The sequence below is a fragment of the Seriola aureovittata genome, chromosome 13 (genome assembly GCF_021018895.1).
Source record: "Seriola aureovittata isolate HTS-2021-v1 ecotype China chromosome 13, ASM2101889v1, whole genome shotgun sequence".
In the NCBI taxonomy this organism is placed as follows: domain Eukaryota; kingdom Metazoa; phylum Chordata; class Actinopteri; order Carangiformes; family Carangidae; genus Seriola; species Seriola aureovittata.
Genome location: NC_079376.1, coordinates 26,127,074 through 26,199,162, shown reverse-complemented (window position 1 = coordinate 26,199,162; position 72,089 = coordinate 26,127,074). Strand labels below are relative to the sequence as shown.

General features: G+C 40.3%; 2 protein-coding genes across 2 annotated transcripts; both read left to right on the top strand.

The window, feature by feature from the left end:
- Positions 1-24,929: 24,929 nt before the first annotated feature.
- Positions 24,930-32,283, top strand: dio2 (iodothyronine deiodinase 2). Its single transcript, XM_056393923.1, has 2 exons — positions 24,930-25,413; positions 26,670-32,283. The coding sequence occupies exons 1-2, from the start codon at positions 25,189-25,191 to the stop codon at positions 27,258-27,260; spliced, it is 816 nt and encodes a 271-aa protein (XP_056249898.1). The 5' UTR covers positions 24,930-25,188; the 3' UTR covers positions 27,261-32,283.
- A 3,697-nt stretch (positions 32,284-35,980) lies between these two features.
- LOC130180527 (E3 ubiquitin-protein ligase TRIM35-like) lies at positions 35,981-48,843 on the top strand. Its single transcript, XM_056394092.1, has 6 exons — positions 35,981-36,649; positions 40,700-40,795; positions 41,617-41,847; positions 43,294-43,316; positions 45,436-45,554; positions 47,625-48,843. The coding sequence occupies exons 1-6, from the start codon at positions 36,068-36,070 to the stop codon at positions 48,179-48,181; spliced, it is 1,608 nt and encodes a 535-aa protein (XP_056250067.1). The 5' UTR covers positions 35,981-36,067; the 3' UTR covers positions 48,182-48,843.
- Positions 48,844-72,089: the final 23,246 nt, after the last annotated feature.

The window sequence follows — 72,089 nt, the reverse complement described above, 5'->3', positions numbered from 1 at the left end:
TTTCCATTCCTATTTCTGCTTATGTTTCATATGTTAGGTCTTTTATACCCTTTATACCCTGGTACGTTTCCCTGTCTAGTGCCAGCAACCTTATTTCTTTTTCATAAAGCCTATGGACAATTTGGCCAGTATGTGCCCCATTTTTATTGAATTGACTGTGAAAGCTACATGAGACCCAGTGAGACAGCTCCAAAAAACTGTTCTTCCTGTAAAGCTGAATTTGAAATTGACAAAAACCTAAGGGCTGGATCTTACTTTCTTGTACTAAGTCTATCAACCCAAATAGTGAATATTTTGGAACATTCAAATATGGCCAATCGATGTTAAATCATCGAGCTGTCACAAAAAGATCGTCAAGGGAATATATGCAATATATGCTTATGGTTTGGCAACAGGAAGCCAAATATATCACATTTTAACTGCTTTTGTCTCACGGCTCAAACAACTGGAATAGACTGGAATTAAATGGGGGGGACTCTGAAAACATGTAGCATACAAGCAAAGTTTATTCACTCCTCTGCTCCACAGATTCAGTTGCCTGCCCACCCTGAAAAATACAAAGCAGTTCAATGTCAAATACGGGTGTGACCTTTGAGAACAGAGAGAGATCATTTCCGGGATGCTATGCTAGCAACACCTGCTAATCCAGTAATGGGTGTAAAAGGCCCATCCCGTCTGATGGAACTTGAGAGCTTCAACATGATCACTGGATTTGTTCCTGAGTACAAGCTCTGTGTCTGCCTAGGTGTCACTAAACAGATTACATCTCTGTGGCTAGACAGTAAGCTCCATCATGAAGACTGGTACCTAGGCTCCAAGGTCAGTGACATAGACCAGGAAATGCTGGCCATTAACCCACCTGTGGAGATCACAAGGTTCTTTCAATATGCATTTGTTGATCCACTTGTCAGCAAGTGTGCGCAACTAGGGACCACTGTGGGCAACATCCACATTTCTATTTGAATCATTTAATGGGACTTTGTTTAAATTCTTCAATTGAACAACATGTGTGCCAGCTCAAATGGTGAAGAGATTCCTTAGGTGGAGGGATCTTTCAACAAAAGAAGGGACTACAATGGCAAATGCAAATGACAGCATGAGAAAATAGTTTGCAAAACTCCAAGGTAGCCTTGGCTTAACAAAGAAGTCAAAGGAGTTTCAAAATAATGTCAGAAGTTTTGGCCCAAAGAAAGGTAGCACATCTGTGTTGCAGAGGATGGCATTTTTTTCACAGGAATGACAGTTCATTCAGGTTTCATTTGTAGTAGTTTTGTTTATCTAATATAATACAACTCTTAAAAAGAGAAACAATTCAGCTGTACAGTTAAGTGATGGAACATTCTGTGAAATTATGACCCTGGTGGATTTTACATATAAGAATGGGGTCTCTTCTGCATCCACCACAAATAGCTTTTGTGTTTTAGTAAAAGAACTTGCAAAGAGTGGACGAAAGGTTTGTAGAGATGTTCAGCTAAATATATCCTCCACATTTACTTATCTCAAGCCAATAATGTATTTGCCATGCATCCTTAATCACTCCAACATGAATGTGTAATGGTTAGGTCCAAGGACAAGATGTTTGTCATTCCACTTACAAACAATGGTGAAAGGGACTAAAAACTAACTGAATCTTGGGGAGCTACTTCTAGCTTTCCAGAAGCAAAAGTTTTCCAGTTATTGTTTTTCAGTAAACCTGTTTTATCGACATAAGACATTCAAACAATGTTCTCATTTATTATTGCAGTGAGTGAACTTCAAAGTTCTTTGAATGCCACATAGACATTTACTTCACATTTACTTGTCTGCTGTAGTGTGTGTGATGCCACCTGCAAAATTACAATCTAGCGGCTGTGCAAACCTTTAACCAGCAGAACACTCACTAACCACTGCACACCTCTATTTTATACATTTGATTGAAAAATGTTATAAATGGGCTTATTATCACAGTAATACATTTCAACACTTTCAAAATAAATGTACAAGTAATGTACAGAAACACTTTGTATTAAAACATCTTTAATATGCTCTCAGTGCATTAATACAATGATAATTTTGAGTATACATTTAAAAATATACAAAAATATTTAACAAAAAACCCTAAGTACACTGTAGTAATTACACTCTTTACAACTTTAACTCACAGTATATTTTTAGAAAGTTTACTATAGTACAATTAGTAGTAAAAGTGTGTTAAAAAATGGTATTATGATAGAATAAGTGCACTTAAAAATTACATTCAAATGTAATTAAAAATATACTAAAACTTCAGGGGATTAAAATGTGTATTTCTAAAATATGCTTTCAGGACATTTTTTCAATGATAATTCCGAGCATACATTTTTAAATACACAAAAAATATATTTAACAAAAAAGTTAAAGTAAGTACACTTAAGAAACAGAGCCAAGAGACCTGGGGATGGATGATCTAATCTCCGGGGCAGAAGTCGCCGACGTAGTGAAACAACTGCGCGGTGGCAGAGCCCCGGGGGTTGATGAGATCCGCCCTGGGTATCTCAAGGCTCTGGATGTTGTAGGGCTGTCTTGGTTGACACGCCTCTGCAACATTGCGTGGACATCGGGGGCGGTGCCTTTGGAGTGGCAAACCGGGGTGGTGGTCCCCATCTTTAAGAAGGGAGACCAGAGGGTGTGTTCCAACTACCGTGGAATTACACTCCTCAGCCTCCCTGGTAAGGTCTACGCCAGGGTACTGGAAAAGAGGGTCCGATCGATAGTTGAACCTCAGATCGAGGAGGAGCAATGTGGTTTTCGTCCTGGGCGTGGAACTGTGGACCAGCTCTTTACCCTCGCTAGGGTGCTGGAGGGAGCATGGGAGTTTGCCAATCCAGTCCACATGTGTTTTGTGGATTTGGAGAAGGCTTACGACCGTGTTCCCAGGGGCACCCTGTGGGGGGCACTCCGGGAGTATGGGGTGGATGGCCCCTTGTTAGTGGCCATTAAATCCCTGTACCAAAGGAGTGTGAGTCTGGTTCGCGTAGCCGGCAGTAAGTCGGACCTGTTCCCGGTGAGGGTTGGACTCCGCCAGGGCTGCCCTTTGTCACCGGTTCTGTTCATAACTTTTATGGACAGAATTTCTAGGCGCAGCCGGGTGGTGGACGGGTTTGGTTTCGGTGGCGGGAGGATCTCGTCTCTGCTTTTTGCGGATGATGTGGTCCTCCTAGCTTCATCGAACGCCGACCTTCAGCTCTCGCTTGGGCGGTTCGCGGCCGAGTGTGAAACGGCTGGGATGAAAATCAGCACCTCCAAGTCTGAGGCCATGGTTCTCAGTCGGAAACGGGTGGATTGCCCGCTTCAGGTCGGGGGGGAGGCTTTGCCTCAGGTGGAGGAGTTTAAGTATCTCGGGATCTTGTTCACGAGTGAGGGTAGGATGGAGCGGGAGATCGACAGGCGGATTGGGGCGGCGTCAGCAGTGATGCGGACGCTGAATCGGTCCGTTGTGGGGAAGAGGGAGCTAAGCCGGAAGGCGAAGCTCTCAATTTTCCGGTCGATCTACGTTCCGATCCGCACCTATGGTCATGAGCTTTGGGTAATGACCGAAAGAACGGGATCGCGAGTACAAGCGGCCGAAATGAGTTTCCTCCGCAGGGTGGCCGGGCTCAGCCTTAGAGATAGGGTGAGGAGCTCGGTCATCCGGGAGGGACTCGGAGTAGAGCCGCTGCTCCTCCATGTCGAGAGGAGCCAGTTGAGGTGGTTCGGGCATCTAGTGAGGATGCCTCCTGGACGCCTCCCTGGAGAGGTGTTTCGGGCATGTCCCATCTCTCGGCTGGCCTTGGAACACCTCGGGATTCTCCCGGAGGAACTGGTGGAAGTGGCTGGGGAGAGGGCCGTCTGGACCTCTCTGCTGAGGCTGCTGCCCCCGCGACCCGGATCCGGATAAGTGGGAGACGACGAGACGAGACGAGACACTTAAGTAATTACTCATAACTTTCATTTAAAGTATATTTTCCTGTAATATAATCCCAGAAAGTATACTATAGTACAATTATTTTAGCGTGTGTTAAAATTGTTATTATGAAAAATAGTTTAAAGCATGATGTTAGTGTACTTTTCATATATTTCCAGAGAGTATATTTCTTTGTAAGTACGCACAAAAACACTTGTTTCACAGAGTTGTTTTGAGGAACGGAAAATGGACGTCGTAGTGGGGGGCTGGGACTGAATACCTAGGGCCCCAATAGGCAGAGGCCCCTCGAAAAGCCAGGGATGAAAAGTTGTTTTTTGTTTGCAATTTTTTTATTTCTTTCTAAGTAATTAATATTGTAAATAACTTTAAATTGGCTGAATAAAACGTTTGAGTGACTGAACCTTCTACATAAAAAAAATAAAAAATAGTGGAGGCTCACTGTCACACTTCACAGAAGGCGCAAAAAGAGGATTCCCCAAAACAGTATCACAGCTAATAGCGAGTTGAGTGCTAATTCGCACCAGATAGTCAGATAGTCTTTCCCCAAAAAAGGAAAATCGTAGAGGGGCCTGTCCTTGTAGCAGATAGTGAACAAGAAGATGTGATAGAGGATGATGGAGGTGAAGAGAGTGAGGGAAATGAAGGCTGCTCTAAGGGTGAGGAGAAGGATGAGGAGAGGACAGAAGAGGAAGGGGAAAAAAGTGAGAGCACTGCAGAACAGCATTTGCCAGAAGCTTACTGATCATCAGAGAGACACAACTGTTTGCAGACTGGCTAGTTAAGGTGCAGAAAAAAAGACATTACCAAAATGGCACCTAAAGACATGGAAAGCAAATTATATTCAGTATGTAAAGTCAGCCAATGGGCATGAGAAAATTAGAAGAGATTGGCTTTACTGTATAGTGAGAGTGCAGAGGATCTGTACTGCATCCCATGCCCTCTGTTCTCTCATGTGCAGACAAAACCATCCAAATGTGCAATGAACAGCAAGGATGGACTTAAGTTAGCGAACATCAAATGGCGAAAAATGTATAGCAAATTACCAGAACACACACACCCCATAAACAGTGCTATGTGAAATGGAAAAGCCTTCAGCACTCATTATTGGGGCTTTTTGGATTCAAGAAATTCACAAATTCAGAGGCAAAACCTCAAAGTTAGATGATGTCCATAATGGCAATTTCCTGGCACTCTTGAGTTGTTGTCACATTTACCCGAGCAATTACCAAAAGTAAGGCAAAAGAAAAGAGGGTTGAGGTTAACTCATTATGTCAGTGCTGAGACACAGAATTCATTGAGCTATATGGCAAAAGAGTCATCTATTACTCTGTGATATGTGACTCAACACCAGACATATCTCACAACGAATAGAACTTACTAATGTTAAGATATGTACATCAAGACAAAGACAGCTGTGTCAAAGATAACCGAGAGGTTCATTCAATTCAAAGACTTCCACAAAAAGACGGGCAGGGAAATTTCAGAAATGATTCAAGCAGAATTGCAAGACAGTGGCATATCATTAGAGGATTGTAGAGGACAAGGTTATGATAATGATGCCAATATGTCCGGAAAGGTGAAAGGAGTGCAAGCTCAGATTTTAAAAGTCAATCCACTTGCTACATACTCCCCCTGTGCTTCCTATACCCTCAATCTGATGGGTGTCTCAACATTTTTTGGAAATGTTAATCGTCTCTAAAATCTCTTCAGTGCTAGACCAGAGCGATGGCCGATCTTGAAGGAAAAAACAGGATGTGCTCTTCATCGTCTCTCTGACACTCAGTGGAGTGCCTGCATTGCTGCTGTACTTGCAGCACTAGAATGTATATTAGACACAGGCAATCTGACAAGTGAAGCCAAGTCTGAGGCAAAGACAATTTCAAGACCTGTGATGCAGTTGTCCTCTCTGTGTGGGCAAATGTCCTGCAGTGCATTGAGACCCGAAACCTGATTCTTCTGGCAGGAGATACTTCCCTTGGTCCATTTTTTTGCAATGGATAGCATTATCAGTAACTTGAGTACAAGGTTCCAGACCATAGCAACCATATGTGAAACATTTGCACCCATTCTGAAGCTGCCAGATATGACTGAGGAGCAGATAAAGACACAATACCAGGCACTGACAAGAAAATATCACAAGGATCTCACAGTAGAATTTGAAAATGAAATGCTGCACCTGAGCACATTATATAGTGCCACATTTCCACATACTATTCTTGAGCTCCTTAATGCCTATCCATAAGATGCAGCTACAGAGCATTTTAGGAGAAATTTGTATTTGATTGAGGGTTTTCTGCACACTGCCTGTGACTGTTGCTGGGGGTGAATGGGCTTTCAGCAAGTTGAAACTGGTGAAAAACTACCTGAGTTCCACAATGTCCCAGGACAGACTGAACAGCCTTGCACTTCTCTCCATTGAGAGTCAATTAGCAAAAGAATTGGACTCTAAAGACCTTATCAGTGATTTTGCTAACAAGAAGACCCGCCAGTGGGAATTTACTTGGGAACAAACTCCAGCCTCATGTCTATCAGTATCAGTACCCTAAGATGCATCAAAGTTTGAAGTTTGAAGTCTAACTTAAGATTTTTTCAATCATGGCAAGATCGATCTTGTTTTCCTAAACATACATTTCACGTTTTGTTAAGCTTTCGAAAGTTTTGATTTATTCAATTTCAATTAATACATTTTTTCAGCTTTTTTAGTACATTTTGGAGTGGGCTTGGATACTAGTAATATTGTACATACTTCAATGTATAGGCTAGCAGTTGTTTGAAAGCTGATTCTTGTTTCTGCAAAGTCTTGTCTTGTTTCTTTGTCTTGTTCTACAAATAAAACATAGTTAGGTCTTGTTCTGATGTCTTTTATTACGCAGTATAGTGCATTTTCTCAATTTATGGGTTAGAAAACTAAGATGGTATTTTTTAGCTTTGTCTTATACCTTGGTAATGATAAGCAAGATGAGCAAGTTTTAACAGTACTGTGCTTCTCTTTCCTTGTTTATTTTAATGAAATATATTTATTTTGTTTCATTTATTCTTTAAGCTTTGGCAATATTGTTGTGATATTTGTGCCAATAAAGCAAAATTGAATTTAAATGAATTAATGAATGTAATCTAATCTACAATTTATACAAGTTTATCCAAGTTACAAGAAAAAAGATTCAGCCTGACAAGGTCTCGGCCATCGACCTGCCTGTGCGCTGTCCGTGGTGCTGAACAGGTAGGCTACTTAAACACAGATGAACCTGCTGCAGAGAAATCTTCATTACAAGAGGCGTTTTGCTTATGCAAAAAAAAATCTATTTAAACAACATATTTACGTGCCTCAAAACAATTCTGTGAACTGACAAGGAATGATAAAGCTGTGTGTGTATTTGAGAGAGAGAGAGAGAGAGATAATGATAGAGAAAGTTGAAGAGAAGGTAGAAGTGGACTTTTCAATGCACAGCCTATATTGTGCGCAATGTTTAGTTATTTTTGACTTACTCAGACCGCTGCTTAGACCTGCTCTGTCCAGACCTGTGATATTTTCTAATGAGCTGACTCAAAACTCATTGGCAGGTTTATTTTTCATTTTCATATTACATTTGTCGTAACTTATTACAACTTTGAAAGCTTAAGATTTTCACCTTCCCACCAATGTAACAAATCCGAAGATTACTTATTAAGTTTCTAGTACATCTGTGGGATTATTACATTAAAAGCTGCAAATTTGTATTACATTTGTGGTTTATTACATTTGTGGGCTGTTATTACGTTGGCAGGTGGTACAGCCTCCCACTTTCAGTGCTGGCAGCCATTCAGAGTGTCTGGACTGGTTAGAATGACCTCTGCTAATCCCTTGTCTGAATGGGAGGAGCAGGATAAAAATAAGACTTTGCCCCTGACTTATGCCCTCTGTGCTAACATAATGCCGACCAGTTAAGTCTGTTTGTCTTTGTGCTAGCATATGTGTCGTCTTCTATGCATATGTGTCAGATGAAATAATGTCATTCATGTTAAGAACTAAAATGGACCAAATTTTATTGGCTGTGGTTCAGGAGGTAGAAGCGGGTCATCCACCAGTCAGAAGGTCAGTGGTGTCATCCCTGGCTCCTCCAGTACACATGCTGATGTGTCCTTGGACAAGATATTAAACCCCAAATTGCCCCAGATTACGTCCCTTCTGTGTGAGTCTATGTGTGCTAGAAAAGTGCTATGTATAGAACAAGCACCATGTGAATAGGTGAAAGTGATCCGTCATGTAAAGCACTTAGGTCGTTTAGACTAGAAAAGCACTATATAAACGCAGTCCATTTACTTTTATTACCAAATAGCTTGTCCAGTGAGGAATATATTATATAATATTTTGTCATGTTTTTTTAAACACCTTGCTCCCTTCCTCATGTCATTATAGACATTATATGAGGAAAGTGAAGGTCGCAATTCATTAAGACTCCCCTTTTCAGCTTTAAGTCACTCATATTAATGGTTTATATTTACTAGTGTGTTTGGTAAAGGTGAATGATGCTTACTGTTTGTATTTGAGTAAGTTGATGAAAGCTGTTGGGAAAGGTGGTTCTTTACATGACAATGTGATTAACAACTGTTGTATTCAGGGTGGTTGTACTGTCAGAGTAAAATACCATAACTTAACAGTTGCTGTTGAAATATGTACCTGTTTAGTTTATGTTTGCCGTTATGTATGAGGTGCCAGAAGTAATATACACTCACTGATCATTTTATTAGAAACACCACACTAATACTGGGTGTTGATGTTGAAAACATTTCTTTCAGACTCTGCTCTATGTTGACTTGACTTTTGATTATGACATGTCCATTGTCCATTAGAAGATGAGTAAAGGAATGAAAATGGTCAGCCATATAACTCAGACTGTGGCATACAAAACATGATTGATTGGTATTAAGGGGCCAACGTCTGCCGAGAAAACATCCCCCACACCGTTACACCTCCACCATCAGCCTGGACTGTTGACACAAGGCAGGTTGGGTCCAAGGATTCATGTTGTTGATGCCAGATTCTAACCCTACCATCTGCTGCCTCAGCACAAATCTAGATACATCAGACCAGACTCCGTTTTCCAGTCTTCAACTATACAGTGTTGATGAGCCTGTGTCCACTGCAACCTCATGTTTCTGTTCTTGGTGACAGGAGTGGGACATGTGCATTCTTAAATGTTTTTTTCTGCTCACTAAAGAGTGGTCATCTGAGTTACTGTTGCTTCTCTGCAAGCTTGAACCAGTCTGGCCACTCAGTTCTTACCGTATCTGCAATATTACCGTATCTGTACTGTTGCCACATAATTGGCTGGATAATTGTATTTTGATGCAGTTTGCTGATGTTTTGCCATGTATGGTACAGAAGTTTACATTACAGTACATAGAAAGAGAAAGCTGTACACAGTATAAGACCTGTTCTTGTATTTGTATGAGTCCGCTTTTAAAAATGATCAGCTGGCAGACTTTGTGTTGTAGCTGTTGAAGCTAAATTAAACTTTAGTATCGGTTATTCTTAAGCAGGCTGCAGTTCAGAAAAGGGGTCAATAGTCAGCAGTGGGTTGCAAGCAGGCCTCTGCTTATGCTGCAGAGAAGAGCTGTTCCTGGTATCAGTAGTGCTACCGTGTTCCAGCATGAAGAGAAGATAGATCCGTTGAGTTCATGCTGCCCCCACAGCAGGGGGAGAGAATATGTGTGTTGTACAATGTTAAGAAACATGCATGACACTTGAGGCTCTGCAGAGAAGCGTTCTTTCTAACTACCCGGTAAATCCACAGTTTCCCATTCATCACCTAACTTTGTCAACTGTTTTTATGTTCCCTGAGGGGAGACTCACTTTCCCAAACTTTAAAAAACCCCGGTGTTAGAGCATGTTAACTAGCCATGTGGAGTTGCCATTTCAGATAAGTTAGGTTATGTCTGTGCTTCCAAAGCATTCTAGTCTTATACAAGCAGTAATGTTAAAAAATAATTTAAGAAAACATAAAGTGTGGGGAGTGAAAATTGCTGTGACAGAGTTTTATTATTCTTTTAGGAAGGAAAGAGTTGGTAGTGATAGGAATATTGTATGTTCTATTATAGTCACATTCAGAGGTGGTCTGGGGCACATGTGGCCACATTCTTTTCGGAGCGTGAACACAAATGTGTCCAGGGCCATGTTGAAGGACTACCTACTCTACTGATGGCCTCTGTCACAGTCTTGTCCTGCCACATTTTCTAAATGAACTGAAAATTTCTCTGCACCAGTCAACAAGTGATAATCACACATAGTGCTGATCTTTATAACCTCATGAATTTTTATTGTTGTTTTTTATGAGTTTCTGAATCAGTGGTTCTCTGCTTGTCCTGCAACAAAGTTAAAAGGATCATCACCCTGATCTCCGATTTGGTGTGTGTGTGTGTGTGTGCGCCTGCCCATTTGTCTTGCTGTCTAGACACTCAGATTTATTTACTTATGAATCAAAGGTGGCGGAGTGCCATTCCGGATTGCTCTGACCCACTTTAACCCCTGCCTCAAAATAAAGTGGTAGCTAATCTGCCAAATCTGGCTTGTTTTAAAGCCGATCATAGGTGTAAAGTTATGATCCACATTGGCGTCATGGCATCATGGATGGTAGTATATAAAAAGGGGGGGGAAAAAGTAAAAACCAAAGGGCTTATAAATAAATGGTACATGTGGCAGTTATCCTGTTAAGACATATTATTTAGATTCAGCAGAGTTTTGGATCATCAGAAGTTTTTTGACTAAGGTAAATGTGACTGATTTAACTAATATAGGACACCAAAATGGTATTAGACCTTGCTCAGATGTATGATTGGATCACCTGTAATCTAATCTAATGCTTTAATATAAAAATAAACCATCATTCAAATTGTCTTCAACTTGAGCCTGAGTGTGAGAACATTGGATTTTCACTACAAGGTTGGATTAATTCTGTGGAACACAAGTCAAAAACTAGAACAGCTCTGCAGACTAAGTGGCCTAAGATTGTGGAGTATGGTAAAATGGCCACATCACAGGTTATGCTAAACGAAGAGGTAGTTTCAGTAATTTAGTGCATAGTGTTAATCTTCTGTTAGTTTGCTTTGTGACAGTATTGAATCATGTCCACAAACAGTAAAAACAGAAGAAAGGAGGAATGTAATCCCTATACAAAACTGCCTCTCCAGTTTACTAACCAAAACAAGCATATGCCAATGTTGTATTATGTAAAGCAGACATTATCTCTGTGTCTTTTTAGACACCCAGCTGTTGCCTTGCTTTTTCCCATCATCTTAATCTTGGACCAAGGCTTGTTCTCCACCATTTTGACCTAATACCCCTTCTTTTTGCTTTGAATCTAACATTATTATTGTATGAGAAAGAATGTACTGTTTCTATATTTAAAAGTTATATAGTTTAGTTTTAATATATTGTAAATACTTTCACTTAACTGTGTGTGCTGGAGGTACCCCTGGTCAAGTGACACTACTTTATGTAACAAAGCTGTGAAAGCTCTGCAGCCACATTGCAGACATTACACGGATGAACTCTTTAAAACCAAGCCAGCTCTTTCGTAACATTATATAAGGTTATGCCATCTGCACAGACTTACTCATTGTTACATATTTGCCCAGCCGAGGGTTAGGGTGATGGGGGTGGTCCAGCACACTGTGTCACATTATTGATTCCTTCTCTTCCAAGTAAAGTCCCCTATATACACACCCCCTCGTCCCACATAGTGTCCTGTTGGACAGTGGACAAAACAACAGACATGCAATATAGTGATTTTCTATCCAATAAAATGGCCCTGCAATCAGCACATGATGGGATTGGTTAAACTATATTCTAGATTTAAGATATCCTGATTAAACTATATTCTGCATATAACTAAACTAATTTTAGTTCAAAGGTAAATGTTATTACAAACTCAAAATTTAGATTAGAGTTGAATCAACACATGTCTGTGTTCAAGGATAACCTCACCTAACATTGCATAATCTCGCTCTGTAAACAAATCCTGCATGTTGCCCATGGCTCTTGTAAAGAAAGGCCAGTCATTTGTACCCCATTTGGAAATGTGTAGGAATAAAATAATAATTAAAGCTGCAAGCAGTGTTGAACGGGCCCTTGCACTGTTGTGGATGCCGGGGTTGCTGGCAGGAGGCCGGTCACAGCCATCCTGCATTTTCACGACCCCATGACACTGTGCTCACAAGTAAGATTTCATACATGGACTGTATGGCAGAAGAGATGGCGTATTGCATGCAAGATGCACTAAACATGCATTATCTTGCTGTACATCAAGTGCAGACGAGACCATGCAAATCTCATGTACATCAAATGATGATTGTCTCTCCAGCGTTATTTCCTGTATCCAGTAGGTGGCACTATGACTATGACTTCATATTGCTATGCAGATGTCTTCAGTTTGGGACTGTCATCATACATGTGAAGTTTGGGGCAGATTGGGCAAGGTATACTATAGTTCTAATAACTTCCTGTATAATGGCGAAGCATCAAAACTCCCCGGACTGGCACAGCCACGCCAGTCAACTCACAACTAATCACAATTTTTTCGGTGAATCGTACTAAGGTGGTTAAGCATTTTCTGACCAAGACTGGAGAAGATTGGCCAATATACAGTATATTGAAGTTAAAATGACTTCCTGTTGTGAATTTGCTGGTCCACCACCCGTTCAACGACCGAAGCTTCGCAATTTTGCATCACAAAGGTGTTACGGTTGTACTGACCACACTTGGGGTCAATCTGATTAAAACTTTTGGAGGGACTTGTTAAAGTCTAAGTTTTCAAACAGTTTGCATACATCTAGGTTAATCCTACTGTAGGGGCTTCGATGAAACATGACATTCCTCTCTCATGGCGAAACCACGAAATTTGCCACCCTCCCACGGACACGCCGTTCAATGACCATTAAAAAGCTTTGCAATTTAACCAAACGTGGAGTTGATCTGATTAAAACTCTAGGAAGAGTTTGTTAAAGTAAGACAGCTGAAAATGGCGACAAAATGATTCAAAAGTGCACACTAAATTCAAAATGGAAGACGCCCAGTTGAATTTAGCTTATGGATCCGAAGGCTTTTTTGTAGATACCCATGGCTAACTATCGAAATTTGCCATGCCACCATGGACACACCGTTCAACAACCCTGAAAAAGCTTCACAAATTTAACATCAATTTAACATCACAAAGGCCTTACGATTGTGTGAACCCAATTTGGAGTCAATCTGATTAAAACGCTAGGAGAAGGTCATTAAAGTACGAAGCCTGAAAATGACAACAAATCGTGCAGCAAACTTGCACACTAAATTCAAAATGGCTGATTTCCAGTTGGGTTAAGCTTATGGGTCCAAGAGGCTTTTTTGTAGATCTCAACAAGGTAGACATGCCTACCAATTTTCATACATCTAGGTCAAATGTGCTGTGGTGGCTACTTATTGAAATTTTCTAGGAGGCGCCCTTGAGCCATTTTGCTAATCCCATGAACAACTCCACAGGCATTAACTGAGTTAGGTGACTTTGGATGCATGTGCCAAATATCATGGTTGTAGGAGCACTGCTAGCCCCGCAATCTGAAGTTGATATGCCTCGCCTATGCCCAATTCTGTTAATAAAAAAAACTGTTCATAAATCCAAACATATCTGCCAAGTTTCATGAGTTTTTGCAGATCCTAAATGCCTCAAAACTGTTTTCGTAAAATGAAAATTATCGCAGGAAATCCACATTGTGTGGCACACTGACAATGAAGGATCAAAAAACGTGCTGATGTTAAATTGGTAAATACTTTCATCTGTGGAGGTGGTGACAGTGCTTGAATTTCCATCACATATTCTGTTCTTAAAAGCGTTGCTACCATCACCCATCAACAACAGCAGAAATGAAGTTGCAGGTATGAAACTGAACCTGTGAATACTGAAGACAGAATAATAAACAAACTCATCAGCAGTTAGTCTGTCATTTCATCAGCTATATGAGCTGTCAGGATAGGTGCATGAATGTCTACTTCAGTTGAGGACTGTTTTGAGTATTAAATGAACAATCTTCTATATGTAGGGTTAGTTATTATGTAATTCACTTGAACTGTGCTATTAACAGGGATGCTAATTTTGGCTAGCAAAAAAATGCTTAAAACAAAATTAACTTACTGGAGAAAATTTAACTGCAGACTCTTCTGAGTGTGTTTTAGAACAACTGAACGCTGAACAAGAAATTTTCAGGCAAAAAACATGTTAGAGCTAACTTTGATGAACTGAAAACACAATGAAAAGTCAAATGTCCGACACATCACTCTAGGCCTCTATCCGGATTAATAGGCAGGTCACCCTGTATAACAATCACGCGATAGCCATGCCCTAAAACCACTCTGCTTTATCGTCTATTTTCTTTTAAATGGGACCATAATTTGAAAAATGAATACCATCAACAACAAATTTTCTCATAGACTTCAATACAATCGGACTTACTTTTTGCAACCAGTGGAGTCGCCCCTCCATTTTTATATACAGTCTATGCTGCTGATCTGTGGGAAGTTTAAGACTGAAAATGAGATTCATAGAGCCCTTTAAAACATATGACCATGCTTGTTTACACTTGTTACAAATCTATTCCAGAGATCAATTCCAAATGACGTGTTGGTACACTATTACCAAATTTACAATCATTAACTGGATGGTCACATGCGTCATTTACTGGGAGATGTGTTCTGTAGCATGTCTGCCTCTTATCAATTTCCATTATTGCAGCTGTCTTTCAGACCCCCCCCCCCCCCCCCCCCCCCCCCCCCCCCCCCCCCACATTATTACACATGCTGTATACGACCCCAGGTAGCAATAGCTGGTGCTGGAAAAAGACAGGAAAAATATATTCTTTAACTAACTAACTTTTGGATTCCCCCCAGATATTAGGGGAAGGAAAAAGGTCAAAGATCAGGATTCATAATTTTTTTTGACACAAAGTCTTGCATTATCCTGTCTTACATGTTGTGAAGAGTTATTCAAAGCATGTCTTAATTTTAAGCCCACTCACCACGACAATATCCTAATACTGAAATGGTGGCAGTAGGCTAAGCAGGGCATCCCTCTCTCCAGCAATGCTTCCCAGCTCCTCCTGGGGGATCCCAAGACATTCCCAGGTGAGATGGGATATGTAATCCCTCCAGAGAGTTCGGGGTCTACTCCGGGGTCTCCTCCCAGGTGGGGAGGAATGTGCCCAAGAGGCATCCTAATCAGATGCCAAAACAACCTCACCTGACTCCTTTTGATGTGAGAGTGCAACGACTCTACTCCAAGCTCCCTCAAGATGTCCAAGGTCCTCAGACTATCTCTAAAGATGAGCCCAGACACCCTAGAGGAAACCCATCAACTGGTTTATCAAGAGCTTTGCCTTCTGGCTCAGTTCCCTCTTCACCACAACGTTCCAGTACATCATCTACATTACTGCTGACGCCACACTGATCCATCTGTCAATCTCTTGCTACATTCTACCCTGTCGTGCACAAGACCCTGAGATACTTGAACTCCTTCACTCCTTTTCATGGGGCAGTCCAATATTTTCTGGCTGAGAACCATGGCCTCAGATTTGGAGGTGCTGACTCTCATCCTAAATGCTTCAATCTCTGCTGCAAACCATCCCAGTGAGCACTAGGAGCATTGAAATTGTAATGATATTACACTACCAAATTTTGGCAGTTGTAATGGAAGTGTGTTGATTTTGGTAAAAATGAAAAGGGTGGCATCATGATCACAGACCTTAACTTGGAGCGTGGCGTCCCGGTTGCCTGGCAACCTTAACTCCTGGGCTCCAGCCAAGATCTCAACAGCATGCCGCAACTCAAAATAGGCAACTCCATCCTCTGCTTCAAACTGGGTTTCCATCCTAATAATTCCTTACCATTAAGAATAAATACGCTACACATAGCCGAATTTATTCTCTTCCCCCATCACCCAATATTATCGCTAAATAGGTATCGTTAGATATAGTTTCATATTCATTATCATTGTTCATTGTACTTCATCTGTGCCTAATTAGTAAATACATTTTATTAACTTCACCCAGTCGTTGCCCTGTGTTTCCTTGAAGTGGAGATCGGAGATCAATGTAATCGAGAAATCACAACTTTTTGATATGAGATTGATCAAACTAATCCATAAATTTATTCAAATTGTCCTCCCTGAGGACTGGTGCCACCTTTTTAACGAGAGCAAATTCTAAATTGTGGTATTCACGCTACACTGACTTTGACTTTTGTGCATAATTTTTTTACAGGTAAGTTGCGCAAGGAAAAGATGATTTCGCGGTCAGTATGTCTTGACAGTGAATGAGAAGAGTGTAAAAGTGTTGCATTAGATCAGCAGCATATCAGACAACAAATATGTCCTCAGCCAGACCTCCAGCTTTCATTCAACCCCCCCCCCCCCCCCCCGGATGATATGCTCCACAGCTAGCGATAACAACATTTACTGAAGAAATGCATAATAAGGGTAACAGCAGGTTAGCAATGTTATCATGGCAGACAGACATGTAACATTATGAACCATTAAGTTACTGACACATGGTGGAGAAGAAAAACCAGTTGGTCAGCAGCTTGTAGGATTCCCCTCCCACTATTGGCTCAATGGTCGGACTGGGAAAGAAATTCAGCATTGGACTGATTCACTAGGACAGGGTGAACGAATGACACTGACAGAGCCGACAAAAACTTTTCTGTCTTGAACGTCACTTTCACCTGAATGCTGCATACTGCACTGTGTAATCTCACCTGTTGGCGAGGCATGTGTGTTTAACAGGAGCAACAGTTTAACAGGAGGGACTCACATTCACTAACATACCAGACCGGCTACCAAATCAAAGACCAGAGAAACTCAGATTACAACACATGAGGGGGTGTGGCTTCATTCTCTGCTCAGGAGGATATTACTCCACTTTATCTTTAGATAGAAAATAGTTGTTTGCTGATGTATAAAATATTTTAAACAATTGAAAAAACAAGAAAACGGATTTGGCAGGTATGCATTTGATGTGAAGTGTTGGGGTGGGGTAGTTGTGAAAAGTTTATTTTTGTGAATTGAGGTTATAGGTTATCAGTTATATTGAAGGGAACTGGGCTAAGTTGTAGTTTACCCTGAACTGATTGCATCACACTTAGATTACATCTTGTTAGAGACACTAGGAACATGGTTGTTACCCTCCTTACTACCTAATAAATGTAACCAATGCCAACAGGTTATGTTGCTTCCCTCTTCCCCAATTGTAAGCTAGGTCGTGACGTCTGCACACACCTCTACAGAGAAGTCACAGCACAAATGATAAAATTAGACAACTTTTATGTTATATGATGAAAAATGTGAAAGAGTTATTGGTTCACCTGCCATATTGTGGTGGGACAAATTTGGTGATGATTGGCAAACACTGCGATGGATTCACCAGGTAGTAAGAAAGAACGCCTCTCTGCAGAGCATCATTTATGTCCAACAGACATCCATGACGTATGTTGACACATAACATGCCACAAAGAATGCTCTGACATTTTGTGAGCTGTATTTTAATATTCCACCTCACTTTTCCAAACATCTGAAGTGCATTTTCAGCTCACACTTCTTGTGTGAGAAAGCAGGCAGAGTGTACACACTGTGACAGTTTAACTGTTTAAGATTTACAATTTCATTTCTAAGTTTTATTTTTATCAGGGGTGCCAGCTTGTTTTGAGAAGAAATGTTATGTTGAATTCAGTTAGCCAAAGAAAAAAAAAAGAAACACATTTATGACACATGGCAGTCTGTCAGTCAGTCCAGTCAACAAATTATCCACTACTGGAAACTACTGGGTTGTCAGTGAATGACCTGCTTCCATAAACAACAAGTAGGATGGTTATGGAGCAACTTGTGTTAATGTGGAGGTATTTACCAGAGGGTGGCTATCAACGGGGGATTACGATCAGCAAGGGACCTTACTTGTCTACTGCAAATGGGTATGTTGCTCCATGCTGTTCCTGCTGACCTTCTCTCTCCTCCTCTCTACAAATGAGGACATAAAGGAAGGGTTTAATGATGGCACGTAACATGGACAGATAGGTGAGTGCCCTGACAAAAACAATTTTTTCCGGGATGTGTATACTGTTCTAGTGGACATACCTGGCCTGGCATCACTCACAAGCCATTAAAGAAGTTCATTGTAAGGACATGCAGAGTTATGGATCCATGGATTCCCACCATCAAACTATCAAATTGACAGGAAACAGAGACAAAGGACCCTTCTCTCACAAACAGATGAGCTGTTAGCATGGTACAGGGATGCACAACCAGACCATGGGTTAAAGGGTCAGCTCTAGAGGAGCAACAACTGGACACCAGGAAACTGGAGAGCATAGGCAAAAATTTTTTTTTTAACGATAAGACTCTCTCTATTAGTATTTGATTGTTTCTTATATATAGAAAGTAACATCAAAAAGACTGATTAACAATAAGGTGTGATTCCTAACCTCTCTGTGCCATGCATGAATACACACACACACACACACACACACACACACACACACACACACACAAACAAACACAGAGGGAAAGGGGGAAAGGCCCAGGCTTGCTCAGAACCAGCAGCCCCTCTTCCCTCTCGGCTCTTCATGGAGTGAAAAAGCATAACGCTTTCCCTCTAACCGGTGTGAGTATTGCCAGCCTCTACTCAGTAAAACTCCAATCCTTCAACTTTTATTTACTGTTGATTTGGTCATTTTGGTTGTAATTATTAAGTTAATTATCAATCAGAGTGCCCTGCTTGTGAAGCAGAGCATAGACACAACAACATCCAGAATGTCTTATTACTATTATGGTCAAAGGACTGCAATGTAAGACATATTTATTTACTTTTAGCTTTAGGGATTGTTTATTATATCGATTGATCAGGTAACAATCAGTTAACTTAACCCATATGATTAATTTCAGGTTTTGAAGGATGAAATTTCATATTCACATTTGCACTATTCCTGGCTGTCATTTTAGTACTGTTAGGTTTATATGTTGTGTCATTTAATCTTTTATGGTCATGGTGGAAGGCGGATTTGTGAGCTTTATAGGTAAACTCTAGAATAAAAGTTTCCATGGAAAATGACTGTCTTCTCTAACGTTGAAACAAAGGAGAAGATGGGAAACATCCCTGACATCCCCCAGGGGATAAAACAGTTGTGATTATTTCACACAACACGCTTAGCTCCTATCTTTTAGCCACTGGTTCTTAGTCATTGTGTCATGGTGCGGGTAAGGCTGGACCCAAATGCAGCCAACACAGGGGAATGAGGTGTAAAAAATGATTATTAACAGAAGAACTTACAAAAACTGGTGAACCAACAGAACAAGAAACCGAAGCACGAGGGCACACAAAGAACAACAACCAGAGGCACAGGGGATACCACAGCCGACATGAACAGGCAACATGAACAGACCAAGGACAAACCAGACATGAAAAGACAAACCGAAGCACAAAGACTATATAGACACAAGGGAGGCAAGGGTGATTGAACACAGGTGAAACACATTAGGTTGGAGCAGACAATCACCACACAGAGAAACAGGACCGAGACAGGAAGTGAAAACATTGAGACACACAAGGAAACCAACTACAAAATAAAACAGGAAGTGACAAAAGTCCAAACAAACTCTAACAAAAAGTGTCTGCCATAGCAAACAGCGACACATTGGTTCTTACCAGCCGCTCTTAACCATTGCTCTTTGCCCTTTTGCACTTTGTTTGTCTGCGTCCTTTGTTCTTTCCATGCCATGTGTTCCAAATAACATTCTTTTTGCCTACACATGCTATGTTCTTATTTTTATAAGCCAAGTCAAAACCGGGGCTGAAACAGCAGAAGAGCCTCAGAGTAATTTTGTAACGTTTAATTATCAACACATTTTCTTTTTTGAAGATTTTTGAGACACCAGCAGACACATCTGCCCACGGCCGCCTGCAGAGAAGCCGACCAGAAATCAACAGTGCGTGAGACAGAAAGTCTCCTGGCGAACTTCACCAGAGCTGAACCGCTGAGACAACGGCAAAATCCGTTACCGTGATAACGGAACACGGCCTCCAGGAGAATCCGCCTAGATCCCACGTCTTCAGGGTTACCATGGCAACCCCAGCCACCTGGGTTACAGCCAAGGGTGTCCAGCTACAGCACAACTCTCAGTAGGCTGGTCTTAAGATTCTGCTTGTGATTGGGTTGATGTCAAAATACAACATTTAAAAATCAAATCTCATTTGTAGGCGTAGTGATCATTAGTTGTATAGCCATATTGTAAATAGCTGTGACATATTCTCCCCCACCATTGCCAACTCATCACACCGCTCATTTTATTATTTTAATCTTTATGATTATTACAAGTTGCATTTACTCTGTAGATAGTAGTTTAGTTAATAAACTTCTTTATTTTCACTCAGTTGTTGTCCTGTTGTGTTCTTTTGACGTAGAGACTGGAGATCCATTGAATCGAGAAGTCATGGCTTCTGATATGAGATTGATCACATTAATGAATGAAGTAATTCAATGTTGTCCTCCCTCAGGGCTGGTGCCACCTTATCAATGAGAACAAATTCTAAATTGTGGTGTTCACGCTACACAGTAGTGACATCCAGGTTGTCACAGCACATTGCACACTCACCTATGTAGGTTTATATTACTATCTTAATAATGCAACCTTAAAATGACAATGAAATACTGACCTTAACATTGACTTCCAGGTGTTTGTAGGTCAATCACTTTCCTCTGCCTCCAAATAAAAATGCGTCTGACCACATCTCATGTACAAAGTTTAGTTTTCATAAAGTGTCTCCTGAGATATGACTTTTCTGACTGTTTGGTGGTTTTGCTGCAATTTGTGATGGCTGTGATAAAAAAAATGCTTTAGAAAATCAAAAAGCCATGGATAACTCTTGTGAGGCTTGTTCTTGACATCATCTGTGCCAATTTTAGGTCATATGGTATCTCATCTTTGAACATCAGAGATACAGGTCAAAAGTTACATGCATGAATACACCTCCAAATTTGATCTATTGATGGTGCTAGAGGGCTTGAGGCACAAACATTAAACTTGGTGAAAAGCAACATGAGAGTGTCCCCAATCAGTAGGGCTGGGTGGAAAAAATTGTTTCTCCGGTTAAAATTTGTTCTACATTTGAATAATCAAATATCGATTCATAAAACCCGAGATCTAGTCAGGTGAGCATAGGTATAGCTGCCGGAATGACCCTACACCACTATTCATTAGTGATGAAAAAAAATATCCACAGTTCGCAGAATCAGATTGATATATATATACATTTGTAGATCCAATCACTAAAGTGTGTGTCATGCAAGCGATCTAATAAAAACAAATGAAAAGGTCAGTTATATTGACATTTGAGGTGTATTGATTGGTAGTTGCCAGTAGCCTCTGAGTTGCAAAGTGAATTAAATCGTTAAGAATCAAAGATGAAAACACAGAAAACATCCTTTCATTCATCATTCACTTTTCTTCATGACAATGTCAGTCTGTTACACTTGGATAACTTGTGCTGTTGGAAATGAAAGCTATCTTAGCTACATTTTTATAGCCTAGCCTGTTAGCTTCTCCTGGCCTCTGCCTGTACTGCAACTTCTCCTCTGAATGGATGTTTCCAATGCGGCTTCATTTGCTCGACACAAGTAAATGTATGTGAACAGCGGTTACATAACCTTTGAAACGAGCCCCAGTTATACCTTGCGCTTGCACCATAGGTGTCTAAACAAACAGCACTACACCTCTGCACGTGACAGACAAAGATATAGCAGACATGTTGCAATGAAGTCAGCGGCAAGTCTAGAGGCAGATGTGTGGCTGCATTTCAGATTTTAAAATTATGTAGACAGTGAAGAGCTGGACAAAAGCACAGTTAGATGTGTGGAAGAAGCTGCAGCCCGGGGTACATTAACAACAATCACTTGTAGCGTACATACCTGGCCTGGCATCAGTCACAAGCCATTAAGGAAGTTCATTATAAGGACATGCAGAGTTACAGACCCACAACTGACACTTTGTGACTCTTCCCACCATCAAACTATCAGATTGATAGGAAACAGAGACAAAGGACCCTTCTCCCACAAACAGACCATGCTTTTAGCATCCCAGAGAGACACAGAACCAGACCAAAGGTCAAAGGGTCAGCTCCAGAGGATCAACCAATGGACACGTGGCAACTGGAGAATATAGGCAAAATCTCCAGTTTGTAACAATAAGACTCTGTCTAATATTTGATTGTTTCTTATATAGAAAAGTAACACCAAAAGGACTGATTAATATTAAGGTGTGAATCCTGCTCTGTCTGTGCCATGCATGAACACACACACCAACCTCCCTTCCTCTGTCCCTCTCTAGATAAGACTCATAAACTACAACCCACATTCCAATCCTGGGTAGTGACCAGCAGAACTCTCTTCACAGACACAGATCTAAGAAAGAAGAAAGAGTATGAAATTAAATATCTAACTGTTCTGTAACTCATGAGATGTTCCTATGCAATAGTTTAATCCCAAACTTCTATCCCATAGAATGTTTGAAATGTAACATGTAGATTTTATGACAATGTCCTTCATGTGACCATACTGTCAGCATCCTTCACACAAGGTAACACACTACATGACATCCAGAATGTCCATATTATTATTATTACCGTCAAAGAACTGCTGTTATCCACATTTATAGACTATTAGCTTTAGGAAATGTTTATATTGTTGTTTGTCAATTAACCACTTGTATCATGATTAATTCCAGGTTTGAAGGATGTAATATGAAATCCACACTCCTATTATTCCTCTCTGCTATTATTAGTGCAAGTAGTTTTATATGTTATTTCATTTAATGTGTGCAAGTTTATAAGTAAACTCTAGATTTAAATTATTCCAAAGTTCAGTGGAAAATTACTCTCTTCTCCAAGTGGAAACACAGGAGAAGATGGGTGACGCCCCTGAAACATGCGCCAGCCCCCAGGGGATAAAACAGTCGTGAACCATTCACACATGGTCAGAGAAGACAGAAAAAGGTGAGAAGAGGTCAGAAATGTAAGAAACAAGACAAAGTTAGAAACTTGGCGAGATGCTAAGAAGGAAGAAGATGCGAAAAACGAAGCTAAAACCTAGAGGCTGAAAAGCTGAAGCTAGAAAAACGATGCAGAAACTAGAAGCTGAGAACTTTGCTCAAAGCTCAGAGTCCCGGCTCAAAGCCCGGCTCTGTAGCCATGTAAACTCTTAGCTCTAAGCTGCTCGCCACAAACTCATGGCTCTTAGTCATTTTTGCACTTTTCGCGTCTTTTATTTTTCTTTGCCACAAGCTACAAGTAACATGATTTTTGTCTACATGCGTGATCTTTTATTTTTAATAAGCCAAGTCAAGACCAACTGAACCAAAGCAACAGAAGTGCCTCAGTAATTTTGTAACTTTTAAATCATCATCAAGTTTTCCCTTTTGAAGATTTTGACAACTTTAGAGTCATCTGGTCAACGCCAGTCTCCTCTAAAGTTATCCAGCCAAAGTGAAGAGCATTAGAGTTTATTTCGCATCAACCCACAAGAGACGCCAGCAGATAACATCTGCACGACCGCCTGCAGAGAAGCCGAGCAGAAATCAAGAGTTCCCGAGACAGAAAGTCTCCTGGCAAACTCCACCAGAGCTGAACCTGATCCACCTAGATCCCACGTCTCCGGGGTTACCACGGCAACCACAGCCACCTGGGTTCCAGCCCAGGGTCTCCAGCTACAGCACAACTCACAGTAGGCCGGTCTTAACACTCTGCTCATGACTGGGTTGATGTCGAAATAGAGCAATATTTAATCATCAAACCTAATTCGTAGATGTAGTATCATTAGCTGTATAGCCATAGTGTATAGCCATAACATATTCTCTCCCACCATTGCCAACTCATCACACTGCTCATTTCATTATTATTTTCATCTTTATGATTATTACACAATAGTTTAGTTAATAAACTCCTTTATTTACACCCAGCTGTTGTCCTGTTTTATTCTTTTGACGTAGAGACTGGAGATCCATTGAATCGAGAAGTCACGGCTTCCGATATGAGATTGATAAATTTGGCAATGAAGTAATTCATTGTTGTCCTCCTAGAGGACTGGTGCCCCATTTCAACGAGAGTAAATTTTAAAATATGGCGTTGACGCTACACACTACATGTATTATTTCTTGACATGTGTCGTAATGTAAGCATGAATATGTTTAATAATGAACCAGGTTAGAGGGACAATTTACAGCATTAATTCTCTGAGAATGTTATTCATATCCAAGAAAAATGTATGTTGTAACTGAAATTTCTCTAAGTGAATTGAAATCGATATCAATAACGAATTGAATCTATCTGAATTGAATAGGGAATCGAATTGAATCAGGACCTTGTGAATTAAATTGATTCAGGAAATCAGTGGCAAAACCCAGCCCTACCTATTAGTGGCTGGTTTTACGGTTCTAGGGGATGCCATCCACTTCCATGGCAGAAGAAGAAGTGAGAGAAAAGGTAGAAACACAGAAGTTAGCATGATGCTTTACAGGAAATATTTTGCCACTACGGAGATTTATTCATTAAATGATGAATTTAGTTTTTTGGATGATGAATGATGAGTAAGGCAGTAGTTACATCAGGAATTAACACTTGTGATCAAGGTAAATAAAATTGTTTCAAATATAGCTCAACACTATAATCAGAACTTAAAAACATGAGGTGGAGACCTGTAAAATATGCAATCCAGTACAAAAATCATAAAACAAATATTACCTAGGTGAATATCATTACATATCTAAACCTATTAATCTGCACTTTATTACTGTGTGCTTGTATTTTTCTTTCCACAGGGTCATTTAATAATAAATGCCTGGTGATACAAACTGAAGGGAGAAAAAAGGAGAGGGAAAAGCTGAGCTGGCGCTTGGTTCAGTCTGTGTACAAAGCTGAGAGAGGAGAGGGAAGAGGAAGGAGGGGACAGTGGGTATGCTGTACGTCTGACGTCACAATCTTGCTACAAAGATAAGCCAGGAGGTTTAATATGAAGTACAATGTTCGTCCTTTTAAGAAGAGTGATTGAGCTCAAGCACCTCCCAGCGCTGAACACTTGGAGGGTAACATAACAGACAAGAGACACCTGGTACACCTCCCTCATACACGCTCCAAGCAGAGCAAAAACTATGAGGAAAAGCTGAGTCCTGCGTAATGAAGGGTACTCTGAAATAATTTGCCTGCCGCCATAAAAGCAGAAAGGGAAAATGGGGCTGGCGAGTGAGGATCTGCTGGTGACACTTCAGATACTACCTGGCTTTTTTTCAAACTGTCTGTTCCTGGCCCTGTACGACTCCGTGGTGCTGGTGAAGCGAGTTGTGTCGCTGCTCAGCAGCTCCAGATCCGCCGGTTCCGGAGAGTGGCGCCGTATGTTGACCTCCGCGGGGCTCCGCTCCGTCTGGAACAGCTTTCTCCTGGACGCCTGGAAGCAGGTAAAATTGCTGCCAATGAACCCGTGTACATTTAATGGAGCTTAAACTTTACATAATTAAGTCCCAGCTGTCTGACCTATTGTGCAGTATTAGGGCCACATCACAGTGTCTGATCTGACTTAGTTATCACATTGTTTTTTTTCGCTTTAACTGTTTTTAGTTAGTGGGAGAGGTGAGGAGAGAGAGGAGGGGGTCGGCCGTTAATTCCCATTGCACTTAGTAACTAACTACAATATTACTGTAACGTTAGCAGTTTGAAGCAAAAGATACAGTGTAAGATACTGTATCATAACTGCTGGCGGGTTTAAGCCCTAAGTTGAAATAAATTCAACAATTATAATGTATTTGTATTGATTTGGAACAATGCCAGTTATATGACAGATGTTATAGAACTATATTAATGTTCCAAATTTATGTTAAAGTTGAATCAATTTTAAGCTGTGGTAAATATTATTTATTTATTTATTTGTATTTTTTAATGAAACAGGACATTTACACCTCCAAAGTGGTGCATATATCAGAGCTCCGTTCAGTGAGGTGTGATCCGGCTGTGCTTGACTGACATTCTTCCCGCCTCTGTCAATTTTATTGTACCTGTTACGGTTGGAACTACCTTTGTGATCCTGTGTGATTCTAATTACTTTATTAAGTTTGGGGACCTCATTTATGTTCCAGCTTAATGTTGCATTTGAAAGATAGAGATATTCCAGCTTGGATGTGAATGATTTGAAGATGGTTAGCCCCATTGCTAACTTTGTAGCTGCACTAGATAAAGAACATAAATCAGCTTCTTTCGTTGTGCTATGTATTTGTTGCAGCAGTTCATTACCAAGTGTTTTTTTCCTTTTAAATGAGTTTAATCTGCTGTATGAGAGTTAATATTTGAGTTTATTTGGATGGAACTGCCAAATACATATTTGTAACTGTAAAGTGGAGTAATGTGTCTTCTTATGACTAGTATAGTATTAATATAGTTGAGTATTCTATTGTGAAAAAGCATGTATGTAAATAGGCAGAAAAATAACGAGCTGAACAGAAAAGTGCAACAACAGAGAATTACAGTCAGGAGACCAATCGTTTGTCACAGTCACAAAGGCTTTACAATGACACAACTATGTTATAACCAGTTAGACCCATAAAAACAGACACAATATGTAGTTTTGTAAAATCCAAAACAGCGAGTTAAGAGATAAAGGCAAAGCCCACTTTGCACCTCCTTGATGTTCGCACATTAATCACTATTTTTACCTCCTTAGGTGAAACTTGGCTGTGATGCACCCAACTCTAAAGTGGTGAAAGTGCCTGATGGCCCTCGGTGTAGCAGCAATATCAGTAATATGACCAATGTGCCGACTGGAGCCAGGATCCGGAATGGGGTGGAGTGCCGCCTTCTGGATTTTGTGTCATCAGACCGCCCTCTGGTGGTTAACTTTGGCTCAGCCACCTGACCCCCCTTCATCAGTCACCTGCCAGCTTTCCGGCAGTTGGTAGAGGACTTCAGTGACGTGGCTGATTTCCTGTTAGTGTACATTGATGAGGCTCACCCATCTGATGGCTGGGTGGCCCCTCCTATGGGCTCTTACTCTTTCAATGTACGGAAACATCAGAACCTGGAGGAGCGGTTGGGAGCAGCACGCAAACTCATTGAGCACTTCTCACTGCCGCCGCAGTGTCAGCTGGTGGCTGACTGTATGGACAACAATGCGAATGTGGCTTACGGTGTGTCCAATGAAAGGGTGTGTATAGTACAACAAAGAAAGATTGCCTATGTGGGTGGTAAGGGGCCTTTTTTTTACAATCTGAAGGATGTGCGGCAGTGGCTGGAACAGAGCTATGGTAAAAAGTAGCTGTAATCAAGGACGAGTACAGAGGAGGACATTTCCCTTGTTTCAGTTGGGAAATTGTGTTTGAGCATAAAAAGGCAGAAATGTGAAGCAAAAGCACACCAGTCTGTTCAAACTGAGATGAACATGTGTAACAACTTGCGCTAATGATGCACATGAAGTTGATTGGAAGCAACATAAGAAGGTGACAGTGTGTGTGCTTCAACTGTATTTATGCCTGTTTTTCATGATTTCCATTGAACTTAAAAACCAAATAACTGAAATAGGGAAGAAATCAGAAGTTCCTGTTTTATAAATATGTTTGCTAAAGGAATAGGTTTTTAATTATTTTATGAAGATTTTAATATTTGAAATTTTTTCAGTGTGGTCATATATTGTTATGCACTGTGTCAACAACTTAATTTTATGTGTTATCTTTATATACCCTCATTTGACAGCTCTATAGTGTTTTTTATTTTTTTCATTTCATTTTCCTGCTTATAAGAAGCATTTACCCCCGTGGGAGTTTTCATGTGTACAATAGTGAATCAACGTAGATTTAATGTGGCTTTTTGACAATGATCAACAGACAAAGACCCTTTAATGTTAAAGTGAAAATCTTAGTAGAGTATTCAAGCCCTATAAGTCACTGTTTGGTAAAGTTACAACCTTGAGTCTGTATGGATAGGTCTTGGTAGGTTATGCTTCACTGGACACGGCTCTGTCAGGTTGTATGGAGATCATGAGTGAACTGCCTTTTTCAAGTCCAGCCACAAATTCTCAACTAGATTCAGATGTGGTTTTTCACTCCAGAATATTACTATTGTTGTTTTTAAGCTATTCCTGTCTAGCTTTGACCACATGCTTGGGTATATTGTCTTGCAAACAACCCCAAGTAGGTTTTATTACATTCATTTCAGCCTGCTGCAGAGAGGTAACCTCAGAGCATGATGCTGCCACTACCACGCGTCATGGTGGGAATTTTATGTTGATGGCATTTAGATTCTGATTAAAATCTTGATCATAGGTTGTTATAAATGTTTGTGTGGCACTGCCTGGTGAATATGGCTAACTTTATCTTCTGTCAGTAATGTATGTAACAAGACATACAAGTTTTTAATGTGTCATGTTCATGGGCTGCTCTGATGTGTAGTTTTGTGCACTTATGTTTAATTATTGTGTGTGGATTTGGTGTTAGATCAGAAATTCTCAACAACTTGGTCGTGCAGTGTTGATTACTGGACTTTACCCCTTGCAAGCACATTCAGTTCAACAGCGTCTCTCATCATTTCTGCCAAATAAAACTGATCCCCTCTGTCATCAGTGTGCAGCGAAGACTTTACTGCCCTTCCCGACTAGACACCTTTGTGAGCCAGGTTTCTCCTTTATGTTAGCGATTAAACAGAAGGCATGTACCAAACTCCCCACTCAGAGTAACAGTTAAAAAGTCCATTTAAGGCCACGTTTCCACCGCAGGAACTTTCCCCCAGGAACCAGGAACCTTTTGAGGGAACTATGCGTGTTTCGATCACAGGAATCAGTTTCTAAATTTAGTTCTGAGGTAATTGACTGAAAAAGTCCCTGGGCGGGGGGTAGTCATTTCCAAAGGTTCAGGCACTTTGGGGGGTGTGGTCTGCAGTGATGAACATTTCTGACTGGTCGAGTACTCGTTGCATCTTATTTCACCCACCTGTTTAAAAGCTGCAGTGAGCGGGTGAAACTTTTCTAGTTTCCACACTGCGAAACAGGTCTGGGAGAAGGTAAAAAAAAAAAAAACTGACACAGGACTACTAAAAATAATGGACCACAAACAACCGGAGTGGCTAGGTCTCTCTCTCTCTCTTGTATCTCTCTCTCCCATCCCTCCTCTGCATTTGACTCGTTATCAACTGAAACCCCTTGACTAAACTCAGCTGATCTCAATGTGATATGTGACTTCTAAAACCAATTTGCTGCATCACTGATGAGTTGTGCCCTATTAAAGGGTGTCAATACTAATTCAAAAATGTATTTTGTATTTTTTACTTGTAATTCATTTAGATCATTTTTTAGAGATGTTTTTACTTTGACACTAAAGGGCCAGTGTCAAAAAAGCCACATTAAACCGACTTTGATTCAGTGTTGTAAAACTATGAAACAAATCATTCAAATACTTTTATAGGCACAGTGAAATACTGCATGCATACATTTCAGGTAATGGCATTTAATCATAGTTGCACACTGTGTTCCAAACAGTGAGGAGGAATGTGTGGGCGTTCTTTTACTTTGCATGTAATGACTGAAAGTACCATGACCCTATCTCCTAGATGTTACATGCATTTAGAAGGAAACACCTGAGCTGAGGAACACCTTCTACTGACATAGAAGTCATATGGAGGTGGTCAGGGAGATAGTTGGACTGACACCAGTCTCCAGTCCTTAGGTTTAAGCTGCACAAACACTTCAGTTAAGGTCAGGGAACAATCTGGATTTGGTTAAATGTTGAGTTTTTGACCAAGATCACCTTTCCCCGGCTTTAACAAAGTATTTTGAGTTGCCTAAACAGAATCATAAAACTGTTCATCGTCTATTATGAAAAACAGTAAAGATTTTCAGATACGTACAAGATGAACAACTGGCAACTGGCAACTTCCTCATTATGTTGATTAAAAAATAAATCAGATCAACATAATGTCTCTTTCAAGACATTTGCTTTTGCAAAGATTTCTAGGATCGGGCACAGCTAAGCACCACCTCTACGCATTTACAATAAATGGCCTAAATAAAGTGCAGAGCAGGGTGATCAACATTTAGTAAAGACAAATATATGATGACATGCATTCCTAATGGAGCTGCAGAATCATTTGCAATATGGTCAGCACTACTGCCAGATAGCAATTAATGTTAGTGGAAAAAACCTTTCCATCGGTATATGTGGAGTTACTTTTCACAACAGGAGAGGTGCTACAGTGATGTTAGGTTTACAATTTCTAAAAAGCATTCACAATATATTTGTGTTTTTTTCTTTTGTTTGTTTGTTTGTTTGTTTGTTTGATTGTTTTTTTATTTTTTACCTAAGTGGCTGCCAAACACCCCTCGATCTATTCAAGCTGTATTTTCATTCACAACCAATGATCATTACTATCTTCATGGGTCCAAAAACTGTGGACCTGATCCTAAACAGACACCTGCCACAACTACTCAAACCTGACATGCACACACATTTTCCAGGCTTCACTGAGCATAATGTTGGCCATCCTTTATAACCTGTATCATTAAGCTGCTTACCTACGAGTGCATTCATGTGACAGAGTTGGCAATAACAAGCGTTGTATATGTCAGAAACCATATACTTAATATGGAATAAGATGAAACAGAGGTACCAAAAGGAAAAATAGTTAGTGACAACAGAAAGTGATATTCAACATGGAGAAATGTAAACAATGTAATCACAGAACTAGAAAAGCATAAGAAGCTTATTAGACCGATAGATAGATAGATAGATAGATAGATAGATAGATAGATAGATAGATAGATAGATAGATAGATAGATAGATAGATAGATAGATAGATAGATAGATAGATAGATAGATAGATAGATAGATAAATACTTTATTTATCCCATTGGGAAAATTCATGTGTCCATTAGATCATTGTTGATAATAATAATAATAACACTTCATAATAACTAAACAGTAATAATTAGAGGCAGTGGGAACAAAGGATCTCCTGATACTTTATCTATATTCATCTCACTGCGCTGCAGTGAGATGAATATAGAGTATTTTTGTTGTCTAATGATGAACAAACTTGAATATTTGATGCACATTAAAAAGGTTATAGTAAAATCAGGCAGAAACAGAGAGGAAGAGAAAATTAATTAAAATTAATGTTGTTTTTTTGTTAAAATAAAAGAATGTTAAAGTATCTGCACTGTCAGGAATCCTGTCGAACTAAATAATCTTTGCACAATTAAAATACAGTTATAATCATCATTATTATTACATCGTTATTTAATCATTTGTTACAAGCTGTTTAAAACCAGGGTGGACACATCTATAAAACATATCTATTATTCCTTATTATTGTCACCTTATTGTTAACTCTTTGTCTAGGGTGGTATCTTGTAGGAATGATGAGTTGTTTCAGTGATCTGATTGGTCAGCAGTTGGGCTGTTGACAGGTTTTGATGTGATCCTCTGAAGTCACTGCTCCAGAGCAGCTTAACCGTGCAGCCAAGGTCACCATGGTGATTTACAGCACTTAAAAACAGCTTTACGATACCAGAGAATCTGAGTTAAGCCCAAAGTTAAGACCAGAGATTAATAGGTTAGCCCAAAGAAGGCTAACCTACTAATGTGACTACTTTGTGATACAGGCCCCTATTCAAAAAGGGACAGCCCCAAAGAGAGAGAGCACCATTTCTGGTAGTAGCTCTGGTAGTAGCTTGATGGTTCACCATCTGATGAGCAGCAATACACATCCTAAAAATCAATTTAAAGTTATGCTGTAGCAATTAATTCCAAAAGTAACTAAAGAATTTCCTTGGACAAAGAATGCTTCATTTTTTATTGCAGTTCACATCCACAGAAACACACAGAGTACTAGGTTAAGGATCTGAGTAGACCTTCAAAGACCTCTGCTTTTCATGTTTAAAGAATAGGGTTCAACATAGATGATTTACTTCCAAATGTGTTTTATGATCCTTTGAATATCCAAGTTGAATGAACATTGTTTAGGTTTGGTTTGTGTGGTATGCTAGCTTTAAAGGACACACAGATGGTTTACTGTGGTCAGTGACAAAGGTGTGAAAATGAAAACCTTTGACGAAAGAGTCCCTGACTCAGTCTCTGGTTGGATGTGAACTGCACCTGGTCAATATGACACAGAACCACTACATCTGCTTTCATTGTCAATATCTCTATAACTGATACAAGCATCTGTTTTCCATTTCATCTACTGGCTTTTTCATTGCTGCTTAGTGCAATGTTTTATTTTTCTAGTATGTCAAAGGAGAGAATTTATAAGTGGAAAATAAAGGACAGTGTTTGCTGCTGAAACCGTTTTATATGTTGTCTTTATGTCCTTGGATGTCAGAAAGAAAGGGGAGAGGGCGAAAGTATTAAAACACACACAACAAATGTGCATGTGTGTAAATTGGAAAACTATTTAGCTAAAATACATACAATTAATCTCAAGTTCCTAATAAAAGCATAACCAAGGGCCACAATTCCACTGGGTGGGAGGGGGCCTGTCTCCCTCACTTTTCAAAATCCTATTCTTGTTTCTCTCACTTATTTCAATCTCAGTTTAATTTCTGTGACAAAGGCCTCGTCACACTAAATGGGGGCACATGGTAAAACTCTGGTTCATACACAAACAAATGTTTCCCCTCTGTTTCCGTGGTGAGTGCACGCACCACACTGGACATTCGTTCATACATCATATCCCTCCCCGACAATAACATAAAAGAAATGCACCACACACATATAGTTATTAGTAAAGTTTATTTCATTTTACCATTGTTTGCTTGTGGTTCCCTCCTTCTCTCCTCCTAGGGCTAACCAGAGCAAATGAAATGGGCTGTGTTATATAGTGGTGGCAGCTTCCTGTTGGGCAGGTTCATTCCATTGTTCCCTGAGTGGTAGGGGGGTTTTTGCCTTGACCTTGAGTTGACTGCTTATTTGTGGTGATTTATTATTGATTGAAGAATGTTTGATGGGGGAATGTATTAAATGATGTGTATTTGTTTTGCAGGTCTATTGTGGACCCTATTGCAGAGGTAGTTGGTGGAGCAGAATAGTAGTCTGTGATTTAATTGGGAGTTGGTTGGGCTGGGGAGGAGCTTAGTGTATATAATGCCCCGGCCAACACCAAGCCCGAGAGAGACTGAGTGACGCATGCCAGGGCAAGCACATTATGGGTGTGATTTGGGCGTCCTTTATTATAATTGTACACTGTAAATAAATGCACGGTTTAACAGCAGCTTGCGACTCCAGCCATCATTCTTTAACAACAAGAATTCCACGTTTGTTTGACAATTTCCTTAATAAAATCTCTGAACATTGTAGTCTTACTCCCTCATGACAACTGTTTATGTCACTGAGGGCATGGCCACTTTGAGTGAAAGGTAGGTGCCGTCACAGTTGGCTAGCCGCATGCTTCCAGAAACAACTTTAACCTGGATGTTGCATTATGTTATTAGTTGAGCTGGAGTTTGTTATTGAGGCTGTAGGGTAATGTAACATTACCATGAAACACAAACCTAAATTAAATCTTTATTGTTTAATCTTATTACTACAACAGGTATTTTAAGATTATTACAGAAGCTGCTGATTGTGATTAGCTGTAGGCTGAAAGATTGACATATGACTAATTGGCAGGTAGCAGTGTCTGCGGTCACCATGGTTTGTTAGCTTAGCTAATAAACAAGTTAACCCTTGTGCAACCTTTTTCATTTTTCTATGATTTTGGCTGTGTTAATGCAAACGGCAGTGTACTAGTATGTTTACATGCAAGTGTATATGCTTGCATACCCATGTGATCTTAGAGCAAATGGTTTTCATGGCATCATTTTTGTGATAATCCAAACAAAAAAAATCCCCTAGTTTTTAGTGTATGGAAAATAATACATAAAAACAACAGTGGCTATATGTAAACAAACTGGAATTTAAAGGGTCAGAATCTTGAAAATGATTCAATATTTGGTCGTAATGATCAGAACTGATGTTGGTTAAAAAATCTCAGTGAAAGTGGAAAATAATATTAATATATAAGATTTTCATTGCAGTTTCTTGATGCTGACATTTACAAGGTCATACATGTAACTCAGAGAAAGTGTGCTTGTGTGTAGGAATATGGTAGTGCAACAGTTGATACAATGTAATGTCAACAGAAACTCAAATCAAAAATATGTAAACCTTTCAAATCATGTTTCATGTACTTTTAGATAGAGGGTCTCTATTGTATTGTCTTATTTTATTCTATTCAAGTATCTTTTTAGGAGAATATAAACTTAATTAAAAGTAAAGATTTATCTTACTTTATCTGAAAAGAAAACAAAACTTTTTAGCCCTGAAAAACAAAGGTCTTCCCTTCAGACTCCATATAGCACCAGTTTTTCCACCTATACTGTAGGGCTGCCTTTATGTAGCCTGAAATGCTAGAAATGTCCACAAATTCCTAACTACACCACTCACTGCTGCACTGCCCTAACTCCCAGCTAATCCAAAAATGGAGGTGGGGCATGTTTGGAGCTGCGACTTCAGTGCATGTCGCTTTAATAACTGTGGCAAGCATAAGCTCCTGTCAGGACTCTGTTTTATTTTGAAATTTGTATGCACTCCTCTTCTCTGCTTCGCTTCCTGTAAAGTTGTTCAGTGATCCAGCCAGCAATCATCCACGCCTGTTTTCAGACACACCTGTTGTTAATCAGCTCATCAGTCAGTCAGTATATATACTCCTGTGTTTCACTCATTCTTTGCCAGATTGTCATCGAAACCGCTGTCTACTTTGCATTCTTGTGTTTGTATTTTTGGTTTTTGTATTTCTGCCTTTGACTTGCCTGATTTGTTTGCCTGGTTTTTGGACTGTTTAACTGTGTATGACCCTGCCTGCTTTACCAGATTAAAGAGTTTGGATTTTAGACTGGACTGTTGTGTCTCCTCTCTGCATCTGAATCTTCTGCCATCCTGTGTGTTACAGCTCCCATTAGCATTGTTAGCACAGTTAGCGCAGATACTGATACCTGTTAATTAATGCCAACATCAAATAATACTAGAATTTCACTCATCTCTAAAAACAGGAGCACAGACTTCCTCACGTTTTGTAAATTAACCAACAAGAAGTCAAATATCTGTCTATTTACATGAAGAACCAACACCACAAACACAGAGACATTGGGGTGACACCGAGCAGACAGTTAGCAGACTGTGGAGGCACCCACTTGTGAGCCAAAGTGGCCACACCCTCAATTATTCATAACTATAAGATTTAATAACATGTTGAACCAGGCTGTAAACATGTTTATTTCTGCTGTAAAGTTGGACATTTTAACATGGGAGTCTATAGAGTCAGTCTTGGAGTCTGGGAGTCTTGGAGCCAGACTCTAGTGGTCATTAGAGGAACTGCAGTTTTTGGTTCTTTTTCAGCCCTGGAGATTGATGCTTGTGGAAATTATTTCTGTTCTATACAACACATTAAATCTACACAAGTTTTCAGTCTGTGTTCAAACTCCAAAGTGACAAACTCGACTATAGACAAGTACACACAATACAGTCAGTATCCACATTAAACATATTTTAATCTTTGCTGTTGCAATACACAGAGGAAATGGAAAAGATGAAAATAAAAAGTTAAATCTAAAATCCAAATTTAAATGGTGGATTTATCAACCTTTGGTATGAGGGTCTTCTGTATGATTTCCCCTGTTTTCTATAAACAGGAATATTTCAGTCATACTGTACATCACAAAAAAGACCAGCTATACACTTACATATCACATCAAATATAGTAATGTTTATACTCTGTTTATAGGCAAGTGAAGGTAGCAGTCAGTAGACCAGACTATTGTGTTTCTGGACAGCGACAGCAGTATAAACTAGTAAGAGTCTCTTCTTGAATTTGCCTCAAAGTATTTTTATCTTAAATTACTTCTACCTCTCATAGGGGGGGGGGGGGGGGGGGCAGCAGCTGAGGGGGAGGAGTTTGTGGTTACAGAAAGCACAAGTGCTTTTGCAACCTGTTGCAAAGCTCAGACCTTTGGACACACAGTCAGGGTGAAACATAACATTTTGTTCAGCCAAATAGCAGCTACACTGTGCTAAAATTAACCAGCCATCTGCAACACTGACATGGCTGAGAGGGCCAGTCAGGATGACCATGAAGAGGGAGAGGAGCTGGTACAAGACAAAGATACAAACACTTCTGTTGATCAAAAAGAGGACATTGTTACAGGTGGGGAAACTCCAGACATACATTCTATTGAGGATCAACATCCAACCCAAGAAGAGTCTGAGTGTCCAGGCTGCCAGTCACTGGATATTGTGGCATTGCCTTGTGGCCACAAACTTTGTCCCACATGTATTGAGCTTAGTCAGAGAGAGCTGGGCCAGGCCAGCTGCACTGTCTGCTGCGGATCACAGCTTGTGGACTTGATCCTCCACACTCTGCTGGATGCACTCTTCCAGGCCCAGCCCAGGAGGCACGGTGTGATGCCTGGAGCTGAAGAGGAAAGTGCGAGGGGAGCAGAGGATGGAGGGAAAGCTTGGGGTGGATATAGGGAGATGGAGAAAGAAGATCTGTGTGTGCAGCATGGAGAAATGCTCACTATGTTCTGTCAGCAAGAGGAGCAGCCAGTCTGCCAGCGGTGTCAGACAGATGAGCATGAAGACCACCAGTGCTGCTCCATAGAAGAGGCCATTCACAACTGTAAGGTCAGACACGAGTGCTGACAGAGAGACAGAAAACAAACCTCAATAGTTAGGCTGCGAGTATTAAACAGACCCTCCACCAATTGCAATTTATTATGGGTAGTACCACTCAGCATATGGATACATTTATGTCTTCTGGAAGAGCTTTCTCTTGTTTTTCCTTTCTTTTTTTATCAAAAAGAATGTACAGTAATTAAAACAACATCACATAAAAAACAAAATTTAAATCACATAAATACAACAAGTAAAAATAAAATGAATGAAAATGTAAAGAGATAAATTCTTTAAAAAAAAGAAAGAAAACAAAGCACAAAATTGTATTGCTCTTTTTGTTGTTTAATAAATCTATTGATTGACTTGAGAATTTAGTTTTAGGAGAAAAGGGGAGTTGATTCAGCAAATTTTTGATTGTGGATAAAGAATTTAGCATTTAGAATTATAAGTTAATTAAATATTCAAGAGCGCCATCACTTGGATTATAACAAATAATATCTTTAGGGTTGAAGGAGTAGAGAGCGTTAGCAACCTCAAAAAAGTGAAACGTAAGATTTCTCCAAAACTTCTCAGATATTTAACACTCAAAACACAGAAAATAGGTGAGAAATTGTTTCTAAATCATGTTCACAAAAAGTATAAGAGGAATCATTGTCTGAAAATTTGGCAATAAGAAAGTTAGTAGGGTATATATTATACAAAATTTAAAAATGAATTTCCTCAGCCTTGTTTCATAAACAGTATTTATAAGGTAAAAGCCAAGACCTTCTCCAGTTGACGTCTTCAATTTTAGATATCCAGAAAACTTGCATACCACTTTATTCGTTCTTTGGAAAATTTGGAAAATAAACTTATTATTACACTTCATGTCTGTTAGTTAAATCCTATCCAATATCAGTAAAGATGTAAAGTATATTATTCTCACCATAACTTAAATGGCTTTTCACAAGTTGAGTTAATTCATCTGGAATGGCACAAGTTAAAGAATGAAATTCTTGGAAAGGAATTGGAAAACTGTGTACAGATGTAAATCATTCATACGTTAGCATATTACCATGTTTTACAAAAAAATTAACAACATAATTTACATCTCTTTGAAAATAATTAGGAAAGAATAGGAACTTATTCCTAGGAGAGTTTTGTCAAGTCTGAGAAAATTATCATGATGATATATTGTGATGTCATCAGGATTATCTCTACAGTATTATTGTCTTTATCTGAAAGCCTATAGGGGACTATATTCAAATGATAATGTGATTCCACAATAGCATTTTAATTTTCCACATATGTATGTGTTATTTGAGTAACAATTAAAATGAAAATGCAACAAATTTGCATTTTCATTTTCACATACTTGTATGGACATTCTAAGACCACATTAAAATGAAAATGGAAATATCCTGCTGCACAGTGGACAATATTCAAATGTTAACTAATATTTGAAAATTAAAATGCAATATAAACGATTTAACCTAATTTTACAAATAGGCAATCAATATTCAGATCACAATGAAAATGCAAATATAGTTTTTTAACAAGTTGAAAATCAAAGTGAAAACAGCATTTGACATTTTATTTTCAAAGTCTTAATCTGGTCTACAGTGGACAATATTTAAATGCAATTTGCAAAACATCAATTGCATTTTCATTTACATGTCACCACGCTCTTTTGGGGTCAAAATGAAAATGAAAATGCAATTCTATAACAAATGGCATTTGACATTTCATTTGTAAAGTCTTAAGCTGCTCTACAGTGCACAATATTCAAATGAATTACGCAAAACAGCGCCCCCAGTCTATTGCATTTTCATCTACATGTCACCATGTTACTTTGGGGTCAACATGAAAATGGAAACGCAATCTGTCAGACCTCTCAACAAGATGGGTCTTAGGACATCACTGCCTTGTCACTGTAGGCAGCGGCTGAGGACTGGTAGTACACTGAAACTTCTGGAACATTGATCGCTCACTTTGTTACACACTTTGGGGATAAAACTATGTGAAGGAGCAGATGAGACAGAACCAGACCCGGGACTTTGATAATAAACACACAATGATTTACAGGTGAGTCTGTGTTTGTGGTCTTGTTGTGTGCATGATATCATAGCAATTGCATTTAGTTTTCCTGCCCTGTTAGCTAGCTACAGCAGATAGCTAGTTACTTGATTTGGTTGACAAACTGGAAGCTAACTGTTGTAGTTGACACACAGCTGTATGCTAATGTTACTTGTTTATTATTACTGTCAGCTCTTCTGCCTCTCAGAACGTGTGAAATGTCTTCATTTACTGTAGGAGTTAGCCTAGTCATTAACATCACAGCTGTAGCAGCTGCACTGACTTTGACAGTTTTTATTTATTAAGCTCTAGTGTGGTCTTTATGTTAACAAATGTGTATGTTATCAACATCGTGTGTGAGGATGCAGACTGTACAGACCAAAGATATGTTTGGACTAATTTAATGTCCTGTGTTTCTGCTTGGTAGGTGTGTCTCCTGCAAAGCTGATGTATAACTCAACCGTGTTAAAGGCCGTCATCGACAACATGGACTACTGAGGCTACCTACTGTATGACTGCAGCTGGATAACTGGAGAGAGCCAGGCTTAAACTGCCAGCGGGTTAGCTGATATACAGTGCAGTATGTAATTTGGGCAGTAAGATGCATGCAAATACAAACAAAAAAATGTACTGTGATTTATAATACTTTGATTTAGTTTTAGATTTAAAGTGTCTCTTTAATTTACTGGATGCTTAAAGAGGTTTATGTATTAGATTTATGTACAGTCAATGTATAAACATATTCAATCCTCATCTTGTTTTTATAATAATCTCTGCCTCATTCAAAAATAAATAAAAGCAATATTCTGTTTTTGTTGTTGAAGTTGTCTATCATAAATTTCTCCAGCAGTGGTAATATGCCAAACACTTTGACACTATGGGATGATGAGACAACGTACAAAATAATCACTATTGAATAAGTCTCTTTCTCAGATTAAATTGAAGGCAACTGGACTTGTATTTGTCTGTGGAAGACGTTTCGCCTCTTATCCAAGCGGCTTCATCAGTTCTTATGTATTGGTCTCTCTAGTCCGCACTAGTCAGACTAGCTCTAAAGTCGACCTGCTGACCCCCATCTGGGTTTTACGAGACCCATGTGTCCTGATAAATTAAATCTGTGTTTACTTATATCAACGATGGATCAGATGACTTTGTTTGATGTCTCAGGTATCAACACACAAACAGATAGTTATCAACAATATTTTTAAAAGGAACTTCATTAGTTGTCATAAGGCAGGTTGTGCAGGCTACAGTAGTGCAATCAAAGCTTTCTATCAAATAACAGCTGCTGTTACTGGATCAAACAGTGTGCTGATAGAGGCTAATTAGAGTTAGAGATAATTCTCTGTTGGTTCATCACTAGCAGAGATTTCACATTACATATACATGTTTAGAAACCTTTTCTATTCTCTAAATGTCACTAAATATTTTACTCTCATGAGGACTTGTCTTTATTTTGTATCAGTGGGCTGTATACAGTGAAACTTTCTGCCCCAACACATGTAAAACAGACACAGCAGGCTGGAATTGCAATTTGTGTTTCATTTGTGTTTGTGTTGTGCTTATATTCAGAAGATGTGATAGTTATATATCCCCTTATAGGTGACATCTATGGCAGAACCACTCTTGATATGTATATGTCATTCATTTAGTTTGTAGTCATCAAATTTGAACTTGACCATCATTTTACTGTAAAATCAGCTCAGACCAAACCTGCATGTTTCTTTCTTTTGTTATGGCCTTAAGACCTCATTCATACCATGACACCATCTCCACCTCCACCTGCTCCACTGTGAGCTGCTGGCTCAGTGACCTCATACTGAACTGAGCCTATGAGCTCTCGCACTCACACAGTGTGTGTAGAGCACTGTTGTTCAAATCGTCAAAATCGTCTGCTAAATGATGCAAATTGCAACTGCAAATTCAGTGAAACATGCACATTTGTGTAACACTATTTCTCATAATGTATATTGTTATGTATCAACCCTGATATTCTGTCCATAGAAAGAGTTGCGATCTGCTGTAAGAAGCCTCCAGGAGCAGCTAGAGACTTTAACCCCCATCAGACAAACCTGGGAAGACACTGCCACTCACATCAAGGTATTGCATATAGGAGAATATAGTTCTTCACACTGACAGGATGTTTGAAAACTCATAAGGAAATTACAACTGCTTGACATAAGTATTCAAACCCACAATTTTATATACAAACTAGAAAGCATCTTAGAGTAGAACATCTGTGTGAACGGGCCCAGAGTGTTGCACATGGACACGCTGGAGTTGTAACAGTGAAAATATGTTCTCATCCTCCTGAAGTTTGTAAGGATCTTAATTTCTCTAGGATTTCAGGGAGGTGTTTCAAATGGTGAGAATAGGTCAGGCAACACTTGCACACATTTCCCAGAGGTGAGACTATATAATCATTCCTGCTTACTCATTGTTAAAGCTCTGTTTTCTTGTGTGCAACACACACTGGTCATATCCTGTCTTGGTGTTTGACATTTGACATTAAAGTAATGTTTGACTTTGTGTTGAGGCTGAATGGGAATTGCAGACTCTGAAACTGTGATGAAATAAAAGGGGTTTTATTGAAGCACAAGGTAAATGAAGGGGAAAGGGAGGCAGGTGAGTGGCATGCCTAGAGAGACTGGCAGACTCAGGTAGACAGGTGTGGTGTGGCAGTGGTTTCTTGACAGGAGCTGGTTTGCACAAGACAGGAGAGGAGATGACTTCTGGTGACAGGAGACAACAATCTGGCGAGGAGTGGAGGAAAGCCAGAGGTTTTTTTAGTGACTGTGATTAAATGATTAGTTGCAGGTGTACCAGGGTGCTCTGGAGATCAAGGAAAACACAGAAGGAAAAGGAGACCCAGACACGTGACACTTTGTTTTGTGATTTGTGTTTTTGTGCCTCACTGTCAGAGCCAATCAATACAAACAGCCAAGATCTTGAGGGATGAGTTTGAGAAGATGCACCAGTACCTCCATGATGAGGAGGCCGCTCTGATGTCACAGCTGAAACAGGAAGAGGAGGATAAGAGTCAGAGGATGAGAGAAAAGATCGACAAGATCAACAATGACATACAAGTGCTGACAAACAGTATCAGAGAGACAGAAAACACCATGGGCTTAGACAACTTCCTCTTTCTAAAGGTAATTCATAAACAGGAATCATGGTGCTTCTGGCTTCCCAGATATTATATGTATTTACACTCACACCCACTTTATTAGGAACACCTCACTAACACTGGGTAGATCCTCCTGTGCTCTCAAACAACCTCAGTTGTTCATGTCATGTTGAAACTTTTCTCGTACACTCTGTCCCATGACATGACTACATCACATCAGTTCTGCAGATTTGTCAGCTGAGCATTCATGCTGCCAATCATTCAGATCTGGAGAATGGGGGGGGGGACGACTTTAGCTTTGTGACATGGAGCATTTTCTTGGCAGTAGTCATTAGAAGATGGTAAAATGTTGCCATGATTGACTGGTATTAAGGAGAAAACATTCCCCAGACAATCACACCACTGGACTGGTGACACAAGGCAGGTTGGTCCATGGATTTAGACTCTGACTCTACCATCTGCTGCCTCAGCACAAATCCAGATCCATTAGACCATGTCTTCAACTGTCCAGTGTTGGTGAGTCTGTGTCCACTGCAGCCTCAGTTTTCTGGTCTTGGTGACAGAAAGTGGAACATGACATAGTCTCCTGCTGTTGTAGTCCATCCACCTCATGGTGTTGTTCACTTTGAAGCTTTTCTGCTCCGCACAGTTGTAAAGAGTGGTTATCTGAGTGACTGCAGCCAAGTAAAAACTCTTGAGACTGTTGTGTGAGAAAATCCAGGAGATCAGCAGCTTCAGAAATCAGCCTGTCTGAAACCAACAGTCACACTAAAAGTTGTTTGATGTGAACATTAACTGAAGTTCCTCATCTGGATCTACCAGAGTTTATACACTGCTCACACATGATTGGTTTATTGGATGACTGCATGAATAAGCAGGTGTACAGGTGTTCCTGATAAAGCACTTGGTGAGTGTATGCTACATAGCAGTTTTTATAGCAGTCTTTATAGCTATATGTCCCAGGGACTTGGACTAAGAACTAGTGCTTTATGCCACTATAGTTTAGTCTTTCTTGCACTGTAAAGCGTTTAGCAATAACATGAAACATATGTTTGATACTAATACATGTTTCCATGCTCCTTCTTTTCCATGTGAAGAGGGTGGATGTGTGGTGTGTCTGTCTGTCTGTCTCTCACGGACCAAACATTTCAATGCTTTTGTAATTTTGCATGTCATACATTAAAAACTACACCTTTTAAGCAGTGAAACCCAAGATCTTCTCAAGATTGAAAAAGTGAGTGAAATGAACAAATTAACAAATTGAAACGTGGCAACATTCTCAACACAGCTATCAAGCTGGGTTAGGGTTAGTTCATTGGTGGTGGGACCTTTACAACTGTGTGGTGTTTGTACATCTGTTCTATGTTGCACTGAGGTCAATGAGTAACAATGTTTTGGTTCTCTGTATGTACTGTATCTCAAGCATGTGTTGAAATAACAATAAACTTCTTAATCTGCTCTGTCCCCACAGAATTACAAGAACACCTATGAAAGGTACGCTCCTGAAGCTAATATGTAGACTAATGTGTTCTTTATGAATTAATTTCTTAATAAAGACATTTTTGTTGGACACATAATGAACAAAATACTACCTAACCAAAGTCAAGTGTTATTATGTCAACATGTCAGTTTACCAGTTCATATATATTTAATAGTAAAACATTAAATAGCAACATTTCACCCTACAAATAGGACAACTTCTTTTGCAATAAGTCTATTTTAACTCATATCTTTTATTCATAGTTATTTACTGAAAACATTGGTTTGCAGAGTAGACTCTAAGAGCTGTCGATATTGGGTTTATTCCCTCGTCAATATGCAGTATTGAAGACTTTCTTTTGCACCCTGTGTCTAGCACTTGGCATCTATCTATCTATCTATCTATCTATCTATCTATCTATCTATCTATCTATCTATCTATCTATCTATCTATCTATCTATCTATCTATCTTATAGTACAAGCTACATTCACTCAGAAGCCTGAGAAAATGTGCTTTTTCAGTTTATCCTCAAGATCATCCATGGAGGGGGAACACTTCATTAAAAGAGGTAAACTGTTCCAAAGCTTTTGGAGCGGCTACAGCAAATGCTCAATCACCCTTTCCCCTTAGCCTCGGCCAAGGGACAGCCAGGAGCAGCTGGTCTGAGGATCTGAGAGATCTGGGGATGGAAAGGGGGCAAAGGAGCTCAGAAATGTCTGACTGTCAGCAGTGTAGCATCAGCATTCTGCACTAACTGTAGACATTACAAGGAGGACTGGCTGATGCTCAAATAGAGAGCATTGATATAATCCACTCGAGACGAAATTAAGGGGTTTATGACAACCTTCAGATCATTAAAGGAGAGGAATGGTTTGAGTTTGATAATAGCTGGAGATAGCTACCTTTAACAACAGTGCTAATTTGTTAGTCAAATTTTAAGGCTGAATCAAGGATGACACCAAGATTTTTGGCCTGTGTATGGAGGTGAAGGGTCAGGAGTGCTAAGAGACCCTTGATGGAGTCAGAGGGACCAAGCAAGACCACTTCAGTCTTACTATCATGATTGAAGAAAGCTATTTGCCATCCATCCATTTTACATCCTGGAGGCAATTAAGGAGAACTAATTGAGTTGTTCATCAGGTTCTAATGGGAGGTAAAGCTGAATGCCATTAGCATGAAACGTAAAGGGAGCAAGTATAATGGAAATAAAATGGGCCCTAAAATGGAGCCTTGAGGTACTCCACAGGTGATGGGGCAGATGAAAGAAAACTCATAAACTTATTTCTTCACTTTAGCCCTTAACTAACTCTCATATTGGCACTTTTTGCCACATTTATGCATTGCTCAGCACTTCTTTTAAATGTCTGCCTATTTAAGGATTTATTATTTTATGTATTATTTTATCTGAATTTACATTCATGTTTTTAATTTTTTTCATTTTAGATCCATGCTTTTAACAATGTTTTATGTTCATTTTATGTCTTTTTAGTTCATGTGAAGCACTTGGGGAATGCCATTTCTTTGTTGTAAACACTTTGTGCTACATTTCTTGCTATACAAATAAAGTTTATTATTATTATTATTATTATTATTATGGTTATTTTCTATGGACATTAGCTAAGAGTGAACAATTTTTCCATGACATTGGATAAAAATAGAAACTTATTAGAGATACTTATTAGAGATAGGCATCAAGGTTAGGTTTTTTGATAATGGGATAAACCATTGCATGTTTCAAACAAGACGGAACAAAGCCACTAGATAGGCTGCTATCTGTGTGATGACCTACAGTGTCAAACACTTCCTTCAACAGGCAAGTGAGGCGGTTGGTGACTTGGTCACGAGGAGACACCAGAGTCAGCAGGTGTCTTCAAAAAACATTTCTTTAGGCAGCAAGATGGACGTCAAACTAGGTTTGAAAGAAAGTCTTCATGATGTCACATGCACAAGGGGATAAACGTTAGTGACAGGTTTTAGAGGATGAAGCTTATGTGAAATAGAATCAAGGGATTTGCCTCACCACATACTGTAGCCATGGAGACTGCAGCTGTTGCACACACATCACACACAATGCAGATCATCCAGCTGTGGTAGTGTGGTTGTTCATCTTCTCTTTGTTTTTTTTTACCCAGGGCTCAGTGCCAAGTGGAGGAGCCTGAGGATGAATCACAAGCTCTGCTTGATGTGGCGGACCTCCAGAGCTGTGTGCAGCACCATGTCTGGGAGAAGATGCTGAGGATCATCCAGTACTGTGAGTAGAGCTTTACATCAATCCATCCATCCAATAGCTATACCGTTAATCCTTACAGAGCAGCAGAACATTGGATAGATCAGATTTAATTTCATAAGCTGATATAATTTACTCACTGGTGTCATGGCACAGGTAAAACTGGTAAAATAAATTTTAGGGGATTTAATTACCACCATGGCTGTAAATGCATTAACCTAATGCCAGTTCAGTTCAGGACTCTAATAACTTCCTGTTGCCATTCCACCATTACATCTCTGCTTTCCTCCCTCTGGTGTACGCCCTTTAGGCCAGTTCATTTTAGGTTAGTCCTGGTCCTGCCTTCTTGAAGTCAATCAAAATGATAAGAACTTGTGACCATAACACCAGTATTGATATTTAGTGCATGGACATCATATTAGTTGAGGTGGTAATCTCACATACAGCTAGCTCAACAAAAACTGGGATGAGCGAACAGAAAGCTCATGAAGTGAGGTCACTGCTGGGGGTCATTAGTCCTCAGGCTGGCTAGCTAATGCTAATTGAGTTGGTTGGAAGTTGTTGTGAAACCTGGTGTTGCATGGCACCAACAATGATTCATTGTATTTTTTGACATGTGTTAATGTAAATTTGATCTGGGGAGAAACACAGATCATATTAGATCACTGATCAACACTGTTTAAGCTATGTGTCGTTTTGCGAAACAGACACTAATGTCACGTCATGTACTGTGTGTCCTTTGATGCACGAAGCACACACAGGAACATCATGGCCACTGTACTGTGACTACTGCTGTCTAAAGAGTACCGTCATTGGAGAGAATTGGGAAATAGGACTATTGCATCCAGTTGTGTGTTGTTCTCTGTCGTTCTACTCATGATCAGCAGTAGATCTACGTTGATCCTATGTTGTGTGGACACCAAACACTGTTTTTCTGCTGACCAAAATATGAGATAAATGTACAACCCTATCTGAGCACCAAACATGTCCAGAAAATGTTCTGTGGTTGTTTTTGTCCTGCAGCAATCCATTTTCAAGTAACAGACTCTGTTTTCCGACATGCACCATTTCAAAAATAGCTGCTTCAGAAAAAATATAGCAAATGTATCAGAATTCATGCAGATACCTTGACTACCCTGACATGTGCATAATGCTTGTTAAAGTTGTATTTCACGCATGACCAGATCATCTGTAGTGACACAGCAGTTACACATGGCGAGGGTGGACATGTAAGAGATTGTGTTTTTCTTATATTTATGTCTTTACTCTGCATCTTTTACAACCAATGTAATGTAAGTTTTGGATAGGTTACAAAAGGAAATGTAGTTACACTGCAAGTGTGAGAGTAAAATGTAAAGAGTTTAACAATTTCGATATCAGTTGTTTTTTGTACAACAGATAAAGATGAAGTGATTTATACATTTTATGGTACAAGTGTCATCTTAGGTTTTAGCCATTAAGTATGGTTCTTGGATGTTTACATGACAAGTTATCTAGCATTGAATAGAGGTATGTAAAAACACTAACTGGCACACATGGTGGCATCAACCTGTCCTCTACATTCAAAGTGGCAGCGAGTACATCTCATACTGCTGATCATGTGTAAAGAGCATTAACTGTATCATACAATGGCTGCATGTTGTGTTTCTGATTCATGTCAATTGGCACCTGTGGGCTACAGGTTATAGATATGGATTACAGGCAGAATATATAGCAGCACACTGTGGACATGATAAATATCTATCATGTAAATGGTTTGCTTTTATAAAGAGTTTTTTGTCACTCAAAGTGTTTTAAACTGTAAGTCCAATTCATCCACACATTCATACAGCACATCTCTACCACACACACACTACATGGGGGGCTCAGGGTTCAGACATTTTGACCTGCAGACTCGGACTGATCTGTGGACAACCCGCTCTAGCTCCTTAGCCACAGGCTGGCTGTGTGGGGATACAGAGAATACCATGGGTGTTTTTATTGTGTGTCATGTGCCAGTGTTTACAGTGAGTATATGGTGTGTGTGTGTTGGCTTTTAGCATTGATTCCTGTCTTTGTTTCTGTGTCTCTCACCGATGTCCTTGTGTTCCTCAGTTCCGGTGACCATGGACCCTAACACAGGCTCAGTGTGTTTAGGTGTGTCTCCTGACCTGTCCAGTGTGTATGTATGTGAGGAGCAGCCTCTTCCCAACAATCCAGAGAGGTTTGTGAGACCACAGAGCATCCTGGGCTCAGAGGACTTCAGCTCAGGGAGGCACAGCTGGGAGGTGGAGGTGGGAGATAACAGTCACTGGTCTCTCGGTGTGGCCAGTGAGACAGTCCACAGAAAGGACTGGTCCAACTCTGGTCGTGCCTTAGACTCAGACACAGAGCCTGGTGGTGGCTTGTGGACTGTATCCCTTTCCGCTGGGGAGTACTGGGCCTCCTCTGACCACAGCGCCCCCCTCAGACTGAGACGAAGGCCGCGCAGAGTCAGAATTCAGCTGGACTGGGAGAGAGGGTGTCTGACTTTCTCTGACGCTAATGACAACACACTGATCTTTCGTTTCAAAAAGCAGTGGAGTGGAAATCTGAGACCCTACTTTTCCACGACATGTTCTAAACACCCATTGAAAATCACAGCAGGGAGGGTGACTGTTACCACAGAATAGAGTCTGTGGTAACAGTAGACATGTCTGTCAAAACAACAGTCAGATTTTAAAATGTAAAATGAATCCCTCTGTATCCAGTACAATCCGCCCTTTTTAACATTACTTACCACAAACAACTTGCAGTAGGGGCAACCTGCCAGCTACAGCTCAATAACAAGTAAAAATAAATACACATTCAAACAACTCCAAAGATCTATTATTTACATGATATATCTTCTTAAGGAAGAGTAAGTCATCAAGGCAATTACAACCTGATTAGGACCTGTGCTGATATTCAGTCTTTTTCTTTTTGTTACCAAATGCCACATAAAGACCAAAACCAAAAAACATATCTGTCTAGGAAGGACTATGTGTGTTATCATGGTGTAATATATCATATTCCTCTGTGCCATAGAGTTCCATTACTGGAAATACATAAGTGAGCCTCACAGTTGCAGTGGGTGACATGTTCCTTCATTGCCATGACCACATAAACTACCACATACATTGTTCAGCTGCTGGAAATACTCACCAGAGCATTAATCCACCACTGAAAATGTTCCCCAGTTTAGGCACTATTTCAGCACCAGTGTCCAGCTGTTTGAGAAAATTACTCAGCATGTTTTTAAAGTCACTTCATGCTTTGTTGTTCAGCCCTAAATAAACTACCCTGTTCAACACTGTGTGTAGAGGCGTATCTATACCGTATTTCTTTGTGTGTGTGTATGTCTGTGTGTGTCAATTAATGGATAAAATGGCTTTGTCAGTGTCTTTTCTCACACATAAAGAAGAATGCTGATGAATGCTGATGATGTTCAGGATTAATTTATTTCATGATCCTGACAGATGAGTTTTTACAGTGACTGGGGTTATCTCACTTAGAAACCCCTCTGAATGAATTAATGCCTTTGACCTGTCTTACTAAATAAAGTAAAAAAAAAAAAGAATTTGTAGACTTGCCTGCACTCTCAGACTCACAGAGTCATCAGCTGGGCACTCTCAATACAGTAACTGGGCCCAATCCCAACATCCATACTCACAGACCGACGGACTTTGAGTCTATAGCCGTGTCCAAAGGTCCAGGAACTTTGGGGGGCGTGGTCTGCAGTGCTGGTCGAGTACTCGCTGCATTTTATTTCACCTGCGACGTTTAAAAGTCTGCAGTGAACGAGCACCAAGCGAGCAAAAATATTTTCCACAGCGTGAGACAGGTCCGGGAGGAGGTAAAAAAACTGAAACAGGACTTCAAAACAGAAAGGACCACAACAACTGGAGTCGCTCGGGTCACGCGTCATGTACAATATACGGGATCGTCCTGTATTTGAAAATAAAATGCTGCGTCCTGCATTGAATGAATACCGGATGTGATTTGGCACATATTTTTGTTCATGTTATTTCCTCAAAGTGCTGTGAATAATGTAATGTCAAGTAATAACTTGCATAATCTTCCTGGGACTTTAGGCCGCAGAGGAAATGCAGACAACAATGGGCCACAGGAACCTTTTAGTTCCTGAAGAAAAGTACCTGGAAACAAAAGTTCCACTTACTTTTTGGTCGAAATGCGGCTTATGAGGTCTTAGGGCTGTCTGCTTTCATCAGATGTGATCCAACGTTATTCTGTTTCTAAAAAGGGGTGAAGTGAGGGAGTAAAAAATTTCTAATCAAAAGTTGTGAACACACAATAGTGTGAAACATGTTTAGCGTAGTCCAGGTAACGTGCTATGTCACAAAGTGATGTTCCATTCCTCTTTGTACAATTTGAGCCCTTGTAGCCTCTGCACTCAGTCTCTGACCAAGTGATGTCAATTAGGTCTGTGAGGCTTAATGCCTTGGGGGGCCATTGGGATTGGGCCCTGGTGTTTAGTTGCCAAGAGGGCTCAACAGTGTGTTCATCACCATCCTCTTTACTTGCACTCACACACTCAAAAGAACCCTCCACAACAGGTTATATTCACTTTGTCTACAATATCACAAGCATGCTAACTACAACCAGCCCACTTAAATGTCAGAAGACAGGCAGCTTACTGCTCAACTCACCAACAAACAGCCAACAAACATAACAGCGCAGTAACTAAACTTTAATTATAAAGAACCTTGGGAAACCAGGGTTACTAGGTGCTGTACAATGAAGATAGTAATAACTAGAATCACCTCCTCGTGGTCGTCTGCCTCCTCCACTCAGACTAGTTTCAGGTTACATCCCTGTTTATCTAGAGTCATATAAAATATTAACCATTCATGTGAAATTCTGTCATAATCGCTGTGTGAGCTCTTGAGTAATGGCTAAACAGTGTTTTCTGAGGTCACCATGACCAAGACGTTTGACATTTGACCACCAAATATAATCAGTTTGTCCTTGAGTCCTAGTTAACATTTACCAAATTATACAGACCTGGTAATAACATTGTCTCAGGTGAGCCAGTGGACAGCTCTAATTTCAGGTGTGAACACACCCAAGATGCATTGAGAACACATTTCAGATCCAATCACTCAGACCACATTCAGAGGTGGTCTGGAACACGTGTCCACATTCTTTTAGCAGTGTGTAGGCAAATGTGACCGCCTACTCCACTGACATCCTCTGCCATAGTCTGATTAGTCACAACACAGTTTCATAATGAACCCAACATTTTTTACTACTTCAAATAGATAAAACTCTCGCATATGCACACACACACACACACACACACTTTTAGCTGTAGCCTGTGTAAGGAAAGACTCCATGGCAGTGATGTGATGTCCACTGTTTACAACATCTGTTGCAGTCTGTCTGTCTGTCTGTTGAGGGAAAACATCAGCTGATCTCTTCTGGAAGTGTCAAGGCAACATGATACACAAATTCTCCAAGCATTTGGCAAATATTTATGTATGTGACCTTTTAGACTCCCCCTACATGTATACGTGCACGTACACACACACACACACACAACACACACACACACACACACACACACACACACACACACACACACACACACAGTGACCTGCTTTCCTAAAATATACTATCAGCGCATCAAAGGATAAATCAAGACACACAGTTCCGCCAACACTGTAACAAACAACTTTATTACGAGGGACCAGGTATGTTTATCACAGAAATATTCATTTCCATTTTTGTTCTGCGCATTTTTAATGATGTTTCACATCAAATGTTTATCACATTGAAAAAGGCACTATTTACAATAACAACAGGGAAGGGTCATCAATTTTTCCTTGAGGGAGGGTCGTCCGATTTTTCTGGGATGTGGCAGGAAATATCCCTCTCTTTTTTTTCCGTCCTAAAAGATTTAAATCTTCATTATCTTTTATTTCATGATTTTATTTGTTATATTTCTATTGAAACATTTAGACAAAGATCCAGTGACATTGTTTGCATGGTAAAATGTCAGCATAATTTTTAGTGCACAGTACACTTTTCAGTTTCCCATCAGACTCTAAAGTCTATGCTCCACACTTACTGCCTGGAGTCTTGTAAGGATTGAGATGAGGGTGTCGTGAGGTGGTCGAGGAGTCCTTGGGCTTTAGTCCAGCAGAGTTGGTGTTTGCGTACACAGCGCAAGGCCCTCTTAAACTTTTGAAGGAAAATGGTTGAGTGATTAAATTTGGTTGATTATGTCAGTAATTTTCGCTTCAAACTTCACCACACTTGCGAGTTGGCAAAGCAAAACATGTCTGTTGCTCAGACAAAGATGAAACGATGGTTTGATAAAGATGCTAAAAGTAGAACTTTCAGTCCGGGCGATAAAGTGTTGGTGTTGTTGACGATTCTCGGTTCTGCTTTGCAGGCACGGTACAGCGGCCCCTATGTAGTCCAAGAAAAAGTGAGTGACCGGAACTACATTGTTGCCACTCCTGAGCGTCGGCGCCGAAGTAGATTGTGTCATGTTAATATGTTGAAGCCTTACCTGGACAGAGAATCTGTCCCTTTGACTTGTCACTGAAGAGGCTAAAACTGTTTTGGCGCTGTCTTGGGCTGAACTTATTGATGAGGCTCAGGTAGCCGGGGAGCTGTCCAGTGCTGATCCCACGGAGACACCTGTGGCTACAGCCGTGTCTGATGTTGAGGATGTTGTTGGTCCATCCAGTGCTGTTGTCCAAGGATGGTCGGAAAATTACTCAACTCCAGAATGAGGATGTGGTCAGTCTAATAAAATCTCACGTCTCTCTGTTTTCAGATGTGCCAAATCAGACCCATGTGCTGCAACATGATATCGATCTGGGGGACTCTCTGTTGATAAAGCAGCATGTGTATAGAGTCAGTCCCGATAAGCGTCTCCGTTTGCAAAAGCAGGTCAATTATATGCTTGAGAACAACATTGCAGAGCCTAACTCTAGTTTGTGGAGTTTGCCGTGCCTCCTTGCTTATAAAACTGATAGGTCCGATCGGTTCTGCACAGATTTTCGTAAGGTGAACGGGGTTACAAAACCAGACTGTTATCCTCTTCCCTGGGTTGAGGATTGTGTCGACCATGTCGGCAGTGCCAATTATGTAACAAAACTTGACCTGTTAAAAGGGTATTGGCAGTTGCTGCCAGCTCCTCGGGCGAGGGAGAGCTCTGCATGTGTAACCCCTGACGTTTTCTTGCAGTATACGGTGATGCCATTTGCCATGCGAAACGCGCCTGCTACATTTCAGTGCTTGGTAAATACTGTTTTGTCGGACGATATTGTGATCAATTTGAGATTGTGGGATGACCACATTCAGCAACTTCATGCAGTGTTTGGAAGGCTGTGTGATGCCAATCTCACTCTTAATTTGGCAATGTGTGAATTTTGTTCAAGCTACAGTGACATATCTGGGCAAAGTTGTGGGTCGAGGTCAAGTCAATCCCTGCTCCTATTTCATGCCGTGAGCTGCGCCGTTTTTTGGGGATGGAGGGGTATTACAGAATCTTTTGCAAAAATTTCTCTGCTGCTGTGGCTCCGCTCACTGATCTGCTGAAAGTTGTCTGTCTGTCTTGACTGTGTAAAAGCTTTGCTGACTCATTCCCCAGTCTTAGCAGCACCTGCATTTGATTGTCCATTTAAACTCTCTGTTGATGCGAGTGATGCTGGGGCGGGCGCCGTCTTTCTTCAAGAGGGAGATGATGGGGTGGAACAACCGGTCTTTTATTTCTCAACGTGTGTATTCCACGATCGAGAAGGAGGCTCTTGCGCTTCTTTTGGTTCTCAAACACTTTAAGTTTATTTTGGCTCTGCAAGTGCGCCCGTTGTTGTTTTCACTGACCACAATCCTGTTGTGTTTATTAATCAGATCGGAACACGAATCAAATGCTAATGCGCTGGGCACTCTTTTAACAGTCCTTCAAAGTGGAGGTCAGGCACAATAAGGACTGAGAAAATGTCCTGGCCAACACGTTGTCGCGCTGTTAGTCCCGTGAATGATGTCCATGGCGCTCCCCCATTCACTATTTTAGGGTGGGGGTGTTACGTGCACCCTGGTTGTGTGGTGTCCTGTCGTCTCTCGCTGCTACTATTGTCTCCCAGTTCCCTCTGCCTGGTGCACACCTGAGTGCAATCAGCACTCTGGGACAGAGGGAGGGGATAAGAGGGGCGGAGAGTGCAGAGACAGGTGGAAGGAGACACACACAGACAGCTGTACCTGCAGTGAGGGTTCTTTGTCCTCTCTTCCTCCTCCAAGCAGGGTTCGTTCCTCCAAGCACAGTTTGGTGCGGTGGGGTTTTATTATTTTAGTTTATGTTAATTTGGGCTGGATATTACCGGTAGTCATGTTATTCTTGTCTGGTGTCCTTCTTACATATGATGCAGCCTCCTACCCCTTTTGAGCCTTAGTTTTGGAGGCTGTAACTCTAGAAATAACTATTTTATATTGGGTTCCTAAAAAGTACACAAAACCAAAGACATGAATTAGATTCAACATTTGTTTTTGAAGGTTAGGATTAAATGGGAGCCAATAAGAGCACCAGAGGAAACCAGCATGAAGATGGGAAGAACATCATGCAAATTCCTAATGGAAATGACCATTGACCGTTGGCTAGGTTTAAACCATCACAATCCAATTTAGATGACACCACAGTATGTATCATATTGATCACCGTTGAGGGACAGAACACTTATTTAGTAACTGTAAAATGCGCTCAGTAGAGCATAGACTTAGAGTTTTCACTACACCCTTGGTGTATGTTGGTTGACAGCCTGAGTTTCTTAAGCCTTAGATGAGGGGAAACTCTGGGTTTTCCGTTCCAGAAACTCAGATCACCTTAACTCTGAATCAGTTACCATGGTAACCTACTCTGTGAAGCTAACATGCTCACTTCAACAAACTGAGTTTCTGTCTGTCTCTGACACTCCTGCTGCGATTTAAGAAGCATCTGACACGTCGCATCAATTTCCTCATTCATAGTCTACGTCAGACTGCAGATCGGAGGGCATTCATTTAAAGATGTTTTTTTGGGAAAAGATTAAAATCCTGATTAGTCATTGGTTTGTGAGGCTATCCAAGACCTGTTTTTACGAACATGATCTCTTTCATGTTCAATCAGTCAGAGTGAGGACAGAGACAGAGACAGAGATCTCAAATATTAAACATGGAGGCTTCATCCTCACATCAAATTAAAATCTGCACTGTCTGTCTTTATAACTGTGAGACTGTGGACATTAAGACGCCTGTCAGATTGTCAATCAGTTCCTCTGCACTGGAACATTTACTATGCATTCATCACTGTAAAAAAACAAACAAAAGCAAACTGGTGTAAAGCTTTAGACACATGACTCTGGTCAATGAGGAATTATTTCTCATGTTCTGATTGGTCGCACTGATGAACAGTGTTATCATGGTTGTCATATACTGCTGTAGATGATGATACTTCTGAGTGACAGTAATGCAGCTGAAAATACTTTTAAAAACTGGACTAAATGTATGTGATGTGTAATTATTTTTCTGTTTTTCTTGGTAATTTTTTTCTCTGAATTATCGAGATACTTCGAAATCTCGCGAGAACATCCAACCTGCAAGTGACTCCCATGGTGACACCTGCTCCGCACATTCAACTTTCTACCGTACCGTGTCAATTAAGGTAAGGCATGTGATTTGTTACACACAGGATATGATACTCTTGTTATGTTTTAGACTTTATCCTTCTATTGTAAGCCTATTGCTCAATGTAGCAGGGAAGGAATAGAACATTAGACTGTATATAAAAGAGGAATAGACAAACATGTCTATGGGCATGATTTCAGTTTAATTAAGCTAATTAAAGCTGATTAAGCTAACAGTTTTGTTTCCATCATGCTTTTTTATCAAAAATGAATCGCCTTCCTGCATTATATTGGCTTGGCACAAATAAAACGAGCCCTTCGTCATAATGTTAGGTTATATGCTAATCGTAAACACTCTAGAGACATAACATGATAATACTAACATAGAAGTTGTTTAACATGGGGGCACGTACATGTATATGTAAACAGACAGAACGTTGCCAGTAGACTAGTCACTATATTGACACCATTGTCGGACCATGACAAGTGTTTTGAGTTGCTGAGGTTGCTGTGGTTTTCATATGGGCTCCCTCTCCTTTGCTGTTTCCTATGTATTTAATACATGCACACTGAGGATCCTGCATGAAACGTCCATGCACATAATTATTTGTGTAGGCCCATGTTGAATAAAACAATTTAAAATTTAAAACCATTTTGCACCTGCTTACTGGTAAAGTACAGTTACTCATACCCTATGTTGCAAAGCCCCAATCTGGATTTTATTGACTTTTTGAAAAGTAATCATAGTAATAACAATAATACTACTAATAAAAGCCCAGTCTAAGCTGCTGAGTTTAGTCTTCTGCACTATCATAGTGATGTTATTGTTTATGAATAACCAGTGAAGGCTTTCATCACAAAAGGACACTACACAAATCAATTTTGTTGGTGATTTGAGTGAGCATGTTCAAATGTTTAATGACAGGTCAACTTTCAAATGATTACATATTGACAGTGTGTTTATAGGTCAATAGTCAAGACATGAAACATCCATTTCAAACAAAATGATTTTATGCTTTCATATAATTTGACAATATCATGATACAATTGGGCTTGACAATTTTAAACATGTTAACTGTTGGTGCAACAAATATTTATTTATATGCCTTTTTCCTAAATTTTTGCAGTGCCAGCAAAGGCTACATCCTCCACATCCGGCCTCCCACAAGATGATGGTCTGTGGATATTTCTTCGCAACAGAGGTGTTCCTGAGGAGAGTATTCAGAAAATGCAGCAGGATCATGTAAGTCACAGCTTCAAAAGCTGTTTTTGTCTCATACTGTCCATTGTGTTATTATCTGCATTTGGCATTTATAATTGGTTGTCCTGGAATTTAGCACAGAAGTAAATCGTCTTGGAGATAATACAGTGTAAGCTGTGTCATGTTTGATGTATACTTTTTGTTTTTATTTCAGATTGACAGCTTGGTAGTTGGAGAAATAGATGATGCCACTATGGCTACTTACATTCCAGCCTATGGTGACAGGATTGCCACAAGGCGTTTCTGTATGGAAAAACAGAGAAGAGGTGGAGACGATACAAAAAGACTGTCCTTATTTAAAAAACTTTTTTAAAAAATGGGCACAATGAGCAACAAAGACAGCGATCAAGGTTTGGAGGAGGAAAATACAGTGCAACCAACAAATATGCATCTAAAAAATAATAGGAGAGCCTGGAAGACAACCAGAAAAATTTAAATAGGATGGATACATGACAACAAACAAGTCAGAAAAGGCAGTGGTGGAGGAACCAGAGTTCTTGATATGAACAAGAAAGCCACTAAAACTGAGATTCTGTCTCAAGCTAAAAAACTGTTTTTCCCTAATGAAAAGTCAACAATGGGAAAGTGGGAAGAGTTCAGCCACGATATAGTTAACTTCCAGGAAGCACAAGTTGATGAGGATGTCAGTGTGGGAGAATACTACGAGACACACAAATTGGGGTTGTCAAGATTTTATTTGTTCACAAAGACCCTGACCGGTGAAGATGACCCAGAGGAAGGAGCTGATATACAGACAGATGAGCAACATGAAAACACAGCAGAATTTGGACAAGATAAACACACAATGGAAGAGGTAAAGCAGCTGACAACGGAAAGACATAACAGTGAAAATCAAATACACACAGTCCAAGATGATGTTGTCTCTACTGCAGCTGTTCAGATTATTGCTCTTACATCTCTGTGTAATACATCAGAGGTCATTTTTGCTCCTTTGACAGGTGGGCCATTTTTAGGTGATCTTGATGATACACTCATACATGAGCCAATCCTTGCAATAGAAAGAGGAACAAACAAACACCCCTACCTGCACCTCAACTCCTATTGATGCTGAGACAGCTTCTGCTAGTCCGCCAAGTCCTGCCGGTGAACTTTTGCATGTCACAGTGAAACTTCACAGAGTGACTCTCTTAGATGAATTGATTGCTCAGTTCAAGGATGAAGCAACGATTAACTACTCTGTGAAATACAGCTTCATTGATGAAATGGGGGCAGATGCTGACGGCGTGTCCAGGGATGTATATGCTGCCTTCTGGACAGAATTCTTTGACTGTGCAGCAGAAGGTGCAGATGTGAGGGTGCCATCGCTATCCCCAAAATGGCAAGAGGAAGAATGGAAGTCTGTTGGCAGGATATTGGCCAAGGGACTGAAGGACTATGGGTATTTTCCTTCTCGGCTGGCACAAGCCTTTACAGCAGCAGTTATATTTGGTGAACGCTCTGTTTCACCTGATTTACTGTTTGACTCCCTGATGTTGTATCTTAGTCAGTCTGAGCGTGATCTCTTGTCCACCGCTTTGCAAGAGGCTGTTGTCGGCGATGACGAGGAAGAGCTTCTTGATCTTATGGATCGCATGGGAGTAAGAACAGTACCAACAAAAGATAACTTGAGAGCCGTGCATGTCCAGGTCGCCCACAAGCAAATGATCCAGCACCCAAAATATGCACTGGATAATATTTCAGAGGTTGCAGGACCAATACTCAGGAAGTTTTTCCCAAGTGTAGAGGATATGAAGAAGCTGTATGAGGACATTAAACCAACAACACGGAAGGTGATTAAGATGATAACATCTTCTCCAGCTAATTCAGCAGAGAACCAGAGTTTGCGATTTTTACATCAGTACATAAGGGGGTTGGATGAAATAGGTCTCCGGAAGCTGATGAGATTTCTGACTGGGTCTGATGTCATCTGTGTGAAAGAAATTCAAGTCCCACTCACCTCTTTGGAAGGGCTAGCGTGGCGTCCAATTGCCCATACTTGTGGCCCAACTGTGGAGCTGCCATCAACTTACAACAGCTACCCTGAGCTTCCAGCAGAAATGGAGGCTGTATTGTCCAGCAACTCCTATGCAATGGACATTTTATAAGAGCTGCTGAGTGATTTATGAACACATACACATTTTTCTCTTCCCCATGGGTGCCAGCGATGTAGGTTTAGACTGTCTGAATGTGGGATAGAGCATGTAAGGAGAAAATGTGATTAGCTCTGGTGCTGTGTGATTAGTGCAAAATGATTTTTTTACATTTCAAGATTTTGTTTTTATTATATCAAGAAAAATGAACTTACTTTGCTTTCAGACACTTTTTGTTATCAGAGCATGTAAGGAGAATATTTGACTAGCTCAGGGGCTGTGTGATAAGCACAGATTGATTTTTTTATTTTGGATATATTATTTATGTCATACCAAGAAACAGTTAACAATTTACTTTGATTTAAGAAACTTTTTTTATCAGTCTAGGATGACAATGTTTGGACATTAAAATACTTTTGTTGTATTTGAACTGTTAAATCATAAATCATGAAAGTTTACTGACAGCTGCATTTCAACATAAATTTATACAGTGACATTTCATTCAAATACGATAAATAATAAATAAATAATAAGAAAGGATCAAATTTATATGAGTTGATACTGATCCATTAAAAAGATATATACCCTGTAGTGATCCTTAAGATCTGCTTCAGACATTCCCTATAATTTACCTGAGAGTAAGCCTTCAGGATGGAGGAAATCCTCTGGGCCCTTCAACCAGATTTTCCCTGCATCTCTCTGGCTACAGTGAGCAAACAATCTGTATCCTGATCCAGCGTAGCATAGAGTTCAACTCTCAGCCGCTGGTTGTTGAGCCGCTGGTATTCGGCACAAACCTGATCAAACAAAGGTCACCTCAATCACTTCCCATAACATCAAAAACATACCAATAATGATATTTCAATCTATATACCTAAGATGAAGGCTAAATACAACACACAATGTGACAAGTAAGTGAGAAAATTAACAATCACATCAACTACATTTCTAAGTTCTAAATATATGCTGCACTTTATGTACCTGGTGTTCCAGGAAAAGAGCTAGCCATGTTTCCTGAACATGCGCCACAGGGCTACTTGAATTTACAATCTCAAGCCTTCTTGCAGCAAAGGTCTTGCTCATATTAGTGTCTATTGGTGAGATGTCTATGTCGTCTTTATCCTTTTTCTCCATTTCCATCAACATGTCAACTCTGAGCACTTCCAAACTGTCCAGTGTTTCCGCCTTAGGAAGTTGTGGCAGATAATAAACTTCTGCACGTCATGGCCACTTAACAGAAGCATGCGGTGAAGCTGTATCAGGATTGATCATCCTCCTCTTTCCACTGTTTACCTTGACCTCCGGGCATCCAGATTTGCACAGCTTGTGTAATTGCGGAGGGACAGTAATTGTGATAATTGTTCATTCTTGTTTGTGAGACTGTCCTTCCAGCCATCCCAACTATTTTTGGACCCTGCATCCTGCAAACATGAATGATTGTGTACCAAGGCCTCAGCAGCCTGACAGATTTCTCCGCTACTTGATTAGGCTTTGTATTGGTATATTGCACAAGCCATTCCATCAAGGATCTTGCTCTTTTGTTCCTTTGTTAAAGTGAGATGCCTTCCATGTTGTTGTTTTGCTTCATTTTCTTCTCTTAGTAGAAACTCAATATCGGGTGAGAATGTGGGAAGAGGAAATACCTGTGGTCATGCAGAGCTTCTTTGGGGTGTTTGGCAGCTTGAACTCTCCCCACAGTCACCAGCCCAGCTTGATGTTGAGCTAAGATCATGCTCTACTATTTTTTTCCAATTTGGCTGTGCCCATGTTTGGAATGTCCTCAATTGTGCTTAAATTTACCAGCTGGTTATTAAAGACAGGATCTTCGAATTGGATCGGAAAATTGAATAGGATTTCCAGTTTCTGACGCGCAAAGAGGTCAGCTGAGGGACAGAATCAGGACGGAGGAGTTCAACCGTCACTCTCTCAACGCCAGACACCTAGACAAAAAGTCTCTGGTTTTGCCATGTTCCTACAAGTGGTGAGAGGATTATAGGGTTACCTTCAGTCCAGCCAAAAGTTATAGTAACATTTGCACCTAAATTCAAATGACAATAATGAAGGTAGTTTCCAGTTTCATACTGACAGTGTTCTTTTCTGACTAGAAAATCTACAGTCTCCATTCCATCATTTTTTATTTAGTTTTTTGTCTGCACTTAATTGATCACTTTTACACAATAATTTCTAGCAAGCTGTTATACACAGTCTGTGTATTGCATTCTTCAACCTAATTTTAATAATAATAGAATAATATATAATAAAATAAAAATAACATTTTTTAATTTCATTTTCACCAAGTGCAACCTGCATTTCACTCCGAGGAATGAAGTGCTTGTTGGTAATAAGAAACTGTCCACTTATCATGTAGGCAGTTAGAGAATGTTTGATGTGTGATACACTGTGGTGCTGGTTGTTATCTGATGTATAACAGCTGTTGTGAGTGTGTTTACGAACACATTCTTCACAGCAAAGGTCTCCACTGAAGGCTTGAAGAAATTGGGTAGTGTCAGATGATAGGCCATCTGTGGTTGATGCTTGCAAGCAAGTGTTTTAGGGATGTTTTTAAAGTTCTGAGTCTCATATACTATTTTCTTAAACACTTTGTGTTTCCCCTCAAATCTAATGGTCCAAAAATGCACAAGAGGGCCAAAACGGCGAATCATCTGTGGGTAGTGCTCAGTGTAAAGGTGTTTGGGCTGTAATTTGACATTTGGAAACACCTCCTGGTATAACTGATGTTTAGATATTTTTATGGATAAGTACTGTATCATATCCTCTGTGAAAGCTAGGGACCAAACCAATTCCACTAAGTCTTTCAAATCCATCAAGATCTCCCTGTCACAGCCTGCTATGCCTTGTCTCACTCTCCACTCTGCCACACCTTCTAATCAGTCTCACTGTCCTCACCTGTTGCCCCCAGCTGCACTCTATCTCCAATCAGGCCAGTATATATGCATCCCCGGTTCACTCGCTCTTTGCCAGATTGTTCTAGTACAGGGGTGGGCAAACTACGGCCTGTGGGCCACATCCACCCGTTGGTCTTTTTAATCCGGCCTGCCGAAGATTGGTACAGAATTGACCAAATCAAATCATATCATAATTATGACTGCATTCATTTTGACCTTGTCCTGTAATGCCTGGCGTTCCACCAGGTGGCGCATTAGGCGCAGTGATCCATTGACTTGATTTTGCGAAGCCCGGGCTACTCTTTGTTATTACTCTGCTACTGGTCTGAACTCATCTGCAACAATGAGTGGGCCAAAGAAAAGAGAAGTCGACAGTGAGTGCCGAGTCTTTAATAAGGAACGGACAACTAAATACTTTTTCACTGAAGTCCAGTCAAAGGCTGTATGTCTTATTTGCCAAAAAAACGTTGCGGTTTTAAAGGAATACAACATCAGCCGTCATTTTTCCACCAAGCATGCTAATAACGCTAACAACCAGTCAACGCAAGAATGGACTGCTACCACTCGGAGGTTGGCAGCTAGTTTGCAGGCTCAGCAAAACACCACCATTATCCAACAAACTGCCATCCAAGAATCAAGCACGAAGGCAAGTTATTTGCTGGCATTCAAATTAGCAAAGACCAGCAAGCCTTTCTCTGAAGGGGAGTTTCTCAAAGAGTGCATGGTAGAGACAGCAGGTATCTTGTGTCCTGAGAGCAAGAACAAATTTAAAAAAATTTGCTTATCATGCAGGACAGTGACTCTCCATATGGCGAGTCACTGTCCTGCATGATAAGCAAATTTCGTCAATTAGCTCTACATATGTTGAGCTAATATTTTAATAAACCCATGCATGCTTTGCAAATCTTTTGCTTTTGCAGGGCCTCTTGGCGCAGCTCCTGTGGTACCATCATGGGCAGATGTCACAGCCAATCTGAATTAGACAAGAGGAAACCAAAAATGATAGTGAAATAGTTAAATAGTAATCGTTGCAAATTACCCAGCTTATGAAGTTAATGATGTGTGATTGCGTTTTGATAATTGTCCTCTTCAAGAATGACATGTAAAACATATGTAATTACCCAGTTAGTGTCACCATCCTGCTCCCCGCAAAAGTGGGGTCAGGGAAGTCATCTATAAAGACATATGGATAATAATTTCCTTTTTAATAAATTTAAGTAATGTTCGTCTGAGTAAATAATACGATAATAATAATAGAATGAACAGCAAAAACATGTTTAGATGTATAATATGTTTAAGAAACACTTGTATTCTCAAGCAGAGACACTGCCATCTTCTGCCTTATGTTGGTAATACCTGAGGCAGAGTTATCTAACTCTACCAGAAAACCAGCCAGGATGCACTCAGCAAACTCTGAATAAAAGGTGCAAAAATTAATTTATTATGGGAAGGAAAAATTATCTTATAAAAAGTGCTTGAAATATTTTGAACCACCCACTGCAGAAAAATAAACAATAGCATTAGTGTCACAGTTCTGCATCTCAGGTCACCTGCCTCTCACTTTATTCACCCTGTTCTCCTGCACCTCCCTGTATTAGCCACTCCCACCTCATCAAGACAACTCTATTCACCTGGTCACACAGCTGCTCGTGATTATCCTCACCCAGTATACAAACCTCAGCCTTCCAGTCATTCTTTGCTAGATTGCTCTTCACTGTAACCTATGTAAGACTTTCCCGCATTTGCCATTTGGATCTCCCATTGCCGACTCAGCCTGTTTTTCGATTCCCCCTCATCGGCTGTCCCCTGTGTTACAGCCGCCGCTCTGTCCACTTTTGTTGTGCCTAATTTTCCCCTGTCTACCAAGCTGCCTGCACAGTCCACCCAGATGCTCCACCCTCTCTGTCCTGAATGGTGCGGTCTCCAGGCTCCTTGCAGCTCCGCCTTCAGCTCACCTGGGTTCCTGATTGGTGCGGCCTGTTTGCAGCTGGCCAATCCCAGCCGCCCAATCAGGAGCCAAGCGCTATAAAACTCCTGCCAGCCTGTCAGTCCAGGCGGCTGATTGTTAGTGGCAGCTCGCCTCTTTGTTGGAAGTGGTTTTTTTTTTGTCTTGTGTGAAAAGCAAAGATAGCAGATATTGGTAGCTTGTTTTGTGTTTTGTACTCCTGGTAATCTGGTAGTCTTTGAAGCCTGGAAGTGGGGTCAGGTTTAGATTTTACTAATAGACTGATTCTGCTGATTCCTCCACTTATAGAAATTACTTTTGTTATATACACTAGGTGCAGGGTGTCAAACTCACAAAGTATCAAAGTAACAAACTAGAGGAGACAAAAAGAAAATCACTCTGAGATGAACAAACGGCAAACGCCAGAGAACCAAAAATCACTATTATGAGGAAAAACTAAACAAAGTAACAAGGAACAAGACCTGAATCAACAATGACATGGAGCCTGGGGCTGGGAGGTTCATGGATATAGAACAAGACGAACTGGCACAGAACAAAGGGAAACGCAGACAGATATACACAAGGTAATGGGGAACAGATGGAAACAATCAGGGCGGGGAAGACAATCAGACCAACGGGAGACACCAGGAGGGAGGGCAAGTTACCTGAAACGAAAGGAGAGTCAGATGTCAAAATAAAACAGGAAGTGACGAGACAACATAGACACAAGAAAACTAAACACAACCAGACACAGATCATGACAATACCCCCCCCTCAAGGGACGGCTCTAGACGGCCCAGGAACCTGTGGGTGACGAGCATAAAAGTCAGAGATGAGATCAGGGCCCATAATGAAGCTCGCAGGAATACAGGAACGTTCCTCTGGGCCATAACCCTCCCAGTCCACCAAGAACTGCCTGCCCCGACCCCTTTTGCGCACCGCCAGAAGGATCTTGACTGAGTAGACCGGACCACCGTCAACAATCTGGGGGGGAGGAGGAGGCCTGGCCGTGGGAACCATTGGGCTCTCCTTGACCGGTTTCACCCGGCTAATGTGGAAGGCAGGGTGGACCCTCATGGACCTGGGCAAACGCAGACGAACACAGGAGGGGCCGACGACCTTGGCCACAGGAAATGGACCCACGAACAGCGGGGCCAATTTCCTGGAGACGACATGGAGAGGCAGGTCCCGTGTTAGGAGCCAGACTTTTTGGCCAGGCTGGTATGGCGGAGCGGGTCGGCGCCTCTAATCTGCAGCCCTCTTCATACGGTCCACACTGCGAAGGAGTACCATACGGGCGGCTGCCCAGATACGATGGCAACGCCAGACCATGGTGTGAGCCGACGGAACAGTGACCTCTTTTTCCACCTCGGGGAAAACAAGAGGCTGATAGCCGAAGACACATTGGAACGGGGACATACCGGTGGCCGAGGTGGGAAGTGAGTTGTGGGCGTATTCCACCCATACCAGGTTCTTGCTCCAAGAGGCCGGGTTATGCGATACAAGGCACCGAAGGCAAGTCTCCAGCTCCTGGTTGAGGCGTTCTGTCTGGCCGTTTGATTCTGGGTGGTACCCAGAGGTGAGGCTGACGGTGACTCCAATGAGAGCACAGAACTCCTTCCAGAACCTGGAGATGAACTGGGGCCCCCGGTCTGAAACAATATCCTTACAGAATCCATGGACACGAAACACATGGGTCATCATAACTTCTGCCGTTTTTTTGGCAGACAGCAGTTTAGGCAAAGCAATAAAATGAGTCATTTTAGAAAATCTGACAATTTTGAGAACAGTGGTGTTACCTTCTGAGACTGGGAGCCCCGTGATGAAGTCCAGAGATATCTCAGCCCAAGGACGAGTAGGAACGGGAAGTGGCTGCAGCAATCCCATCTGTGCCCGGGAAGAGTTCTTGTTGCGGGTGCAGATGGAGCACGCCTCCACATACTCCTGGACCTCCCTCTTCATTGAGGGCCACCAAAACCTCTGGGAAATGGCATACATAGTCCTTTGGACTCCCGGATGACAGGTGAGCAGCGAAGTGTGAGCCCAATGAATCACCTGTGGATGCATGGCAACAGGGACAAACAAGCGCTTTGCTGGACAACCACTAGGTGTCGGGTTCTCACCATTAGCTTGCTTCACCTCAGATTCTATTTGCCAAGTCACCGCTCCAACCACACGGTTCAGTGGTAGGATGGGTTCAGGTTCCCTGGCAGTAGGCTCGGGGTCAAACAGACGGGACAAGGCGTCAGGCTTGGTGTTCTGGGACCCCAGCCTGATATACACAAGGTAATGGTGAACAGGTGGAAACAATTAGGGCGGGGAAGACAATCAGACCAACGGGAGACACCAGGAGGAAGGGTTAGTTACCTGAAACGAAAGGAGAGTCAAATGTCAAAATAAAACAGGAAGTGACGAGACAACATAGACACAAGACAGAAAACTAAACACAACCAGACACAGATCATGACACAGGGGTGCTGTTCCTGTTGTGTTTTTGGTTTTTAGTTAGCTTTGGTAGCCAGCCTTGTTTTTCCTTTTACTTTGAATTAGTTAAATAATATTACTGATTAGCTCCTAGAGAGTCCTCCTTTTGTTATGTTCTGTTTTTGCTTTGAACAGTGCCCACCGGCCCCGTTCCTTGGTTTGTTTTGTCCATGTAAACCATTATTTTTACAATTTATGTTACAATAAACAACCTCATACCTATTAACAACTGGGTTTTGTGTTTCTTCCCTTTCCCCTGTGAGCCGGGTTGTAACACCCTGGTGCACGACTAGCCTTTTGAACCAGAACCTGAGACTCCTGAGAGTTGTGTGCTGCATCTGGGTCCACCTCCGGTCCATTACAATTAGTCTTTATTTGTGTGGTTTAAATTATTTAAAGTTAACCAAAGCATGTAAAAGGGGAACACCTGGACATTGTTATTAATTAGTGCCACGGGTGCTCAGCTCCGAGGCACTCCTCTACAGCTAGAATAGCTGAGAGGAGTGCCTCGGGGCGGAGCGGGCTATTAATATTCTGATTCTGTTTCGGGTTTATTATTCTTCCGCCAAATTTCGGCGCGTAACTCGTCCCGCAGCTTTGAGAAAACCCCGGTAATATATACATCAAAACGTGCGTCTTGATCCCGCAAGGGGTGCTATGACTTTTGGTGTTAAAATTCCTGGGAATAAATAATGCATTAGAAATGCATTGGAATTTTCTTTAGAAACCCACCTTTTTTCGACAAAATTGCACCTTTTTTCTGAGTCACCCAGCTCTCTCATACCTGCATGTAGAAATGTGATTCAAACTATAAAACGGAGGAAAACTTCTGCTCTCTCAAAAAGACAGGAACTGTTTTTACATAACATGTAAACTTTTCAAACTGTGAGCACTCAAAGGAGGAGTGCAAATCACTTTTTCTTCAAAGTTAGAGTGAAAGCGTCAGTTGGCTAGAGTGCGTGAAGCAGTAAAAAATAACCTTTATTTTTATTTTTAACTCGAGCTCGCGGCCAAACCGTAAAAAGGAGACAAATAATTCTTTCTGAAAATGTAGACATAGTTGTTGGGATTCATAAAATGTAACTTTGACAGGCAGGGTCTGCACAAAATTTAAAGGGGGGTGCCGAGTCCGGCAGCAATACCTGTCTCACTCTCATTGACACCTACTGTAATCGTCTTTTTTTTTCAAAAGAATCTCACTCTGTCTTCGCACTGAGCTTACTCACTCATTTTAAGGAATATCTGAATAAAATAGAGACTGTAGAAACTTCTGGCTTCAGTGTCTGGCACGGTCTTTTCGGTTTATGAAAAGAAGTAACGGTTTTCTCATAATTTGCAGTTGTTTGAAGCCATGTAGAAGCCAAATTCTGGGCAGATTTTCACATTGCCATGGCAACGGCAGCTCCTGACCTGTGTGCGTGTGTGCGTGCGCCTAGCAACCAGATAACCAACTGTCCAAGCTCCGCTAGCTTTACATTAGCCGCATGTTAGGTCTTAAATTACATTTAGTTAGGTCTTAAATATGTAAGTCCATTTACTGCTTCCTTCGTAGCTTTTTTTTTTGTTTTGTTAAAAGAGTGAATGAAGTTGTGACGGTCTCCGCTGAGACAGAGGAGAGGAGAAGCTACTAGCCCTCTCTCGCTGTCACTTCTAGTCGCGTTGCTCTCCTCCCCAGTAATGTTAAATTTAGCACAGAAAAAAACATAATAGTGGTAATTTAAATAGCGGTTCATGGGATTTATTAACCCTCAGGGGTCCCTCTGTCCTTTTTTGGACATTTTCTTCACTTTTCTTTTTTGATTTGCTGATCATTTTGGCTGTGTTACAGCTGAAGGTATGGATTTCTGCAAGAAAGTGTCTTTTTTTACATATTTTTAAAATCTAATGTCAGTTACTGTTACAGGTCTATTATACACTGGTAACACATTTTGTACCCTCTGGGGTTCCTCGCGTCCAAAAAAGGACACACAAAGAAAATGCTATAAAATCATCATATATCAATATTTTTTTCTGCTTTTTTTGCATAAATCTCTTAAACCACTTCAGTTCTGCTCAAACCTATCAAATGTTTATTAGTTTTCGGGATTTTAACCCTTTAAATGCCAGTTTGAAGACATGTTGCCTCTTGTTTTATTAAAAAAAACAACACAGAATATGAGATATTCCCCACATAATACATGATGGAGGGATGTGACATTGTTTTATAAAAGAGTCTTTTATATCAAGACATTTCTCAAAACCAGAATATGATCAGGGTGACTTTTGAACACTGGAAATAAATCATGTACTCATCCTGGCAGTAGCCCCTGTGGCACTCAAAATTTCCCTGGAATTTTCTAGTGTCTATATGCTATTGATGATATATATGAAATGATCTTCTGAATAACACTTTGCTGAACCCCATTACAGACACACAGAACATAACACTTGTCACAGTAAGGTAGAGTTCAGGGTTACTTTTAATTTTTAATCTGTCTATTCTCAAAAGCCAGTTTGTGAAATTTGCATATTCAATTTCTTATTTTGTTGATCCAAGAGCTGCACATTTCTGCTGGAGATTCAAAATGTCTGTCACTTAAATCCTAACATTATGCTTATTAATGCTGTAATACATACTTCCAATGCATAGGCCCACATCAAGTAGCATCATGTGTGAGGCACTGTGACGCATACCCATCTAGAAGCATTGAATTCTCTGTGACTCATGAATGATCTGAAAGCATATACAGTAGGGATGCTCCAATTTATACAATACACATAAATTACATGTAACATGAAACACAGTTCTACACCACACAACACAACTCAAATAGCTCAATTCTCTCAAAAATTCAAAATAGATATAGAAAAAGATATATGCTTGTTTTTACTGGTAAATATGGCAGTGGAATAAAAAATGAAAGACGCTTTGACAATGGAGAAGATGGGAGTAACAACTGTTTTAGAGGAAAGGACATTTAACTTAGACTTGTAAGTATTACAGACTTACATATCACTTACTTGTCCATGTCTCCTCCTTCTTTGCTTAAATATGCTGATAAAGACTAATTTACCTTATTTTATCCTGGCAGTGTTGCATCCTCCCTTTTAAATCTACAGTATGAAAATATTTTGATTTGAAATGTTCATGGCTAAGTAATGGAGAACATTGTGGAGACAATGTGTATGGTGGTATCTTTACATGTCCCAAATGAATACTATTAACGAAGTTTGCGTGACAGCCTTAGTGCTTTAATAAGGCTTCATCAAACTATTGCTTATGGCCTTCACAGTGTCCAGATCTCAATTGAACACTGATGAGACATTTTGACATAATTTGTTTGCGCTCTGCACCACCATCATCAAAACACCAAATGAGAGAATGTTTTGTTTGAAGGTTGATTTGGAGAATCTCGGACAAAGAAGCAATGAAGCTGTTTTGGAGGCTTTACTAAGACACTATTGGAATTGTCATCCATCTGTTTATATATTATATACAGGATCTAATGGAAGAATCAAATCTGACATGCTACAATTTCAACTGTTCTTACAAGACGATCAAGTTGAAAGAATTCGCGTTGGTGGTGGTGGTGGATGGCCAAGAAGAGGAAATGGTGGTGGTGGACTGACCAGTGGGAAGTCCATTAATCTGCAGAAATTTGTCGTGGTTCAGAATGTCCTGTCAAACTGTCCTGCACACTGCTATCCACCTATAAATTGATTTCGATGTAATAATAGAATTAATTAAAGTTACATTATACTGAACTAAAATTTTATTTACTCCTTTCTAGATGTTTGTAAGTGCAACTCACCCTGTATTCAGCAGGGGTACCTCACAAATTCACCTCTCTACCAAACATCAGAAAGAAGGGGGAAAACTTTGTTATCATTTGGCACTTTGTCCTCAAGCCAAACATGACAGCTTCCAAATGTTTGTCCAATTCTTCAGGTCGGTCTTTTACCAATTTGGACAGCACTCTACAAAAAAAAAAGTGACAAAATCACAAAGAATTTGTTAATAAGTATATGATGTAGGATATGAAGTAAAATTATCTTAAAGTCATACATATAAAAAGTGGGAATGACATTATACCTCTGTATAGTCCCATTCATTGGCTCAACTAACCCATTTGTTTGTGGGTGGTATGGGGCACAGAGACTTCTTTTAATGGCGAGCACTTTGCAGACAATTTTATTGATCTGTAATAAGAAAAAACAAGGAAAACAAAACTGTCACAGGTAAAACAAGACTAAACTGTTTTAGCCATTTAGTTTTATTACAGCCACTTATACATACATAAACTGTAAATGGTTATAAACTTTGCAGCATCTACCTGTATACTGAAAGGTGTTTTCGACCTCAAAATATTTACTTTTTTACCTTTAAAAGCAATCACTTTTTGGCAAGCAGAAAAGTGCATTTTTGTGTTGTTTTAGCCCTTAAAAGGTATTTCAACAGGTGAAATGGACTGGGTGAGGTACAGTCTGTCAAATATAACACTCATTGAGGAAATCAAATCATTTTGAGGCAGAGAACACCTTACAGTGTGAGGGTACATGCTGCTATCACTTTATAGCAGGTGGAAAAGAGTATTTTATGTGTTGTATTAATCCATTGAAGGTATTTCAACAGGTGAAATGGACTGGGTGAGCTATATTTTGTCAAATATAGCCCTCATTGATGAAATCAAACCATTTTGAAACAGAAAACACCTTACAGTGGGAAGGTAGATGCTGCAATCACTTTTTGACAAGGAGAAATACTAAATTTGTGTATTCAGTGTCCTTTAGGTTATTTTATATTTAAGCAGTTTATACAAATCAGAGGACTGAATACAGGTGCTCTTTCATTTGAAATAGAAATGAATGAAAATAATGAAATGACCTTAGCAAAGAAAAGTTGAAAGGACTAATAGCTCTGCACTTAATTTTTTTCTTGACATTAACTCCTAAGAGACACAGATGAATTTACTGTGCACCTCTTTCATTTGAAGTATGACAGCATCATAGACAGCTTGAAACTCCTGTTCACGTGGTTGTCATGGTTGTTCACAAGGTGCCAGCAGGAGGCAGTGCAAGCTCGTTTAAATCACTGACTCCTACAGTACTGTTACAGTGTACTGTTTGAAGGCCACTGAATTACTGTGTCAAAGGTCTATTACTTTATGTTGAGCCCTGTTCTCCTTGTAAATCATGTTATTGTTGACATTCTTTCAATGTTACCCTATTTTTTTTCTTTCTTTTTTTAATGATGACGTTTACTGTGTAGATAAGTGGTTCCAAACGTGTTTGGCATCTGACCCCTGAAAATGGACCAATGTCTTTCAAGTTCTGCTAGTGTCTTCTAATCCCAAATTTGTGGCCTATGTGTTGACATGAGTTATGAACAGAAAAAACAAAACTTTTTTTCCATTATCCATTTGTTTCATTTGAAGAATTTTTAGAGACCTGTAGAGGTGGCTACATCCATTATTTCGCAAGATTTTTTGTTTAGACTTTTTCTTTCTCATCTCTCCAAGGGACTCTTTGAGGGATCCCAAGCTCCAGGTTGAATCCCTCAGACTTGGGATGTGTGCATATCTGGACAGTGTATTTGTCTAAAACCTAATTTCTGAGAAAATAACAGAATTACAATACAGTATCACAAGATTTTTAGGTTCAACCTCCACAACACACAGACAGTATACAAAGGTCTGACCTTGAATCATAACTGTTTGATAGCTCACACTAAAGCTTTTCCAGGAAGGAAAAAATGTGAAGTAGGACATGTTTTTCCTTCCTACATTTTCTGCACTCACTAAAGAAGAGTGATGGTTTCCACAGACGCATGCACACACACACACACCAGGTACAATTTAACCTAGTCTGCAAACCTGGGAAATGTGGAAGTAATTATCAAGAGGCCACAGGGATCAACTGTTTGGTGAGGTCCCCTGAACATACACATACTGTAGCTATACTCAAAGGGTGCAACATAGTCACATACACACACAGGTACAAACATACCATAGCACGCAAGGATCATATTCTGGATTCTGGATGTCACCTGGTGGGGGAAAGGGAAAGGAAATTTTTTCCCACCTCAACCCACAGCTGGGACCACAGCTACTTTACAACAGGTACAGCTACAACAGTCTGTGGCTAGTAGGCTGCCAGTTAGCATTTTGGAAAATGCACTACTTTTGTACACAGCACCTAATCTGTTATTATATCAGTTGTATTAGTCTATTTCTCTGTGGTTTTTTTTATTATTATTGCGGGATGT

Excerpts from the sequence above, each read along its gene's own strand:
- LOC130180527 (XM_056394092.1), top strand. The coding sequence starts at position 36,068 with ATGGCTGAGAGGGCCAGTCAGGATGACCATGAAGAGGGAGAGGAGCTG. Across the intron at positions 41,848-43,293 it reads ACAACTTCCTCTTTCTAAAG|AATTACAAGAACACCTATGA; the intron begins GTAATTCATAAA and ends CTGTCCCCACAG. Across the intron at positions 43,317-45,435 it reads TACAAGAACACCTATGAAAG|GGCTCAGTGCCAAGTGGAGG; the intron begins GTACGCTCCTGA and ends TTTTTTACCCAG.